The sequence below is a fragment of the Antechinus flavipes genome, chromosome 2 (genome assembly GCF_016432865.1).
Source record: "Antechinus flavipes isolate AdamAnt ecotype Samford, QLD, Australia chromosome 2, AdamAnt_v2, whole genome shotgun sequence".
In the NCBI taxonomy this organism is placed as follows: domain Eukaryota; kingdom Metazoa; phylum Chordata; class Mammalia; order Dasyuromorphia; family Dasyuridae; genus Antechinus; species Antechinus flavipes.
This window is the reverse complement of record NC_067399.1, coordinates 662900650-662972738: the sequence shown is the minus strand read 5'-3', so window position 1 is coordinate 662972738 and position 72089 is coordinate 662900650. Positions and strand designations below refer to the sequence as shown.

The following is a 72089-nucleotide window of genomic DNA, read 5'->3' as shown; positions in this document are numbered from 1 at the left end:
GACTTTAGAGAGATATCTGTTTGCTCACTAGCCTATGGGTTTGACACTGTGTGTAAAGAACCTTATGAAAAAAGACAGCGGCTCTTTTTTTTAAAAAAAGGTGATTTCCATTTGTGTTTCACAGCCCAGAGATTCTCAAAGGTCCTGGGCATAATCCTTGGAGCTGACCTCCAAAAAATTAATTTCTCTCTACTTATTGCTTCTACCAAAAGTAAATTGAGGAAATTCTCCCAAATGAAGCCAAGTAACAATTCATGCTGAACTTTCCACAAATATTGGTATCAGGGTCTTGAGTTCCTGTATGAGCACTTAGTGTATAATATAGGTATTAGGTAGGAGATAGATTCTTATTTCATCCACAGAAAAACTGCATGAGATCTTAAAGACACTTTATAGTAACGAAGTAGAGCAAGAAAGAGAGCAGTGGACTTTGAGTCAGAAAGACCTGATTTCAAATGTGGCCTCAATCACTTACTGACTTTATTACCCAAGACAAGTCACTTAACTACTGTGTCCCAGTTTCTTCATCTATAAAATGGGGTAATAATAACTCTTATACCTCAGGATTGCTGTGAGGATCAAATGAGATAATTTTTATAAAGTAGCTTGCAAACATGAAAATCATCATCATCATCATCATCATCTCGAGTCCCTGAACAAACAGAAACATAAAGCATTCAGCCCAACAGCTTCTTCAGGAATGAAAATGAGCTTATGGTTCTTGTCTGAAAAGCTCTTTCTCATTTTATTGAGTGACTCTCCCCTAAAATCTTACATGTGTTCCTCAAAACTTGTGTCCTACCTCTGCCATGTAAATATACATTGAATCTACCATCTCTTTTAATTTGAAAGTGAACTCTCTGTCATTCATCCACTTTGCTCTTAAAGGAAGATGTTATACAAGGAATGATCCTCTTCAATTTTTTTGCCATAATGCAATATGCTTCAAGAAATCATTTCTTCCCCAAACAATGACTGCTAATCTTTTTTTTTTTTGTATTATGAACCACTTGACCAATCCAGAGAAGCTCCTTCTCAAAATTAAATTTTTAAATATATGAGGTCTAAAAATATGATTTTTTTCCTCATTCAAGTTTGTAAATCCCCTTACGTCTATCCACATATGTCAGGTTGAGAATCCCCGCTCTAGAAAATCTGAACTCTTGTGCTCTAAAACTCTCATTTTGGGGGGATTATAAATGAACCCACTTCCAAAGATGGTGCTGCCCAAGAAATCTCCCTTCTTGGGCTAGATCCTAGGAGCCTTCTTATTAGGACATGTTCAGTTCCTACTGAACATTTGGGATTCGGTTGCAACTTTGTTGAATTCTCTTAATAGGTTTCATTGGTACCAGTGCTTCTGCTGTAAGTCAACATTATTGTTCTTGGATGGGAAGATATAAGAGAAGGGAGAAATGCCCTCCATTCTTTTTTTTTTTTTTTTTTTTTTTTTTTTTGGCTATAGTCAAAGCAGAGAAGGCAGGAGAAAGGGGATGGGAGGGATAAATGAGAAGAGACAAAGACAAAGAGAGGGGAGGGGGAGACACACACAGTTAGAAAGAAGGAGAAATTGAGACTTCATTACCAGACAGCCAGGAATAAGAAGAAAGGCAGCCCTGATCTCTGAAACCTGATTAATACAATACCAGTGGGCACACACATCAGGTTCACTTCCTGCTTATCCATTTAGTGATAACTGAATTTGTGTGACATTTTAAGGTTTGCAAAGCATTTTATAGACATGATCTTATGTTGTGTATACCATGTAGAATATACATACTCTAATGACTCTGTGAGTTTGACAGTAACACTGGTTTATCCCTATATTTCAGATAATATTATTGAAAAATTGAGCTCATAGAAATTGTTTCCCAAGTTACTCAGAATTAATGTATGTCAAAAGTGTGATTTATAACCAGCTCATCTAATTCTTTCTGATTTTAATCATCTTTCCATTCCATCATGAGATACAACTTCCTTGATAACAGTTTATTTTACTTAGTAGGTTAAACAATATCTTATGGACATTTTAAGTCCTTGTAATTTAGCTAAATGCATTTTGTTGAAACAATTTCTGGGAAGATATAGTTTCACTCTGAGCAAACTTCTACCCACATCTCTACATACTGCGTAATTCTTTCCCTTAAAGTTTACTATTAGAGATCCTGGCAGTTGGTAGACACTTAATACTTTTTGATAAATTGAGATTTTGACCCAGGCATTGGCACTTGGGAAAATTCAGTTCCTCACTCTAACAAAGTGAAGGTAGCTCAACCAGCTTGATCCCTCATCTGTCTCAGGTTCTCTTCAGACCTTCTCACTAGACTAGACTACCCCCAACACAATGAATGTCCTGGAAACCCAAACCACATGGGACATCAATAGTAAAGGTGGCACTTGCTGGTGGCTACCATACTCTGCCCTCTATAATCTTTCCCATTATTTCTTCCAGAAACTTTCTTTACTGCTAATAATAGAGGAGGAAGTCAATTCCCCTTCATTCTCTTTCTTTTCTCAGATTTCTTCCTTTTTTACTCATTGCTTTAGTTCTTACTCTATTATCTTCTTGCCTACTTCTTTGCTGCCTTAGAAAGACTTTACCCCTTTTAGCTCTATTACTCTGATTGGATTCTGCTTCTCTTACACAATTTCTTCTGACTGCTGGAGGCAGGGAAACTGTACCCAGTTGAATTCATGGTACATCTTTATGGAATATTCTTCCATACCCTTTCCATGCTATTGTTCAAGAAATGCCCTTTAGTTTATTCTGTGAAGGCATTATTTCATTTCAAATGCCAAGTCAAAGCCACCAGACTAGCCTGAATAAGAACAGAGCTAGAACATTTGGTCTTAGCAGGCAGGACTAGATCAGAGACTTTGTGACTAACCTCTCTGTTAGGAGGCAGGTAACACACATTATTATGAAGTGTGTTTGGTCACTGTATTGATCAACTTCCCACACCTTTTTTCATAAAGGAGATGGAGTAAGACAGAAAAAATGTGCTTAGCACCAGTGTTCAAGGTTGATGAAATCTAATTTTGCTTTCCCTTCTCTTCTCTTTTCCTCCTCTACAGCTCAAGCACATGCTCTTATCTTTTCTTTATATCTTTTTAATTCTTCATGATCTATTCTCCTGAGTTAGAGTTTATTTTGTTTAGAATAAATACCCTTCCTTAATCTATCCTCCCTTTGATTCTGCCCATATCCTACTTCCTTCTCCCCTTTCCCTCCTGTCTTCCTGTTAAGTGAAATGTATTCAACTTCATTTTTATGAAAGAGGAACCAAGTGACTTGCCCATAGTCATACAAAAAATAGACTTGAGATCAAACTCAAGTCCTTTGACTTTCTACTATAATATAACTACTGCTGTACTATCTACCTTTTTAGTTACTGTAGAGGGGAATACTTATTTGGTTAGGATTGAACTGGTTAATCTCTGATTAAGGTCATTTACACTTCCTATATTCTATGATTCTGATTCGAGTTGACTCAGTGAAATATAGACACAGACATGGAAAAGAACTGATACTAATACAGATACAGATATAAAAATGGAAATGGACATGGACATAGACTTAGATATGGACACAAATACAGATACTGATAGAGGATGTAGACATCGACAATGATATAGATACTTCTTCACAAACTTACACTTCACAAATCTATCATTTCTTAGAAATTGAGTGTTAACTAGCAATGTGGAACAAACAGGGTTTTCCTCACAGTTGCCAATAATCCATAAAGTTTATTTCCTCCCTGACTTGATCACTTCCCTTCATCTTGTGTTCCTTTTCTAAAGCATAGGAAAATGGGCCGTGGATCATAGTCCTATCATCCTGGAATCCCAAGGGAAAGGAAAGGGAAAGAGAAATTTCTTCTTCCCACAACATTGAGCCGAAGATGGAGACCCTGACCAGATCACTTTTGGTAAGAATTCCCTATATAAAAAACTATGCTCCTCTAACTCTTCATCTCCTTAACATTTTTCACTCCAGATGAAAGAATTCCTAATTATGGCTCTGATACAAATGAGTTATATAATTGCATAAAATGAATAATTTTACTCTTTGGTTTCCCATGGTTATGACTTCAACGTCAAATCAATTTTAAATCTAAATTTGTCTGTTATGTTTAAGAAATTAAAATGATATTTAAGTAACTATGGCCAATAGCTGTACTTATATTGAGTTCTGGCTATTTTTGAAGGATTGCTAATCACTTTGATGCTTTACTTTTCACTAAGTCATCTGAATTTTTCTTTAAAAACAATTTGGCATTTTTTCACTCTTCAGAGTCACATTTTAGAATATGCATGACAGAGGGATAAAAATATGTGGGTGATGTTGTCAAGGCTCAGCTCTAAGAAAATCTAATGTAAGGAAATCCAAACTTAGAAAAAAGATAAATTACAGATTCACAGGATCTCAGAGTTAGAAGGAATCTCAGAGACTAGTCCAACCTATTCCTGAACAAGCATCCCCTCTACAACATACGTAACAATTAGTCACCTCGCCTTTTCTTGAAGGTCTCCCCTGAGGGGAACCCACCCCCTCTTCATTCTGCTTTTGGAGAGTTCTGAAAGTTAGGAAATATTTCATAATTTCAAACCTAAATTTTCCTCTTTGCATATTCTCCCCATTACTCTGAGTTTTGCCTTTTGGGGTTATGAAGAAAAAGGCTATTTCTTCTTCTCAGGACAATGCTTCAGATATGTAAAGGTAGCCAGCATTTCTCCCCTGAGCCTTCTGAGAGTTGAATATATCCAGCTCCTTTAATTGATTTTTAGATGCCATGGACCCCAGAGCCATCACCATTCTGATTGCCTTCTTTGGATATTCTCCAGATAATCAATGTCTTTTTAACCTTGGTACCTAGAAGTGAACGCGGCACTCCAATTGAGGTATTCTGAAGGCAGAGGATCATGGAACTATCCCCTCCCTATTCATTCATTCATTCATTCATTCAACTGTTCCATTAATTTTGCCCATTAGTTTTTCGATCTCATTAATTTTTGGGGAAAAAAGACTGTCACATCCCATTGCTGATACATATTGAGCTGACAGTCCACTAAAACTCCCAGATCATTTTTAGAATAACTCCTTTTTCAGAATATACCTCCTCCAGTTTTTACTTGTGAAGATGATTTTTTATACCAAAATGAAAAGTTTGGTATTTTTGTTGAGTTTCATCTTGTTAAATTCAGGCCAATGATCTCCTCTGTCAATATCATTTTGAATTGTGGCTCTGTTACCTAGTGCATAAACTCTCCTTTTCCTTTTGTATAATCCTTAAATTTGATGAGAAAATCATGTATGTTTTTATATGCCATTGATAAATATGTTAAACATCACAGGATCAAGCACAGATACTTGAGGTACTACACTGAGCCATTAATCACTACTCTAAAACCCAGCTATCCAACCAATTCTGAATCTAACTGACTGAATTATTGTCTAATCTTGGTATCATCTCCATCTTCTCCTCCCTGTCTCCATAAGATACTTTATCAAAAGTGATGCTAAAATGTGGCATTTCCCTTCCTCACTAATCTAGTAGCCCCATCAGAAAAAGGAAATGAGAAGGTCTGAGATGGCTTATTCTAGATGAAACCAACCTGACTCTCTGTAACCCTCACTTTCCTTTCTAGATGTGACCAACTAGCTTTTTAATGCTTGGTTTTAGAATCTTCCCAGAAATCTTCTCACTTCCCTTGTTTGAAAATTGGGACATTTGCCCATCTTCCACGTTGTGGTATCACTCCTATTTTCCATGATCTACATATCCCTGGCAATGATTCAGCAAGGATGTCCTCAAGTACTTTCAGAACCAAGAATAGAGTTATTCTGGGTCTAGTTAACTTCATTAAGAGTGGCTGGTATTCCCTTAGCATCTCCTTTCTTAGCTTGAATTTAGGGTAAGTTCATTCTCCTTTGCAGAGGAAATAGAAACACAACAATCAAACAGCTTTTTATTGTTGGGATTCTGGGTCTGTCACCTAAGAACTATATGATTATATGTATTTAACCTCTTGATCTCTCAGACTCCTTTCTGTAAAATGGGCATAATGATAAACTCTGAACTTAGTGTGATCAATGACTTTATCTAACCTCAGTATCTCCCTAGCACCTGCCACAATGTATTGCACATGGTAAGTGATTAATGTTATTGAAAAGTACAATGTAGTAAATGGATGCTGAGTAAATTGAGCAGAACTAGGAAAACATTGTATACAAAAACAGCACAATTGTGTAATGATCAACTATGATAGACTTGGCTCATTTCTAAGATTCAGTGATCCAAGACAATTCCATTAGACTTGGGATGGAAAATGCCATCCACATTTTGAGAGAAAACTGTGGAGACAAAATGTAGATTGAAGCATACTATCTTCACCCTTTTTTGTTGTTTGCTTGCTTTTTCTTTCTTGTGTTTTTTATGTTTTGATATGATTTTTCTTGAACAATATGACATATATGGAAATACATTTAAAAGGACTGCACGTATATAACCTATATCAAATCAATGGCTGTCTTGGGGAGAGGGGGAGCTAAGGAAGGAAAGGATAAAAAAATTTGGAACTCAAAATCTTACAAAAATGAATCTTGAAAACTATCTTTATGTGTATTTGGAAAAATAAAATACTACTGAGAAAAGAAAAGCATAATGTAGGGCACATCTAATTCACAATATAAGGGAAACACATCTTGTGGTACTCCTTTTAGGTGAAGGATGTTAGTGTTTAAGCAAAGAGGCTTTTTTTTTGCTTTCTAATGCTTTGCTTTCTGATTTTGTCAGTCACTTGAGAACAATTATTTCCCTACTCTTATTTGTCTTTATATATCCCTTCCTAGTGTTTTACATATTGTATGTGCTCAATAAATATTTGTTCAGTGATTAAATAAGCAAGATTCAAACTTAGGGCTTAGAATCAGGAAACCCGATTCTAAGCTAGGCTTTTTCTCTTCCTCCTTGTCTGGCTTTGGTCACATTATCTTTCTAAACCACAGTTTCATCATTGTAAAATGAGAGGGGTTCAACTAAATGATCTCTAAGGTCTCTTCTACCTCCGACATCCTGAGGCTCTGTGTTCTGCTAATTTTTCAGATCCAATGATATATTTTCAGATCCAATGATATAGTTCTTTGTTGATAAGGAAGAAAGTATGCATTATTGAGCTCCATATGTAAAAAAAAAGTTTGTCATCCTAAAATCTTAATTGAATTTGAGCCAGAAAACCTTTTAATTTTTGTTGATAATTTTTGCTTTCACAATATCTTCATTTCCAAATATATTTTTCTCATAGCCCTCTTTCCAGGAAGTCATTCCTTGTTTAAAAAGATTTTTAAAAGGAGAGAAAAGAAACATTTGAGTAAAACTAGTAAAACTAACAAACTCTCAGCTAAATCTAACAGGATATAAAATGTATCACATCCATTGTTTACAGTCTCAGCAAAGGATGAAGAGATCTGAATGTTCTTATTTCTACTTCAGAGCTAAGCTTGATAATTATAGTTATATAACATTTAGTTTCTTTTTTTGCTTTTCCTTTTTCCTTCTTTCTTTCCTTTCTTTCTCTCTTTTCCTTCCTTCCTTTTTTCCTTTCTCCCTCTTTTCATCCTTTTCCTCCTCTCCTTTTCCTTCCTCTTTCACTTTCTCTCTCTTTTCCTCCCTTCCTTCTTCCCTTCCCCTTTTTCCCCCTTTCTCTTTCCATCCTTCTCTCTTTGGTTGTTATAGTTGTTCTCATTTAAGGAACACATCAGAAAATAAAACAGGAACAATGGACCAAAGGGACATAGATTTAGAGCTGAAAGAGAACTTAAGGCCATCCAGATTAATTTTTAACAGCAAGTGTATAAAAATAACAACCTGTTAAAGAATGACTTTATCTTAACCCAACTGGCTGAGACATTGGGCTTCATATTTTGGAATGAAGACTGAAAAGCTAGAGCTATTCTGGAGGATGGCAGCCAGGGCTAAGAGAGATGTATAAAAAGCAAACTTAGGAAGAAGGGGAGGAGAGTGTGTTAGCATTTGTGGGATCATCTGTGGAAGAGGTATTGGATATATTTTACTTGACTCCAGAGACTGAACTGGAAACAATGGATACAAATTATAGAGAAAAAAAAAAGACTTAAGCCTAAAGATGGTTTCTAATGATGAGGTATCTGCTATTATTGTAGCACACAGTGGAATAGTCTACCCAAATGCAAGCTTTCAACCCTTATTGATTTCATGGGAAAGTTTAAAATAGGAAGAAGGCTGGAAAACTTGTCAGTCTATGGTTGCACTAGATGACCTTCTAGGTTCTTTTGAATTGAGAGAGTCTGTAATCCTATAAACTAGATTTTATGGTAAATTTCTTTTGCTTCATGAATTTCTACTTGCAGATGGATATGATAATACGTTTTAGTCACTTCCTGTTGTTCTGTTGTCTCCATCTGCCTCCATAATTCTAGTTGTTGAGAGAATGAGTAATCTCCATCATGTTCTTACTCAGCATAGAGGAGGGAACGGAAAGCCAATTAATGTCTGTAAAGTAGGAGGAGAAGCTGGAGTGAAGAGACCCATAAGTGGTAGTTGATTTAATTATTTGATAGTAAAAGGGGAGGGACATAACAGGCACAAGTTTTTATTTCCTGGACAAGTGGGTAAAAATGAGAGTTCTCATCAACCACATTAAGGTGTTGTGAAAAGTGATGTTAGAGGAAGAGAAAGCACAATGGGACCAAGAACATGAAAATTTGTCCTAAAAAATTGACAGGGTTTAGGTTATATTGAATTCATATACAGTTTAGGTATGGGACTATAAACTATATGCATTGACGACCCATATTATTGGCACTCCACCTCGATCTAGTTCTTTATTTCTTGTTAATTCTCATCTTGAGTTCTAAGGCCATCAGAGAACCATCACTTTAGAGTTAGAAAGAATTTTGGAGGTCATTTAGTCTATAAGTAAACGGAGGCTTAAACAAAAGCAGCCAAATAGCTCAATGGATAGAATTCTAGGCTTAGAGTCAAGAAGACCTGTATTCAAATCTGGCCTCAAACACTAGTTGTGTTACTCTGGGCAAGTCACTTCTTTTTGTGTTAAGGAATGACAAACCATTACAGTATCTTTGCCAAGAAAACTCCATGGATATTATAGAGTACTGGGGTTAAGAAGAGTTGGACAAGACTGAAGGACTGAACAACAAAAAAAACCCCAGCAAACTGAGTATCAGAAAATAAGTGATCTGCTAGGACCATACAGCTAATTAAAAGTCAGAAGCATAATTTAAACATGGGGTTTCCCAGTTATATGTCCTCCACAATTCAATTACCATAATATCTCCCAAACAGTCCTCAATTTCCTTACAAATTAATTTTTAAAATATTCTTTATAATTAATTAATTACCTCTGAACCCCCACTTCAGTTTATAAAATAAACCAGAGAAACCTCTTTTCCCATAAGCTTTTTCTCTTCTCTCTCTTTCAAATCTTCTAGTTTCATAGGCTTGCATAAAATCAATATGACTGTCTATATAATTTATTAACAATGTAACAAAAAATATAGAGACATATTTAAATATTTCACCAATGCAGATAGAGTTCCTTCTACCTACCTATTTGTAACTGCTGACTCCTTCGTCACCAAATGAAACCATATCACAATTACTAGTTGTTCTAAGTAATTAGCAAACCACTAGAATGATGCTTAATAGCTGCCTATTGAATGAATGAATGAACTCAACAATTAAGGCTTATTGATTATTATTTGAAAAATTATTGAATAATTCCAAGAATGATTTAGGAGATGCAGTATTGAAAAATAATCCGGAAGGCCTGAGTCCTGAGTCAGGACTATTCACATCCTATTTCTAACATTTAATACCTATATAGTCCTAGTCTTCACTTCACCTCTGTGGTTCTCTGTAAAATTTAGGATTTGAACTTGATGGCTTTAAGGTTCTTTTAGGCTCCAAATAAATGATTCTAGCTTCCCTGTTACTGTTAATAATACTGCCATCCTCCCAGACACCCAGACAACAACCTAAGTGTGATTCTCAATTCCTTACTGTGTCCCATACTCCCTTTATCAATCTGCTGCTAAGCCCTCTTTAGTTTATCTTTGTAACATCTCAGGTTCCTCTCTCTCCTCTGACACCATCCCAACCCTGGTACAGAACTTTCCACTGAGGCTATTGCAAGAGTCTATTGGTTGGTCTACCTGTCATAGATCTCTCCACCCATTAGTCTGTCCCCCATAGAATTGTTGAGATGATCTTCCTAAAATACAGATCTGACTATGTTTTTCCCCCTATTCAACAACTCTAGTGGGTCTTTATCACCTATAGGATCAGATATAAAATCCTCTGTTTGAGGTTCAAAACCTTTTATAACCTGACCCCTTCTTATCTTTCCAGTTTTTAATACCTTACACCTTCTCTCCTCCCATATACTCTGCAATGATCCCACTGCAACCAGGGCCAGCTCCACTCATGCTGACCTACATATCTGGCTACTGGACCCAGAATGTTCTGCAGGAGAAAGGGAGACAAGTGAGTTTGCACAGACCTGTCTCACTCAAATCCAATTCACTTGCATGTCACTGAATCACCATCCTGATCTCATAGTCCTCTTTGAGAACAAAGGACAAGCAATAACCTCTGTGAGTAGAACTCTTTGGTCATTGGTCAGTTGAAAAACTCCAATTCACTCTTTTTTTTTTCCTTTCTTCTTTCTTTCCTCTCCTTCTTCTTTCTTTTGTTCCTTCCTTCTTTCTCTTTCCTTCCTTTCTTCCACCTTTTTCCTTTCTTTCTTGCTTCCTTTCTTTTCTTCTCTCTCTGTCTCTGTGTCTATCCATCTGTTTGTTTCTGTCTTTCTGTGTGTCTCTTTTTTCTTTCCTTCCCTCTGTCCACATATCCATACCTGTTTTTTTTTCCTGATCATTGAACCCTCCCAAGACATTTTAGGGTTTATCAGCTAGATTTTTTTCTTAAAGATAATAATTTAAACCTAAATCACTCTGACTCTCATTGATTGACCAATCATAGATCCCCGACTAAGTCCCAGTTGGTCATTGTTTGGGTCCTAAATGACTCAGAGTGAATGTAAATAACAATCATTTCTATCTTAGTCAGAAAACCTAAGGGCCTTCCTACCCAGATTGATGGACTGATTTTTTTTTTCACTAGATGCCTCAATCACCACCTAGCCTTAATCACTGAATGGGTGTTGCCTCAGTCAAACTAAGATCTGTTAAAGACCTTAGCTTTAGGCCTGTTTCTACGTGGTATGTTGTCTTTCTCATTAAGTCTGTGGGCTTCTTAGGAATGAGGATTGTTTTGTGTTTTTCTTTGTATCCCCAATTTAGTACAAATTCTGACTTGTAGTGGGCACTTAATTTTTTTTTTGGCTGAATGAACCTATAATCTCTTAGTGCTGTATAAAATCAATTGATCAAAGACCTATCACTTCCATTAGTATGTGAATTCTTTCCACCATTTCACATCATAACTATCTATATAGTATAGTCTTAGAGAGTGGCCAGAGGCTCAGGGAACTTAAGAAATTGACCCTTGGTCACATAGCTAGAAAGGATTGGAATCAGAATTTGAATCCAAATCTTCCCAATATGATATCCAAAGATCCATATGGATCCCTTCTCAAAAAATCCCTAAAAGAATAGCCAAGTCGATTGAGTGCCATATTTTTAGTGAAAAACACTCTTCTCCACTCTTCCCATTCCTCAGTCAATTAAATAATGGGAAAGAATCTTATTTAGAAGATTTGGTTTAAAAGAGCTGAAGAGTTTAATCTAATTATTCAAAAATAATGCTTTTCAGCAAACTATTTGTGCTTGTCAAATCAGCATGTTTGCAATAGATACAGAATCAGGAATCAATCAGTCAATCAACAAGAACATATTAAAAACTTATTATGTTCCAGGGTATTGTGTTAGGTGCTTCAATTCTCCCTCTGCCCCTTATTGTTGCCTGATTATGTGCTGGTCATTTTCCATGTATGAGTCCCAGGCAGTGCTCCAAAACTAACTTATCAACTATACAGTCCTGTTCTAGGTGAAGTCAGTGCTTCTGACCCTTTACGAGCTAGGGAACCAGTGTGCAAATTCTTTCCATGACTTCACATCACAACCTACCTACAATGGAGAATTGGTCTTGGAGAATGGTCAGAGACTCAAAGGAAGTTAAGGAACTGGCTCACAGTCACACAGTTAGAAGAGATTACATTTAAACTCCCTGAACTTTAGGAAAGTTTCTAAAACTCCAAGTTACAGAAAACAGTAAAAGATTTGGGGGCACACAGAGAGAATTGCCACGAAGACAAAATTTCATGAATCCTGCTTCTAACATTTATTGGCTGTGTGCTCAGAGAAGGGCGAATCATTGAAATTTTTGAGCCTCAGTTTCCTTATTTGTAAAAAAGAAAAATAACTACCAAAAACATTAGTAGCATCTACCCCACCGATTTGTCAGAAGATTAAAATAAGATCATGTATGTCAAGAATGTTTTGAAAATTTTCAAATCCTGTCTAGCTTGGCTATTGTTATTAGAGCCAGTTTCCTTCCCAATAATTCAATACTTTTTCAATATATTGATATCTTTATTTCCACACCCTCTTCATCTTCAAATCTATTTTATCTCCATCAACTGAGCCATCTCTTATGATAAGAAAACAAAAAAAGAGAAAAGTAGTTCAGCAAACCAAGGACAGTCACTCAGTCTGAGAATATATGCAATATTCCACATGTAATCATTCACTCTTTAAAGAAAGGAGAGATGAAGATTTTTTTAGCTCTTGTTGGACCATGCTTGGTCATTGGTTAAAGAAATTAGTAAAAATCAAATCAAGTATTCTATTGCAAGAAGAGATCCTTTTCCTACCAGAAGCAGAAAAAAATTTTCAGTTAAAGAATAGAGAAGTTAAATCTAAAGATCCAAATGCTTATATATTTTTAAATGATTCCTTATCCTCCATCACTGTTAATGGGAAACATTCCAGCATGTCCCACGTACTCCCAGCATGTACAGAATAAAAGGGAGAGTACATTTCTTTTTTTTTTTTTTTTTTTTTTTTTGATTCTCAATGTTCTGGAATATGTTCTTTCTCAGCCTTTTACTGTAACCAAAAGCTTTTTTTTTTCCTCTCTCTCTCTCTCTAAAAATACCCTCTTTAAAGAGTGAAATAAACCTGCCTCTATGTACTAGCTGTTTAAATTCTTGTCCTATTTTGACAGAACTTCATGCGCAATAATTCATTCTGCATACAATTAAATATTTCATACCTCATAATTCATGCATTTCAACGGTATCTTTTTTTGTACGTTTTATTCCCTAGCAACGCACATCTTATACTTCCCACTATCATTTATCTCAGGGAAGAAGTGTCAGAGACTTCTGTTCTCATTACAGATCACTAACAAAGGAAATGGATGGAACCTTTGTGAGAAATGGTCACAAAGGCCTTTCTAGCTGGAAAATCTTTTTAAATTCATGAAATTTTGTCTTTGTGGCAATTCTCTCTCTCTATGCCCTCAATTTTTTTTTTTTACTGGAGTTGTTGGCCAATAAGCGTAGGGTTTGATTTGGTTGTCATTTCATTGTCTTCTGCCCCAATCTGTCTGACAAACAAACAGGGAATGGTGAAAATTCTGTAAATGAATATTAGATTTATTTGATGAAATTTAGAAATAAAGAGGAAAGGATTCATAAAATCTTAGACTTGGAAGAAATCTCGAAGGACCACCTGCCCAACTTTCCCATCTCTAGAATGATATAGCTGATAGCACATGGAATTTGGAATGAGAAGAGCTGAGTTAACTTTGTGATGCTGACTTTGGACAAATCACTTTTCTTTCTGCCTCAGTTTCCTTATCTGTAAAATGAAGGGTTCAACTAAATGGCTTCTAAGCACTCTTCCAGCTTTAAATCTAGGATCCTATGATCCTAAGTCTCCCCACTTCTTTCAAAGCTCAATTCGGGTCCCTCAAGAATCTTATGTAGAGTTAGTTCAGTCTCAGTATAAATAAAATGAATGAAATTTCTTCTGTGACCTTGGGTGCGGGAAAGAATCTTTTGTGGAATCCTCTGTTCTTTCTCTCCTCTTCTTCTCCCCAGGATGAAAATGTCCTATCTCTTCTCAAATTTCTAGTATAGCATGTTTCCTGGCATTTCTCCTTTGTACATTTCCTTTCTCTCTCTCTTATGTGATACCTGTTTCTATTCTTGACTTTCCTGGCATTAGATTACAAACTCCTTGGGGACAAGATCCATATCTTCCATTTTATTTTAGCAGCCTGAGGAGGCTCTATGTTATAATGGAAAGGTCAATGGCTTTGGAATCAGAGGACCTGAATTCAAATCCAGACTTGGATGCTTATTGCTTATTTGACCTTAGGATGATCATTTTAATTCTCTGAGTCCAATACAACTGAAGGAGTTGGTTAGATGAATTCTCAGATATCTTCTCAAAATAGATAAATGATCTTCAAGTCCCAGCTAAAATCCTACCTTCTATAGGAAGCCTTTCCTGATATCAGAGCCTCCCTATTGACTCCAATTTATCCTGTCTCTATCTTGTTTATACAAAGTTATATGCATGGTGTCTCCCCCACCTTTGACCATTAGCTCCTTGGGGGCAGTAACTGTTTTTTTGTCTTTCTGTATCTCTCCAGTGCTTAGCACAATGGCCATGCTTATTGACTTGACTTGTGATTTTGTCCATCTGGACAATCCCAGTCCTTCTTTGACCTGATAGGTTTTTGCGATGATTGAGATCTGGATGGTTTTTGAGAATTACTGTGGTCCAAAATAGAAAATTTTGATTATATCAAACTGAAAAGTTTTTGTACAAACAAAACTAATGAAGACAAGATTAGAAGGGAAGCAATAAACTGGGAAAATATTTTTACAGTCAAAGGTTCTGATGAAGGCCTCATTTCCAAAATATATAGAGAATTGACTCTAATTTATAAGAAATCAAGCCATTCTCCAATTGATAAATGGTCAAAGGTTATGAACAGACAATTCTCAGATGAAGAAATTAAAATTCTAGCCATATAAAAAGATGCTTCAAGTCATTATTAATCAGAGAAATGCAAATTAAGACAACTCTGAGATACCACTACACACCTGTCAGACTGGCTAGAATGACATGGAAAGATAATGCAGAATGTTGGAGGGGATGTGGGAAAACAGGGACACTGATACAGGGATACTGATAGTGAAATTGTAAATACATCGAGCCATTCTGGAGAGCAATTTGGAACTATGTTCAAAAAGTTATCAAACTGTGCCTGCCCTTTAATCCAGCAGTGTTACTACTGGGCTTATATCCCAAAGAGATCATAAAGAAGGGAAAGGGGCCTGTATGTGCACGAATGTTTGTGGCATCCCTCTTTGTAGTGGCCAAAAACTGGAAACTGACTGGATGTCCATCAATTGGAGAATGAGTGAATAAATTGTGGTATATGAATATTATGGAATATTATTGTTCAGTAAGAAATGACCAGCAGGATGATTCCAGAGAAGCCTGGAGAGACTTACATGAACTGATGCTGAGTGAAACAAGCAGGGCCAGGAGATCATTATATATTTCAACAACAATACTATTTGATGACCAATTCTGATGGACCTGGCCATCCTCAGCAATGAGATGAACCAAACCAGTTCCAATGGAGCAATAATGAACTGAACTAGCTACGCCCACCGAAAGAACTCTGGGAGATGACTAAGAACCATTACATTGAATTCCCAATCCCTCTATTTTCGCCCACCAGCATTTTGGATTTCCTTCACAGGCTAATTGTACAATATTTCAGAGTCTGATTCTTTTTGTACAGTAAAATAACGGTTTGATCATGTATATTTATTGTGCATCTAATTTATATTTTAATATATTTAACATCTACTGGTCATTCTGCCATCTAGGGAAAGAGGAGAAAAATTGGAACAAAAGGTTTGGCAATTGTCAATGCTGTAAAATTACCCATACATATAACATGTAAATAAAAGGCTATAATAAAAAAAAAGAATTACTGTGGTCAAAATAAATTGTCACTCAGAAACCACGAGTCTCTCAGGCAGACCTTAACTTTGATACAGACACAAAACACTTGTCTCTGGGTCGGTACTCAGATTTTTCAGCATCATAGGCCCTTACCCATATGGTAGATCTATCTCAAGAACCCAGATGAATTGTTAGAGTATGACTTTAGTTGAGTGGTGGAGGGGAAGGATGAATTGTGATACATTTTGTTTACTAGTTGAATAATAAAAGGGAAGCTAGTTTGTGGGGAAGGCAAAGTCAAGTGAAGATTTTTTGAAAATGGGGGAGAACTGAACGTGTAAATAAAACCAGTAGAGAAGAAAGACTGGAATAGAAAGAAACACATAGAGAGAAAGATAACCATAGAAAAAAAAGACAGACTGAGAGGAACAGAGAAAGGGAAAGAGAGAGTATCCACACAATGTCACCAAGGCATGTTTTGGGGGAAGCCAGGACCTAGTGCACAAATAAACGTGTTGGCCTTGATCTGGAGAAAAAGAACCAATTTTTTTTCAAATACAGGAGCAAAAGAGGAGAAAATGGGAAATAATGCAAAAGGGATTTGAATTATAGATTAGGAAAAATGAGGGAGTTTAAGACAGATGGTATCAATTTCCTTTGTAAGATAGGAGGCGAGGATATCTGAGAGATGGGGGTGGATGGTGACTTTGGGAGATTGAGAAGGGAAGAATGTACTAAAGTGAACTTACTGATAAAGAAAATGAGGGTCAAAGAGGTTAAAAGCATAGATAGGTGGTGCAGTGGATCCAGCCTGGGAAACTTAGCTGTGTGATTCTGGGCAAATCATCTAACCTCTGCCTGCCTCAGCTTCCTCATCTGTGAAATAGGGATTATAATAGTACCTCGCAGAATTGTTTAGAATATAAAATTCTAAAGCCCTTAGCAAAGGGTATAGCACACATTAAGTATTATATAAATGATATTTATTGTTGTTATTATTATCACACAGCTAGTTAGTAGCCAAGCTGGGACATTCTTCCCAAACCGGGGCTAGTTTCCTCATATTGCATTGCATTGGGGCTGAATAATCCATAAACTTGATAATTGATTTTTGGATTAAATTAAAGTGGCTTGACCACTCTGAGTGAAGCATCATAAAATAACTATTTCTGGCTTTATTATCTTACGTGAAGAAACCCAGTAAATAGACTGCAGATCTCATCAGCACTCTCTTCAACATTACGTTAATTTCCAAATCTGATAGTGATTTATTAGCCCCAATTCTTCTCATTCTGCTATATTCTACACTGTGGATCACTCTCTTAAATACTTTTCCTTTCTGGTTTTTGTGATATAATTCTCTTCTAGTTTCCCACATTGGATTGTAACTTCAATCTAAGTAGGAATTGTTTCAATTATCTGAAATCAAGGGTGCTATAGTACCTGGAGCATTGGACTAAGAATCAGGAAGACTCATCCCCTTGAATTCAAATCTGGCCTCAGACACTTACTGGCTGTGTGATCCTGGGCAATCCATTTTATCCTCTAAAATGAACTGGAAAGCTAAATGAGAAACCACTCCAGCTTCTTAGCCCAGAAAACCCCAAATGGAGTCTCAAAGAGTTGAACATGACTGAACAACAACGGAAGCTATAGCCTCAGTTCCTGGCATATAATAGGTGCTTCATAAACACTTAAGTGAGTGATACAATTAACACTGGGAAGAATACTGGATTTGGAATCTTAGGACCCCAGTTCAAACTTCTGCTCTTTAATTTGTAGGTTGGGTGGTCTTGGGCAAGTCACTGACCTTTTATGGGCATTCTCCATTTTCTCACCTACAAAATGAAGTGATTGGACTAAATCATTTTATTTTACTTATTTTTGGTGCAAAATCTCTAATTCTGTGCTCCTCCTTCCAGTTGCCTTTCAAGGGACTAGAGGAGACACTCCTATGCTAGAGTACAGATAAAAGAAGTCAAGGCAGAGGAGATCAGTGGGCCTCTGCTGAAATCTTGACTCTCTCTTTCCTAGATCTGTAACTTTGGACACAAAGCACTATATGACTCTGGGCCTCCGTTCTCTTACCCACAGTATGAGGAAGTTGGACAAATGGCCTCCAATGGCCTTGTCAATTCACAATCTATGATCCTAAAGATTCCTTATTTTTCGATTCCACCGCCTGCCTAATTCTCACCTTAACCAAGGCCTGCTGGCTCCTGGTATTCCTGGTGAGTAGACTGGTAGTTGCCATGCCAACTATCCTAAGCTGAAATAGGGATTTTTATTATTTCACCACAGTGATGGCGCTTTATAAATTCAATCTAAAAACTTCAGCCAGGAGTCTTTGAAGAAAGATTATGTCAGCAAAGTTTATCTCCCAGGAAGACAGCAGCCCCAAAGCAATGGCAGTCATCAAGAGTAATGAGTCAGAAGCTCTGAAGTCACAGAGCTTGGATGGGAGCCTCTTAGTGACCTTTCCTAGATCATTTACCCTCTGGAACCTCAGTATCCCCACTGTAAAAATCAATGAGTTTAACAAAATGAACTCAAAGATCTCTTTTAATTGTCAATTCTAGGAGACTATAAGGAAGTTGGATGTAGTGAAGACTGGGGTTAGAGTTAGAAGTCTAATACTTCCTAATTCTGTGCTCTGATATAATTTACTCACTTCTCTGAGTCTCAGTTTCCCCAACTGCGAAATGTGCAGGTAGACTAGATAACTTCTGAAAGTCCTTCTAGCTTTGGATCTCTACAGTTTTCCAGGACCTGCCCATTTGTAAGTGTTCCCTCTCTCAAAACCTATTTTATCTCTTTTGTTTATAGTGTATGCTATCTGTGCAGTGAGGGGAATGGAGAACGGGCTTTTGTCCTGGCCCTGTGCAGTTGGCCAAGTGTGCTCTGGCCCTTTTTCTAACAGACATACTTAGACAACGGACAGCTCCCTCTGGTCTCTAGCTGGTCCCTTGGTCCCAAAAGTACAAGTTTGAGGGTTGGGCTGTGGAAAGGAGGAGATAATCGTCTCCCATAGGAGGATCGGCAGCTGACCCATGAAAACTCTCTGCTCTATAGAAAGCTCTGAAAGCAACGGTTTCTGGTCTCCTGAGAGGTCGTGTCTTTGTGGCAATCAGCCAATGTCAGCTTTGACATTGACTTCTAGAATAGTGAGGGGGGGATTTATCTTCCCTTTCCCAATAGCAGCTACAGCAACTACAATCACTTGGCAGCAAGAAAGAATTATAAATTTAGGCTGTAGGTAGAGTCGATCTTTTAAGTATGTGCTAGTGTACTTAGTAACTTTGGGGATTTTAAACATTTCTTTTGTGGTAAGGAAATGAATAGCTGTCCTATGCTGATATTTGCTACGGTACTTACTTGCTGTTTGTGCACTTAGCTAGAAAATACTCTGTTAATGTCTATTGAAGACACCCTAGACATGCTTATTTTTTAATTAAAATATTTTTTATTGTCAGGAATTTATTTTTTCTCCCTCTCCCTCTCTCAGTGGAAGAAAAAGCTCCCAAACCCTTTATAGCAAATAAGTATAAGGAAACAAAACAAATTCTTGTATTCATCACGTCCAAAAATATATGTCTGACTCTGCACCCCGAGTCTATCCCCTCTCTTTCAGGAGGTAGGTAGTTCTGCTTATTCATCGGTCCTCTGGAATCATAAATAGTCACTGTGTTGATAAGAATTTTTAAATCTTTCAAAGATGTTTGACTTTACCATATAAGTCAATTATCCAGTTAATAAAAAATTATTAACAGCTAGGTGCCAGTTGGGACACCTGTATGGTGCAGTACAGGGATCCTGCTGTTAGGAGGACCCGAGTTCAAATCCAGCTTCAGATACTTATTAGCTGTGTGATCCTGGGCAAGTCATATAACTCTGTTTACCTCAGTTTCCTCATTTGTAAAATGAACTGAAGAAGGAAATGACAAATTATTTCAAGAAATCTTTGCCAAGAAAACCCCAAGTAGAGTCACAAATAATTGGATATAACTGAAGTGACTAAATAACAACATAAACAACAACAAATGCTCCAGGTACTATGCTAAACACTGGGAAAAAAAAGAAGTGGAAGGCAGCCCCTATCCCTCAAGGGGATTCATAATCTAATGGGGGAAACAGAAAACAAATAAATATATACAAACCAGTTATGTATAGGACAAATAAGAAACAAGGGGTGAAGATACTAGAATTAACAAGATTGGGAAAGTTTTAGAAGATGGGATGCTTTCATTGTATTATTTGTTTTCTTGATTATTTTCACATCACTCTGTAATTCATACAAGTTTTCCCAGCTTTCTCTGAAACTGTCACTTCTGTAATTTCTTAAAGCACAATCATATTCCACTACATTCATATACAATTTGTTCAGCCATTGCCCATTTGATAGCCCCCATTGTTTTCAATTCTTTACTATTACAAAAAGGACTGCTATAAATATTTTGTATATATAGAACATTTTCTCCTTTCTTTGACCTTTTTGAGATAAGTTCCAATTATTAGTATTCTTTCATCAAAGGATAAGCACAATTTTAGTAACTTTGGGAGCACATATGGCTGATCTGTTCACACTTCCACCAATCATGTGCTGGCATGCCTGTTTTCCTGTAACCCCTCCAGCATTTGTCATTTTTCTTTTTTATTAATTTTTTTTCAAACTGATGGATGGGGGAAGGAACTTTAGAATTGCTTTAATTGGTATTTTTCTAATTACTATTGAAGTTTATTTGGCTATTGATAGCTTGATTGTCTTTCCTTGATAACAGCCTATTTTTATCTTTCGATTCATTTAGTAGTAATGATGCTTATTGATTGATTAATTGATCCTCTGATTCTTTTTTTTTTTTTTTTTTTTTTTTTTGCTGAGGCAATTGGGGTTAAGTGACTTGTCCAGGGTCACACAGCTAGGAAGTGTGAAGTGTCTGAGGCCGGATTTGAACTCAGGTCCTCCTGACTTCAGGGCCGGTGCTCTATCCACTACACCATCCAGCTGCCCCGATCCTCTGATTCTACACATTCTTCACTTTTTATTTTTATAGTTGCCTTTCCATATTTATTTATGGATTTTTAAAGTTTTTATAGTTTTTAATTTTGTTTGGAAAGATCATACAGATGGACAATACTCTGGGTCCAGAAGTGAATAGAAGGAAATTAGAGGGATGAATTTACTTTGGAAACTTGTGTATGGCTTTGAATGAGCCCAAACTTCTCTCTGAAATAGAAGGTTAACTCTATAAAAATTTATATTTGTTTGATGATGCTATGTGATTCTGAATCTTGCGATACCATGGTTTATATAAATTAACCTTGAATGTTCCCCCAAAGGACCACAGAGAACATGTGTAATTGGTCTAAATAGATTGCATAGGAGGAATTATGCAACAATAACAGTGTGTGTGGAAAAGAGGAGTGTTGTAGCTAAAGAAACACATTCCTGTGCTCCTCGTAAAAGGTGTAAATTTCTTCTACCATTCTAGAAAACTTGGAACTAGATCCCCAAGCAGCTTACACTAGACTGTAATAAATACCCTTTCGCCCAGCATTAAAGATCTAACCCAATAACGTCAAAACTAGAAGGAAAGAACTCCTACATACAAGAGTAATAAGAGCAGGACTTTGGGTCATAGCAAAGAATTGGGAACAAAATTGGAGTCCATCAGTTGAGGAAAGGATGAACAACTGAAATAGGCTATTATTGTGCTATTAAAAACAAAACAAAATATCCATGTGATGAGATTCAGAGAAACACAGAAAGACTTCTTTGAACTGATGTGGATTAATCTGTATCCAAACTTTGATCTAAACATTTATCTGAACCGAATAGAACCAGGAAAACAATTTACACAGTGACCATCACAATAATTCACATTTAAGTGACTGATATTTCTCAGAAATCTGGTGAAAGCAGGAAAGGCTGATTACAAATAAACCTCATATTTCTTTGCAGGGAAGCAATAAATTAAATATGCAGAATGAACTTTGTACTTTCCAGAATGGTTAATATGTTTATTTTCTTTGCTGGACCCTAGATATTAATTACAAAGGAGAGTTTCTACTTCAGAATGTGGTGGTGGTGGAAGTGGTAGATTTGCCAAAATAAGAAGATAGTCACCTTTTATAAATTTTTAAATTATTTTTTTTAAAATGAACAGAAAAAAACAAAAAAAATTAAGAAAAACAGAAGAATTTTGTTACTACTTTGTTAAATGGAGCATATATATACACATATAAACACAATACATATACATATATTTCTTATTTAAAAACATTAAATGTAACATTAAGTTTCTTAGACAAGGCTTGTTTATTGTATATTGAAATGTTTGATCACAGTCAAGTTCATAATAAAACAGAAGTCTTAATTTTAATAAATGTACTCAAAGTGGTTATAAAATATATCCAAAAAAAAAAAAAAGCTCGAATAGAAAAGTTGGCTGAGAGACACTTATTAGGAGCAAAGCTTGACGGGGAGTCAATCTGTACCCTCTCCTGATAAACTCAGGCAAAGTCAAAAGATAGAAAGAGGAAATTTTGCAGCTCAGCAGAGAAGCCCTGGAGAATAAGCCATGGAAGGATGTTGTCGAGAGTGGAACAGAATAAGGGTGTGGTGAACCCTAGGAAGGAGAACCCACATTGAGGAGAGACCAATAACTCCTTTAAGTAATCATGTAAGAAATATTTGATGAATTCTAGTATTGCAGTATATTGATTTTCTAATTTTTTAATTTTTATTCTCAGTTGCTGCACATCTCTAATGTTTCTAAATTTTCACAATTATAATTATTACTTCTCTAAATAGCTTTGAACAGGTCTTTTCCCCTTTTGCAAAATGTACAATTTAATAAATGAATATTTACTATTGGAATATTCTGTTGATTTGCTCTTCAAAAATATTGTATCAACTTTGCAAATCTGCCCAGTACATCTATTTCTTTACAATCTGCTCAGCATTTAATTTGTAATTTTTGTCAAACTAGCACAATTCAAAGTTTGTTGAAAACCTGTATTTCTTTGACTATTAGGGAGGATGAACATTGTTTCAATTATACTGTGTCTTCAAATGACAATATCTTAGGACCATAGACTTGGAGATGAAAGGAAGCTTAAAAGTCTTTGAGTACATTGTTTTCCCTTTTTTTTTCCCATTTTGCAGATGTGGAAACTGAGGCACAGACAAGTTAAGAAGTTTGTCTAGCTAGGGCTCACATAGTCACTGTGTCAGAAGCAGCATTTGAAACAATGTCTCCTTGATATCAAATCTGCTTCTCTGTCCACCGTGATCCCTTGGACCATTTCCATGTTGGGTATTCCCTTCGAGACACAGATCATTACATATAAGTGCTTAGGAAAATACAGAGTTTGGCTAAAACAAACTTCCTACCCTCAAGGAGTTTATAATTTAAGATTACAAAATTGTAGCTCTGCAGCTGCGAGAGACTTCTAAAGCAGAGGGGTTCTCAGCCTTTGGGATGCCTCTTGGACCCATCTGACAGTCTGACCCATCTGTGGGTGACAGTGAAACCCACAGAGCCTTTATCAGGATAATGTTAATAAAAACATTGATTAAATACCTGGGATTACAAAGGAAATCAATTACATTAAAATGGCAAAATACTTATGTGTAAAAAAAACAAAACAAGAACAAATTTGTGGACTCCTGTATAAGAATACGTCCCTGAGGTCATCTAGCCTCTGTTTTTTTTGTTTGTTTTTTTTTAACAGATGCTATAACTGAGGTTATTGAATTGACTTATGGGAAGTCACACAAAATAATATTGGAGGAATGAGTTTAATGGAGGTCTTTGTTATCATTCCCTCTGAAGCAATAGGGGATAAAACACTGTGGGAAGCCAGCTGTTAAGTCCTTTGGAATACTGAAGCAGGACTTTAGGGGACTTGGAAAGGCCAGTTCCACAGCTGGTGATTCATATCAGAACTCCCTAGGATTATTTACAGGAGATAAGAAGGTCGACCTGAGTAGAATGTACCTTAGCTAGTAGAAAAGAAGGCCCTCTAAAGGAAGAAAAAACTAGGATAAACCTTGACTAATAGAACAAGGAAATATCGCAGTCTTAGTTATACTTTCTGTGGGTTTCTGGCATTTGTGTAATGTATAACAGAGAAAAACATGCTTATGGTGGACTATAAAAGGGAAGCTGCAAGAAATAAGTCAGGTCTAAGCTGTAAGCTTGAACTCACCCGGTCCCACTCATTTACTCTTACTACTTCGTCCCGCATTTGGGGCCAGTTATTGGCAAAGCACAAACACAACTGGTTATAATGTTAAGCAGGATATGTATTTGTAAAGAATATAACCAATATACTGAAGAGTTACAGAATGGACCTGGGTGAATATTGAGTAACCAAATCATTATGAAACAGGGAATCCAGGCAGGCTTCCTAGAGGAGAAAGACAAAAATGTTCCCTGCTCCCCTCAAGGATGAATGAGCTATATATCCCAAAGAGATCTTAAAGGAGGGAAAGGGACCCACATGTGCAAAAATTGTGGCAGCCCTCTTTATAGTCGCAAGAAACTGGAAACTGAAGGGATGCTTATTGATTGGAGAATGGCTGAATAAATTAAGGCATATGAATATTATGGAATATTATTGTTCTATAAGAAATGATTAGCAGGATGATTTCAGAGAGACCTGGAGAGACTTACATGAATTGATGCTAACTGAAATGAACAGAACCAGAAGATCATTACACGCAGCAACAAGAAGACTAGGATGATCAGTTTTGATGGATGTGGCTCTCTTCTACAATGAGATGATTCAAACCAGTTCCAATTGTTCAATGTTGAGGAGAGCTATCTACACCCAGAGAAAGGACAATGGGAACTGAATGTGATTCACAAAAGAGCATTCTCACTCTTTTTGTTATTGTTTGCTTGTATTTATTTTACTTTTTTTTTTTTTACTGATTTGATTTGATTTTTCTTGAGCAGTACAATAATTGTATTAATATATATTCATATATTGTATTAACATATATTTCTACCATGTTTAATATATATTGGACTACTTGCCATCTAGGAGAGGGCAATAGAGGGAGGGGAGGAACTCGGAACACAAAGTTTTGCAAAGGCTAATGTTGAAGAATTATCCATGCATATGTTTTGAAAAATAAAAAGCTTTAATTAAAAAAAAAAAACTAATGAGCTATTTAAAGTTTGAAAATGAGTTGGAAATGAGTCATAATTAAGTCTCTGAAAAGAGGCACGCCCCTTGACATCCATTAAAAATTAACTACAATTTTGCAAAAATGAGTCAAAATATAGATTGACCTTCATTCAAAAAAATGATTTAAAAAGAAACTGTGATTAAAATGTCATGTCTCACTGGGGAACAGTAGATTAGGACTTTATTTCACCTAATGTATTGAGTAGACATTCTATACAAGGCACTGGTATTGTGTCATTCAATGCTCTGTGATGTAGGAGGTCTCAAGCAACAGCACTAACCAATTAGTAGCTAACCAGTTTATGAGGGGCAGTGGACAGAGGCTTCAAACCTGAATTAGGAAGATCTAAATTAAAATCCTGTTTTATATACCTAACTGTGTGACCCTCGGTAAGTCCTTTAATTTCTTCTTTCAGTGTTAGTTTCCTGATCAGTAAGATGGACTTAAAAATATGTAGTCCCCTACTGGGACAGCATTTTTATGAGGAAAAAAAAAGATATAATACACGAAGTGTTCTAGAAATGTTGCATTTTATTACTGTTATCCTTAGATAAGTCTTAGGAAATTTCCTGAAACTCAGGGATGTTATGAGATTTTATCAACCAATCAATGAGCATTTATTAAACACTTCAATCAAATAGTAAACATTTATTAAGCTCCACTGTTGGGTTTTTTTCTTTTTACCTTGTTCTCAGAGAGCACCTACTATGTGCTAGGCACTTTATGAAGCACTACAGATTAAAAAAAAATACAAAATACAGTCCCTGCCCTCAGGGAGCTCCTACCTGTCAAGTGCTGGGGATCCAAAAACACAACAGCAAAAATAAGCTTTTTCCTCAAGGAACTTGCATTCCATTGGGAAAATTGGTGTGTGGCATATATGGGTACATATAAAATTAGATAGTTTGGGGGGAAGGCACTGGAAAGGGGGCAAGAAAAGTTTTATGTGACAAGAGAAGTTTGAAAAGGCTTGAAGGAATCCAGGAATTCTGGGGCAGAAGTTGAAAGGGCACATTCTGAGGCATCGGAGACAGTGCAAAGATATGGTGATGGGAAAAGGAAGAACAGCAAGAAGACCAGTTTGGCTGGACCATGGGTGTGCCTGAGGAGGAGTAATAAAGTTGGGTAGAAGTTGTGTTAGGCTTCAAATGACAAATACAGGAATTGATATTTGAACCAAAAGGCTGCTGGATTTATTGGTGGAAGACTATTAAGAAGCTCAAATGGGAGAAAAGATGTAGAGAGAAGCACTGATCTTGGAATCCTGCCAGTTTCTGTCAGCATCCAAGCACTCAACCCTTGTGCCTCAGGAGCCTCATCTGTAAAGCGTGGGGGTTGGTTAGCTGGCCTCTGGGGTCTAGATTCTGGGCTCTCCCCATGGCCTCTTACCCCTCTCAGGGCTATCACTAGGAAGCTGATATCCCTCCAGGGAGATACAATAAGTCCTGAACATATAAAAACCAGTTTGCCGCTCACCACTCATGCAATCTTAGACGGCGTCTTAGACGGCATCTCCCTTCTCTGGGTCTCAGTTTCCTTCCTGTAAAACAGAGGAGAGGGGCTACATGGCTTCTAAGGTCCTTTCCGTCTCCCCGTCCAAGATGTTTGGGTACAGGCCTAAGCTCCGAGAGAAATCCTTTGAGGAAGAAGCCCTAAGAACTGCCTCGATCGAGTGGGAAGGCTTCTTGGAAAAGGAAGATAACGTTAGGAGAAGAGGAAGAGGCCTCTGAGTGGACCTTTTGGAGGGAAAAGGCACCCGACGATCCAGCTGGGGGATCTCTGAGAACCTTTGAATCCCTTTAGGTTGGCTTCGGGCTGGCTCTGAAGTTAACCTAGCCCAGCTGTCAGCGCCCCCACTTTTGTCCGCCCAACTCCCACATTCTAGCCCGTCTGGGGTTGGGGGCGGCACCCTTTTTCCCTCTTCCCTAGACCCGATGACGGGGTGACAACCCCGAGTTCCCGTCCTAGCAGCTTCCCCCACTGGCGATGGCATCCTGAGCGCCCCCCGGGCAGTGCCCGGGGCCCACCTGGGTGATGCAAGCAGTGAGCATGGCAGTCAGTGCCTCCACACTGTCCGGTGCATGCCCGTCCCATTCCCTCCAAGGCCTGAGGCCGGACCCCTCCCGGGAGGTGGGGGAGCGCAGTAGCCGCCGGGGTCGGCTCAGCTGCGGTCTAGCCCGGTTCTGCCCCGCAACTCGCTGACCGCGGCCGAGCACGGTTCCCCCCGGGGCGCCCGCTTGCTGGGCCCTCCCCCTACTTCGTCCGCCTGTTCAGCTCCCCCCGCCCCCAGCTCCCCCGGTCTGCTCCTCCCCCCGACCCCGGCCGCCGCCAGCTCGCCTACATCCCCGCCTGCCAGCCCCTGCCGCCGCCGTAGCCGCCGCCGCACGCTCCGCCCTGGGCGCCGCTCGGGCCCCGCCGCAGGGGGGGTGCGGGGAGGGAGGGAGGGCGTCAGTGCAACGGGGTACCGGGCTCTGCCTGATTTACGGCTCTGCTGAAAACCGCTTCTTCCGAGCCGCAGCCTCAGCCCCGGCCGCCGCCGCAGCAACAAGTCTGGTAAGTCGGTGGCTGCAGGGGCTGCCGCAGCTGCGCATCCCGCCGGGGGTGGCGAAGCCAGGGGGAGCCCTGCGCAGCCCGCCCGGCGCGGCGCGCCCCGCACGGCCCACCCCGTACTGAGAGGCTCCGCACCGGTGGCCCTGCGCAGCCCGCCCGGCACAGCCCACCCTGCATGGCCTGGACCGGCCCTTCCCGAGGGGGTGGGGTGGGGAGGAGAGCTGGGGGCCCCGATGCTGACAGGGTAAGGGAGTACCTTACAGTACTGGAGAAGCCCTGGCAACGAGCTATTGAGGTTATTCGGGTCCCCTGGGCGCCCAACCCCCAAGAACCTGAGCCCACACTCGGCAGCGCGGGGGAAGGAGGTGGGGATTGGGCAGCCAACAGTGGAGAGTCACCGCTGCCTTCTCATCACCTTCCTTCCCAGCAGCACCATTCCCTCCTCCTCCTCCCCCCTTCTCTAACAATCAGGCAAAAACCGCCATAAAACCACTGGACTGATGTTCCCTCCTGCCTCTGGATCCCAGTTTGTACTCTGCATGGATCAGAACATGTGACGTCCTCTGCTTTTTTTTTTTTTTCCCTCCCAGCACATTTCTTTAAACCTGATATTTTCTCCACCAGCAACCCCTCGTCCATTGCCCCCCTCCCTCCAGAACTGGGTCAGAAACCTGGTACTGTCCCTCCTTCTCCACCCGACAACCTCTTACCCCTATCGTGTACCCTTTCCCGGAGTACCCACAACCCGGAGGCACCCTCCTTATCAGAACACCCGCCCCCCACTCCAATCAGCCTTCTCCCCTCTTCCAGGCATTGGTCCCAGTGAGCCTTTGCGCCTTCTCACAGCAAAGCTAGCCAATAAATGAGTTTGTTACGGGCTTTCTCTCTGGATGCGCACAAGTCAATTGGTCTGGAGAGTGACATGCCAGCTGTTTGAGGCTCCCCTGCAGCCCTGAGTGCTTCTGGAACTCTTGCTGAGGCAGTGCTCCCCGACATCCATGCCTTTCTAACATGACGTCCCCTAGCCAAGACTCCTCATGCATGTTAAATTGGGGATGGAAACCATTTACCTGCCCAAGGAGCTCTGGGCACAGTTTGGTGTTGCTTTCAGGCATCCTTGCCAGCGTGAAAGCATTAATCCCTTTCAGAAAATGAGATCTGCTAGTTGCTAAGAGTTCTGTTGGAGAACTGCCTTTTAAAAAACTGTATACCTGGGAATGCGAATATTAGTAGCATATATTTAAAGCTGGAAAAGATTCATCAGACTCAATTTGCTCATTTATAATAGCAGTTCCCTTTTCTTCAGAGCCTGGGTTCCTAACTTGAGGGTCAATGGACAACTTTCAGGGGAATTCCTGAAGCTAGGTGCTTTTTTTTTTTTAAGGATATCATTATCATTGTTATTGTAATTATTATTTTACTAACCTTTAATTTCCTTTTTCAGTTAACTAGCATTTATTGACTACTTTTTGCCACATATTCTGCCAAATACGGAGGATACAAAAAGGGCAAAAGATCTCCCCAAAAGAGATCACAATCTATAAGGAGAGACAAATACAAATAACTATATAGATCCCAGAGATATACAACATAAATTGGAGGTAATCAACCAGAGGAAGGCATTAGCGTTTGCCAGTTAAGGATACACAACTTTTACTCTGAGACTGGGCCATAGACTTCACCAAACTGCCAAAGGGGTGCAGAGCACACACACAAAAAAGTTAAAGACCTCCTGTACAGTCTGAGGGTTTGTCAAGTTGTCATTTCTATTTTACAAATGAGCAAACTGTGGCTCCAGAAAATTTGATGGCTTGCCCGAGATCATACAAGCCAAAGTTTGCGAGCTCAGATCCCCTGTTTCTAAGTATATATTCCAAATTTTCCCAGAATACTTCCCTAACATTCAATGAACATTTGTTCAGGCCATGTCATGATGTAAGCACTGTTAGAGAGCAGGGATGCAAAAACTAGAGTCCCTGCCCTCAAGAAGTTTACATTCATTCTTCTATCCCAAATCCTGAGCAGGCTGCATAGGTTTTTTTGGTTGGTTTGTTTTTGTTTTTGTTACATGTTATTTAGTTGTTTTGGACTTTTATTCCCCATTTGGATTTTGTTGGCAAAGATGCTGGGCTGGTTTGCCAGTTCCTTCTCCAGCTCACTTGACAGATGAGGAAACTAAGGCAAACAGGGTAAAGCGATTTGCCCAGTGTCACACAGCTAATATGTCTTCAAGGTCACATCTGAACTCAGATCTTCCTGATTCTAGGCTCAATCTATTGCACTCCTTAGGTTGCATGTAATTGTAATAATTCAGCTATATAAAATTGACATTTGTTGAACTGAAAGGATGTATTCCAGGCAAAGGCCTCCTTTGTTGGAAGCATTCAGGAGCAGAGGACTACAGGCTTTCAGGACCATTTATATGCTTTGGATGCTCTTCAAAGTCCAAGGGCAGAAAGGCTTTTTTTGTATTGTCATAAGCAGGACTCTGCCTGAGGCTGAAGAGGTGAAATTTGCAGGTTTGGGAATTACTGTTTGTTGGTTGTCTCATTACTCATTATTATTATTATTATTTAAGACACCATTTACAGTTGGGGAAGACAGCTGAGCTTGCTTTTCTCAGGACCTATTTTCTGTAAACAAATATGTTTTCTGTAGACAACTGTCCCCACTTTCATTACTTCAATATTTCCTTGCCTTTGTATGATCAGAAAAGTGAGCTGGGGCCTGGGAAGCAAGGCAAAGTGGTGTCATAGAAGCCCCGTGGGCCTGGAAGGCAGCCACCTGAGGCACCCAGCCCAGAATAGAATAAAGAAATAAATGTCCCAACCAAAGGCCTCCTTTTGATATTCTTTTCTCTGGCAGGGATCCTGGGCAGAATGTCACTAGTTGCAATAATTCATTGATACTAAATTGACATTTGTTGAATTGAACAAAACATATACCCAACTAAGGGCCTCCTTGTATATATTCAATTAGTAAAAAACTTTTGTAAAACCAAATGGGCCTTAGAAACATGAGCAATTAGGACTACTGGTCAGTGCCTCTGAATTTACATCTGCAAGGTAGATGGATGATATCCCTTTTATCTTGAAAATGAAACAGTAGGAACAAACTAACAGAACTTCAACATGTATATTTTACTTTATCTCATTTCATTTGATACTCAAAACATGAGGGTATGTGACCAGTCTCAAAACCAAGAACACTGGGGTTCAGCTGTTGCCTCTGATCTATGCTGGTCCTGTTACCCTAGGCCAATCCCATCACTTTTTTTGTCCTCTGGGTCACACTCTAAGAACTAAGAAGTTCTGACCTAGTTAGGTAGAGGGAGTTTCCTTCTCGGGGAGTTCCCTATTTATATTAATGAAGTCACAGTCCAGTCCCTGTCCCTGCTCAAAATAACCCTCTAAAATAAATGTTGCTGCTAAGCCTTGAAAAATCTACACCTGTAACTTCATCCATGGAATGAATTCCTTGAAGGTAAGATCTTGCCATCTTCCCCATACTTCTTGCCTTAGAAATTTGGCTGGGGATGCAGAAGGTTATAACAAGGATGAATTAGACTCAGGTCTTGCACCCAGGTCTTTCCTATTCCAAAGCCTGCCCTCTATCCAGGAGACTGGATTGCCTCTCTAGGTGCAGGTGTTTATTTAATTTACATTTTATAGTGAGGAAATGAATGCTTCCAAGGATTCCCTCCTTATTTCTACCTCCTGGCTTCCCCCAAGTACCAGTTACAAATCCCTTCTCCTACAGGAAGCCTTTCTCAACCCCTCATTTTGGTGCCTTCCCTCTGTTGATTATTTCTATGTTGTGTTATTTGCATGTTGTGTCTCCTATTAGGAGCCCCTTGAGAGCAGGTATTATTTTTTCCTCTTTTTGCGTCCTCTTGCTTAGCACAGTGCTTGGTACACAGCAGGTGCTTAATAAGTGTTTATATTCTAACTGGCTTATAAATGGAGCCTATCCAGTCAGTAAGGAGTAGAATCAGAATTTAACTTTGAGTCCTGCTTCTTTCTCATGCTCAGTTCCAGTATGCTCCAGCTGTCTCCGACACATAGTTGTATTTTAAGCAGTAATATTATAATCCCAGCCTGCTTTGCTACTTTATCCTGGGCATTTCTGCTTTCCAAAATTATAAAGTCCTCCTTGTACCACCAAGGGAATTGTCTGGCTGAACCATAGTGATAGCATTTGTAATTGGAGAGAGGAGGGACTGTGTAGACAACATCAGGAACCAGTTCTGGAGACAGATGGAAAGATGATGTTTCTGAAGCTGGGTTCCAGTTAGTTACATCCATTCATTCTGCGCAGCTGCTGAAGCTCCAGCTGGACTAGGAGGGGGGGCTGGACTAGGTATTTTCTAGGTCCCCTCCTTTTTGAGATCTCTGACCTTTGACTCGATCAGAGGGTTCCTACCTGTTTTTGTGACATAGATGCCTTTGGGTCCCTTTTTCTACTTTTAAATTCATTTGATTTCAGATATAGGATTTCAAAGGAAATTAATTCTATTGAAATCTAGTTATCTAAAAGATATTTTAAAATCCAATTCATGGCTCCTAGATTGAGGACCCCTGGTTAGATTATCCCCAGCCTGTATCCCAGCTCTGCTATCTTGCAGATCTGGCATTTGAATATACGTAGAAACTCTTTGGTCTTTTTCTCCTCTCCTCCTCCAGGATTTTTAGAGTAATGCAACAGAAGGCTTTTGAGGAAAATAGATACCCCTGGCAAGAGTCATTCGAAAATGTTGCTGTGTGCCTGCCATTTCGCTGCCCACGGTGTGGAGACCATACCCGCTTTCGAAGCTTATCTTCCTTGAGGGCCCATCTGGAGTTCAACCACAGTTATGAAGAAAGGAGTCTCATGACAAAATGCAGCCTCTTTTCTCCCCTCAAAGACCCAGACCTGATCACTTCATCAGAACCCCTGAAATTAGGGAGCGGCGGCCGAGCGGTCAGACAGAAATCCAGCTACGTGAACTTGTGTAACCTGTCCCGGGAAAACCTGAAGGATCGCAAATCCCTTCAGGTGGTGGCGGAGAGGCCCGTGTCTTTCGTGCCCATCTACACCTCCATAGACTCCTTGGGTGGTCCGAGGTCCAGCCCCGGGCTGCCCACCACGGATGCCAAAGCTTCCTTTGAGGCCCATGTGAGGGAAAAGTTCAATCGGATGGTCGAGGCGGTGGACAAGACCATCGAGAAGAGGATCGACAAGCTGACCAAAGAGCTCGCACAAAAGACAGCGGAACTCTTAGAAGTCCGAGCGGCTTTTGTGCAGCTGACTCAGAAAAAGCAGGAAGTTCAGAGGCGAGAGAGGGCCTTGAACCGGCAGGTGGACGTGGCCGTGGAGATGATCGCTGTCCTGAGGCAGCGGCTCACGGAATCTGAAGAGGAGCTTCTCCGCAAAGAAGAGTGAGTGAGGGCCAGGAGGGGAGGGTCAGCGGACTAGATTTTTAAGTTTGGGCTGTTTTAACGAGAGAGCTGCGAATGAGCCCTTTCTGACTTTGGGTGAGTTGGAGTCATAACTTCAACCAGAGTCTTGGAGGCATGGGGGGTGGACAGGAATAAGTACCCATAGGTTGGCAGGAGATAGCGTGCTGGACTTGGAGTCAGAAAAGACCCAAATTCAAATCTGGCCTTAGATACTAGCTGGAGAAGGAAATGACAAACCACTCCAATATCTTTGCCATGGACATGACTGAAATGACCGAGGAACAGAATTTTCAAGATGAAATGAGGGCAACTTTACGGCTGCTTCAGGTAGGAAGATAGGCAGGAGAGGAGGTATCTCCTAGAGCAGTACCACTGAAGATCTCTAAAATTCCCACCCTTGAACAGAACCCTCATTGCCCTGCCCTAGTTATTGTTCTGCTCTCCATTTGCTTTTTTATTCCCATCAGTCATTTTCTTCATCTTTAAAAGGAGAGGGTTGGATTAGATGGCGATTCCAATGATCTGTTTTAATAGGAATAATCAATACTTCCAGGACCTATGATTTTATCTTTTGGGGTCTTCTTTCTGATGTGAGGTTTAGCACTAAAATGATGTGGGTTAATTAAGTATCAGATGATGGTGGGTTCGTTCCCGTGAAGAATTCCCAATGGCCATTCTCTTCGGCAAAAAGATTTATCTGGGGGAACAGATTACAGACAAAAAGAAGGGATAGTAAATATGAAAGAGTAGGAGACCATATGAAAGACAAGTTCCTCAGTGGAATTCACAATGACCCAGGAGAAAGGGAGCACCCCATGAGGTTGGGGCACACCCTTAGCTGGCAGGCTGAAAGGGAATCAGCACCCCAAAAGAGCTAGTTAGCCCTAAGAAGGAGAAGTGGGATTGAGAAGCTTAGTAGAATTAGGAGAGATACTACATGACATGGGAAGAGAAGGGAAAAGACCCATGAGATAGAGTGCCAACCGACCCAACGGAAGGTAGCAGCCATGGAATGGCCCATTAGTCGATTTTATAGGGGAAATTTAACCTCAGGGACATGACTGGGAGACTGCCCGAGACCTCTACAGAGGGTGGGTCTCAGGAGTTTGACATAATTTGGATTTCAGCCTGGACAGCTCCCCGGGCCTAAACTGGCTCCTTCTCCCCGCTAGTCTCAGAGATTAATTTTTGCTGATTCCTCTGCTAATCACACCTAGCACTGAAGATCTCCTCATTTCTACTAACTAAAATCATAGCTGGTTTAGTCTAAAGGAAAGAGGGATGGATTTGCAGTCAGGGGCCTTGGATTAAAATTCTGCTTCTGCTGCTTCCTGTGTGTGTGAAGGCTGCAGGTTCCCTATCACAAAGGGACTGGGCTGGATCAGTGAAGGGGTCTCTCTTAGCTTCTCCTCTATGATCCTATAACTTATGTGGGGCTTCTTGAACGGTCTTTGGGAGTCACTCCTCAAAAAACATTCTCTGATATTTTATGGTGATGCAGAGATGCCCAATGGCTATTTCATTGGAGAAATTCTGAGAGAATTATTTCTTAGCAAAGCTAACAATTGTCAATAAATGGGGTCGGTGATCTCTCAATGATCAAAGACCCCAGAGTAATGGACGATAGGATCTTTTATAGTGTTAACAAGATGATGAGCAAGATCTCAAACAACCAATATGTCTGCCTACGATTGGCTGGATGGTTCAATGATATCCCTGGGAGATAAAATCAGTCCTCACGCAATGAAATTAGATTATAAAGTGATGGGATTAGCCTGAAGACATGGAAGTACAACCCTATAGATTGAGGAGACTGACCTTTAGGTGAATTAGGTTTCTTTGGAAAGTGAATGGCGAGTGAAGTTAGATAGGGTTTTTCTCTGATAGAATATAAGCTTCTGAAGGACAGACGTTGCTTCATTTATATATTTGTATTCCGAGTGTCAGCACAGACTGTACCCTAATTAGATACTTCATTTATTTGTTGTTTGTCCATCATTTTCACCTTGACTCTTATGTGAGTGGGATGTAAGTGAGGCAGTCTTCAGCCTCGGTCTTCCTGAGTTATCAAAGTCCAGCATCGGGACAAAAGTCAAGACTGCCGGCGATAACCTGGGATCTAGGGGATGATGTTGGGATCTTTGAGGGCTGACCGATCTCTAAGCTCTCCATAGCTCCTGCTTTAGTCACCTTAATGACTGTTGGAGCAAATTGTCTTCCTCTACCCTTTCCCATGGATTGGGGTCGACACCTCTCTAACTTACCAATGGATTCCAAATCTCTCAGTTATTCTCGGCCTAGTTTAGCTTGTCTGTCGAAATGCTTTACTGAGATGGGGCAGCTGTTCATTCTGCAGCTCCGTGGAGCCACGGGTGAGAGTTGGATGAGAAACGGGCACCAAAGGCAGTCTGGGAGTCCTAGAGGCCTTGGCAAGCCCTCACACCAAAGTGTGAGTCCCTCCTGGGCACCCCTAGACTCTAATACTAGTTTGGTGACTATGGGAGTGTGTGCAAGGCAGCAGACTCTGGGAATATAAAGATAAAAGAAAAGACCAGTCCTTGCTCTCAGAGAGTTTTGACAGTATTCAGGAAGAATGCAGCGGGTCAACCGAGAAAAGCTAATAGATCGCACTTACAGGCCGCTTTAAGGTTTGCAGTGCTTCTCTACATACATATTGCCTCATTACCTCTCCGCAGCAACTAGGTACTGTTACCCAGGACCTACTAGTAGTAGTCCCATTTTACAGGTGAAGTGACTTGCCCCAAGTCATATATATAACAAGTATCTGAAGCAGGATCCAAATTCAGGTCCTTGCCTCCAAGTCCAAGCTCTGTGCACTACATTACCTGGCTCCTTCCAAATACATACAATACTTTGAGGAAGAGGGAAAGAGCACTAATGTAGGGGGTGGGGGCCATGTTGGGAAAGCTCCCATGGGTGACATGTGAGCTGAGTCTTGAATGATGTTAGGGACTCTAAGAGGTAGAGGAAAGGCTCAGAACCTGGTAGGATTTAAAGTTCAGGGAATGCATTCTTGGCAGGGGGCACTGAATGCAAAAGCATAGAGGCAGGAGATGGAGCATCAGGTTGGGGAATCAAGAGAAAGCCAACTTGTCTGAAAAATGGGGGGAATGGAGGAGAATAATATGAAAAAGTCCTAGAAAGGAAGGCTGGGGTCAGATTGAGGAGGGCTGCAAATGCAAACAGTTACTCTAAGTAACTCCAGTTACTCCTATAATGGAAGGATGATCAATGGTTTGTTCTTTTGTTTTGTTTTGCTGGGGCAGTTGGGGTTAAGTGACTTGCCCAGGGTCACACAGCTAAGAGGTGTTAAGTGTCTGAGGTCAAATTTGAACTCGGGTCCTCCTGACTTTAGGGCTGGTGCTTTATCCATTGCATCACCTAGCTGCCCCAATGGTTTGGTTTTCTTTAAAATGCAATAAAAAATGAACCCACATTGTGTTTTGTTTTGTTGGGGTTTTTTTTTTATAGTGGGAATCATATTTTTTGCCTTCTTTTTTTTTCCCACATTGTGTTTTAAAAATCTTTTCTGGAAAAGAGATATCCTTCTGGACAAATTCAAAATTGAAAGACCAGAATCATAACTAGTAGTTGTGCACATCAGGTCAAGAACATAAAATCAACTTGGAGCAAGCAGTGCAAAATCTCTCTCAAATGCCTCATTTAAAGGAAAACTCTCTTGGAAGCAGGTGTGGGAAAGAGGCCTGAAGACACCCTGACAGCTTCAGAGCATGAGTGGTAGTTTTTTTGTTTTTGTTTTTTGCTGAGGCAATAGAGATTAAGTGACTTACCTAGGGTCACACAGCTAGGAAGCATTAAGAGTCTGAAGTCGGATTTGAACTTAGATACTCCTGACTTCAGGGCTGGTGCTCTACCCCCTGTGCCATCTAGCTGCCCCTTGAGTGGTAGGTTATAAGGTGAACTAGAAGAAGAATTTTTGGTTGTTGCTGAAGGCTGAGAGCCCTCTTGAAGTTGTGTTGCCCTGTGATGAAGCCCTGATCGTACCACTTTAGTTTCAGCTCTTTGACAGGCACGGGATTCATTTTTGTGTGTTTGTACAACAAAGAATTTCGACTTTAATTACAAATTCACAGCTAATGCTCCCATTAGGCACAGACGAGTCAAGTCAAGCCAACGGGCATTTAGTAAGGGCTTAATATGTGGCAGCCACTGAGTTAAGAAAAGGCAAAAAATACTCCTTGTCCTCAAGGAACATTCATTCCAAAGAAGGCGGTGACAAGTAAATAACAAGATTTAAACATCCTGTATTCTAGTAGATGGAAGTTAATATCATCAGGGAATATACTAGAAGCTCTGGGAAGGGGGGAAGGTTTGTAGAAACATCTCCTGAAAAAAAGGTGGGATTTGAACTGAGAACACATCTTCAAGAACTGAGTTTTCAAATAATAAACAGTAATTGAATTATTTGAGTTAAATGTTAAGTTTCACTGCTGAACTAAGGGGTAGGGAGAACAACTATGGGAATTAATTCTATTTCCTTTCTGCTAATTTGTCATTTACATAGGTCTCTTCTCAAAATCTGTCTCTAAATTCAACTTAATTCAGTTTTGTTCTTAGTATTCAGGAGTTTTTCAGCCCCCATTTGGGGCTTTCTTAGCAGAGATATTAGAGTGGTTTACCATTTCTTTCTCTAGCTCATTTTATTTTTTTTACAGATAAGAAAATTGAGGCAAATAGGGCAAAGTGACTTGGCCAAGATCACACAGCTAAGAAGTGATTCGAAGTCAGTCCTTCTATCTCCAGGCCCAGTGGTCTATCCATTGGGTTATTTAACTCTAAGTAACGCTACACTGTGGGACTATTCTCCCATGGCCCCTTCAATATTTGTCATTTTCTTTCTTTTTTTTCCTTTTCTTTTCTCTTTTTGGGTCATTTTTGCCAATCAAAGGCATATGAAACAGAATCTCAGAATTACTTTAACTTTCATTCCTCTAATTAATAGTGATTTGGAGCATTTTTTTTTCACATGCCTATTGATTAATAGCTTCATTTTCTTTCTTTTAAAAAAATCTATTCTTATCTATTCATCATCTTTCAACTGGGGAATGGCTTTTATTCTTATAAATTTGAATTAATTCCATATCTATTTCAGAAATGAGCTCTACACCAGCTAAACTTGTAGCAAAAACATTTTGTTTCATTTTTTTTCCTCAGAATGACTTTTCCTTCTAAATTTAGCTTTGTCATTTTTGTTTATGAAAAAAAAAATCCTTCATTTTTTTTTTTTTTGGTAATCAAAATAGTCCTTTAATCTTCTATGATTCCATGCTTGGCTCTGTACCTATCCATAAATCAGAAAGTAATTTTCTTCCTTGCTCTTTTAAGTTGTTTGTGATGTCATCTTTGATATCCACGTCTTGTACTCTTTTGGACCCAATCCTAGTATGAGGTGCTGGCCTGAACCTGATTTTTATCACGCTGTATTCTTGTTTTCCTGGCAGATTTTGTTAAATATGGAGTCCTTGCCCCAGTAGGTGAGATCTTTGAGTTTATCCCACACCACAGTCTCTTTGGTTCTAAATGTTGTGGACCTAATCTGTTCTGCTGGTGAACCTCTCTATTTCTCCCCCTGTACCAAATCATTTTGGTGATTCCTGCCTTGTAGCAGAATTTAAAATCTAGTACTTCCCTTGGTTCCAGGAGAAGCATGATATTGAAGACCTTGAGGGAAGGGCCATGTGAAGATCACTTAAAGGAACTGACAGTGCTTAACCTGAAGCATGAGAATAGAATCTAATCTCCTTGAAGAGAGAGACTGCCATTTTTTTTGTTTGTTTTGATATTCTCCATGTCTAGTGTGGTGCCTGGAACAACTTAAGAACTTTCTGGTTCCTGGGGCTCCCTCCAGGTCTTAGATGTTTGGATCCTGTGGGGGAAAGGCTTTAAAAATTAGACAAAGAGAAAGCAAGAGAACCTTTGGGGTATAAGGAATGTCAAGGACAAAATCCAGTCACGAGCAAGTATTGTCAGGGATAATGAGTGTGGCTGTAGCATAGATTATAGGGAAAAGGGTTAGGATGTAATGCTGGGAAGAGGGAAAATAGGAGCGCAGGATTGTGGAAGGTGTCCCTGAATGCCATTCGAAGGGGTTTTAGCTTTGCTTTAAAGGAAATAGGATTTTGAGACACGATTTGATCTCTGAAGGAGGAAGACAGGTAGTCTAGCAGTGTGGATGATCCCTTAGAAGAGGCAGGGATTTGGAGGGAGGAACCCCTTTAATCAGCCAATCAGTAAGTCTGCAATAAGCATCAACTGTCTTAAGAAGAAATTATGCAGGTAGGTGATAATGAAAGATTGGGTGAAAATGGGAGGAACAGTAATAGAGAGAAGGGGACAGATACAAGCCATGTGGTTGGAGTAGAATCAACCTTCCTTGTTTGATGGGCATGAGAAGTGAAATGTGTGGAAGAGTTAAAGCTGACCCCAAAGATCCTCTTTTTTTTTTTTTTTGAGGCACTTGGGGTTGTCATATAGCTGGGAAGTGTTAAGTGTCTGAGGCTGATTTGAACTCAGGTCCTCCTGAATTCAGGGCTGGTTCTGTACCACCTAGCTGCCCCTCCAAAGATCCTTTATGGGGATTCTAAAAGACTATAATAGACTAAGGCAAAAAATCTTAGATTTTATGTCAGAGCACTTGGTTTTGTATCCTTGGGCAAGTATTTCCTTTCCCTCCCTGTGCCTCAGTTTGCTAATTTGTAAAATGAAAGGTTAGATCATTTTAAGCATCCATCTGTCTCATCACCTCTGTCTCTATGCACCATATCTCTTATCTCTACATCTATGAGTTATATCTCTGTATGTATGAATAGATGATGGAAAGATCATTTATTACATATTTCCTATGTATCGGGAACTGGATTAACATTGCATATACAAATAGAAGCCGACCAGAGAGATCTTGCCCTCATGGTGTTTCCATTCAGATGGGCAAAGACAATACATAAAGGGAAGCTGGAAGTGGGGGAGCAGGGTCTGTGAAGGGGGTGAAAGCCTCTGGAATGAAATGAGACTTCTGTGAATGAGGAGGAGCATGGCAGTGAGCTTTCCTGAGAGACAGAGAGGAGGAGGGCCCACAGCTGCTGGTGACTGAGGTTACCAGGGCTGGGGATCCCAATCAGAAAGACCTTCACCAGCACTTTCAAAGAGATGAAGGAGGAAGGAGATACTAGGAAGTAACAGAGTGTTGAGAAATTGGGGGGGCTCCCCCTGCTATTATCCTCATTTTCTGACCAGCGCCTTACACTGCTGCTCAGTCATCGTCCTTCCAGTCTCTTACAGACTCCGTCTTCCCCCATCCAACCATGCCAGGGTCTTTGCCAGGAAAACCCCAGGTAGCTTCTCGGAGAGTGGGAGAGTGTCTGCTAGCCACAGTCAGGCTCTGTTTCCATCACTGGCCCGGCTGCCAGCACCTGGCACCAGTCCCACTGTAAGTTGATCCACGCAGGCCCGTGTCAGTCTGCGGTAGATAGATGGCAGATGCTGGGTGGAGGAGCTCAGCCCCTTTCCACTTAATTAGGGCCAGGGGTCCTCAAACTTTTTAAATAGGGGGCCAGTTCACTGTCCCTCAGACTTAAGGGCTGGACTATAGTAAAAACAAAAATTTTGTTTTGTGGGCCTTTAAATAAAGAAACTTCATAGCCCTGGGGGAGGGGGATAAACGTCCTCAGCTGCCGCATCTGGCCCCACGGCCGTAGTTTGAGGACCCCTGACACTTGATCAGCTTCAGGTACCTACACAAGCAGGTACCTACAGCCTCTCTGCCCTGGGCTGGTAAATATCCAGGCAGCAGGTTGATGAAAATTCCCTCACTTTTAATCATCTCCCCTCTGGTTGGCGAGGGCTGGTATTTATTTCTTCCTAACTGATATTTATACAAACGGGGCAACATCGGGGCTGTCGTCTCCATCTTGTACTGATCCTCCTCGGCGTGGCTTCGGACGGGCGTGGGGGATTTCAAGTGTCAGAGTTGCTTGAGTAAAGAAACAGAATTTATTTCCAATTTTGGGGGGGCAGAAGGATTTCCTGTAGCCTGATCAGCCCAGAGGGGTCAGCAGTCAAGAGCCCCAGTTCTCTTTATGAGTTATGAGGAGACTGTGTCCTTGGGGGTGACTTTCCATTGCTCAGAGAGGAGCTGACTCCAGGGGAGATAATATTCTGTGTGAGCAAATTTATTCCCGTCCAAGGACTTAGGTGAATGGTAACTAGATTCATTCTGACGTTCCGGATTTCTCTAATTGGTTTTTGTTTGTTTGAGTTTTTTAAGTTTTCAGTTTTGTGAGTCAGAAAAGGATAGAAGTACTTTGGTGGTTATTTGTGTTCATGTGAATATATACATGTTGTACATGTGTGTGCAGGTGTATGTATGTATATATGTATATAGGTGCATTATACATATGTATGTAGATAATAGTCTTTGTGATCAAATTCACCTCTGTCCAAGGACATATATAATCAGTAACTAGATTCATTTTGACATCCAGGATTTCTCTATTTTTTTTTTAAGTTTTCAGTTTTTGAACTTCTGGATCAGAAAAGGGTGGACGTACTTTGGTGGTTATTTGATGTATGTGTATCTATGTGTGTATATGTGCATGGGTATAAGTGTGTGTGTATACATGTGTGTATATCAGTTCTGGGGAATTAAAGAGCAAGCTAACAAAGTTTAGTAGAAAAAGAGAAGAGGGATTTTTTTGGGGGGCTGCCTGGTTGAATGCTTTGTTCTTTAATTTTGGACTGAACCTACGGTTTCATTGGTTTAAAAAACAGCTGATACAGGATATTAGATGATTTGGCCAGGGCCACATTGCCAGTAGATATCAGAAGTAGGATTTGAACTCAGGACTTCCTGATTCCCAGACTGCTTTTCCAACAATGGTGTCATGCTGCTTCTCAATATTGAGAATAACCAACTAAAGCCAAAGGGGTGAGTAGGGAGAATAAACTACTCCCTAGTTTATGAGCAGCCCTCATGATCCACTGAACTCTGCCAGATAGCAGACTGAGGTCTTCCTCACTCCAAGTACTATATATTTCTTTTTTTTAATGTTAAACATATGCAACTCTTCTATACATATATTCACAATTATCAAGCTGAACAACAAAAATCAGATCAAAAAGGAAAAAATGAGAGGGAAAAACTATATGCAAGCAAACAACAAAAAGGTATCAATATTAGTCTTTTCTCTGAATGTAGATAGCTCTCTCCATCTCAAGTCTATTGGAATTGGCTTGAATTGCCTCATTGTTATAAAGAGCCACGTCCATTAGAATTGATCATTGTATAATCTTGTTGTTTTTTTGTACAATGTTCTCTTGGTCCTATTCACTTTACTTTGCATCAGTTCATATAAGTCTCTCCAGGCCTCTCTGAAATCATCCTGCTAATTGTTTCTTATATAAAAATAATATTCCATAACTTTCATATGCCATAGCTTATTCAATCATCCCCCACCTGATGGGCATCCACTCAGTTTCCAGTTTCTTGCCACTACAAAACATTTTTGCACATGTGGGTTCTTTTCCCTTTTTTATGATTCCTTTGGGATACAAGCCTAGTCCTGACACGGTAGAGACACAGATTGCTAAATTGCTCTCCAGAATGGTCCACCAACAATTTCTTAGTACCCTAGTTTTCCTACATGCCCTGCAACATTTATCTTTATCTTTTCCTGTCATCTTAAGCCTTGTCTTCTTGGTCAGGCAGTGGCTAGAATTTTTAATCATGAATTTTCCAGAGTCATCAGCATTTCTTTGATCTATTGAACTATTCAAAGTTGTTTGTCTTTACAACATTGTTATTATATATACTGCTCTCCTAGTTCTGCTCACTTCACTCTTTATCAATTCATACAAATCTCAGGTTTTTCTGAACTTATTCTTTCCATTTCTTATGGTACAATAATATTCCATTGCATCCATATATGCTAGTTCATTCATCTATTTTTTTTTTCAATAGTGAACATTCTCATAGTTTCCAGTTCGCTGCCACCACAAAGAAAGATGTGTTAAATATTTTGGTGTAAAAGGACTTTTTTCCCTTTTTCTTTGATTTCTTTGGGTAGAGGCCTTGGGGTGGTATTAGGGAGTCAAAGAGTACTCTCAGTTTGCCTTCATTGGGAGACATAGTTGCTCTCCATCTTCCCAACCAACCCATATGTCATTACTTTTTTGTCAACAACTTTTCTTCTCAGGCAGTAGGCATATTAGGGAGACCAGACAGATCTAGGAATTCCTCCCTTGCAAAACTGGTTGAAATTCAAAGGATAATCCTTCCTGAATAGTGGGGTGAAAAATAGTTGCTTCAGTGAGGCGAAGAGGAGCTCCTTCTGTTGGATGATCCAGTGCTTTACAATTGGGAGTTTTGCTGGACGTAGATAGATAGATAGATAGATAGATAGATGGACGGATGGATAGATAGATACAGAGCTAGATATAGATATGAATATGGATATGAATATATATCCAGTAATAAAAGGAACATTGTCTTAAGTTGTCATGTAGTGACATCTCACATTTCAAACTAAGTAGCAAGACTAGGGAAGGGTAGATAACAACTGGGTCCTTGTGAAGGTGCTTAAGAGAATTTGGAGATTGTTGGCCTCCTAAGTACAAGTCAGAGAATGGATTCAGTTTTTTGATTTGATGTGGCCAAGAGAATCATAGAATCTCACATGACTGGATGGGAAACTGTGCGGTTGTAGAATCACAAAAGTTGCAAATTGGAAGGGATGTCAACAGCCAACCCATTTATGAAAGACATCCTTATTGTAGAGTCTAGTCCAACTCTCGCATGTTACATATGAGTAAACTATAGAAGCAGAGGAAAATGGTGAAAGAAATGGCAACCTACTCTGGTATTTTTTGCCAAGAAAACTCCAAATGAAGTCATGAAGAACTGGACATGATTGAAAAATGGATGAACAATAACTGAGGTAGAATTTTGTATGTGAGGAAAATCAATGAGGTCATTCGGCTGTACTAAAAAAAAGGCACAAAAGGGAGTGGTGTCTAATAAAACTGGAAAGGTAAGTTGCAAGCAGACTCTGAAGGCCTTTAAATGTCAAATGGAGGAGTTTATATTATATCCTAGAAGTGGGGACGCATTCTAAATATGGAGGATGCAAGGACATGCGAGTAGGAATGAAATGTCACATAGAGGTTAATAGTCTAATATGACTGGGAGAAGGTGTGTGTGTGTGTGTGTGTGTGTGTGTGTGTGTGTGTGTGTGTGTACGTGTGTGTGTGTAAAAAGAAAAACTAGAAAAGGACCAAAAGGGTCGCTTTGAGTCTGCTTATGATGGATTTTAAATATCAGACCAACGGGTATATATTGTAATACTTATTTTGTCAATTTTCTCTGTTCTTTGCTCTGTTTTGTTTTTGCTTTTTGTCTTGTAGAGAAGTTGTCACTTTCAACCATTTCCTTGAGGCGGCCGCAGAGAAGGAAGTCCAGGGAAAAGCCAGACTCCAGAATTTCATTGAGAATCTGTTACAACGGGTCGACTTAGCTGAGAAGCAATTAGAGTATTATCAAAACCAACAGGTCTCAGGCCACGGCAAGGGTGCCGGTGAGCATTTGGTGAGTCTAATGAACATCCTCATTTCTTCCCTGCCACGTTCCTCTCCTCGCCTAGCTTATTGCTGCCCTTTTACTGGGCTCAAGGAACGGATGAGAATTCTTGAAAGGCAAACAGTGGTGCACCATGGGAACAATTCTAGCCATATGGCCCTCCTCTCTCCTGGCCCAGAGTCGTTGGAGGAGGGAGAACTCCTGGTTCTCCCATATTCCTACAATTTCACATAAAAGTAGATTTATCTTTTGGGGAATTCGAGCCAACATTTATCAGGCAGCTATTATGTGCCAGGCACTGTGCTGAGCAATGGTAATACAAAGATGAAAATCAAAAGCAATCTGCCCTCAGCATGCTGGAGGAACAACACACACACACCACACAGATAAACATGTGGTGCTTACAACTAGATAAACACACATTTATGCAAAATAAGTACAAAGTAATGGAATCGGGAGGATAACAAGTAACAGAAAAATCAGAAACAGCCTCCGGGACAAAGTGGTACCCAAAATGAGCCTGGAAGGATGTTGGAGGGTCTGAGAGATGGAGCTGGGGAGGGAGAATTCTTGAGAAATCAGGGTTAGGAAAAATAGAGATTTGGGAGTGCAGTAAACAAGCTTAGGCAGAGAAGATGTTGAGAATGGGGAGAATAAAGAATAAGAAGTGGCCCCTATCCTTATCATCTAGAAGAAGAGCCAAGATGGCCCCACAGGCAATAACCTGAGATTATCCAGGAAAAGGGCACGGCTCAGAGAGACCGGCAGGAACGAGCTGAGTGTGTCCACAGCCGGTGAGAAGCTGGCTGGACGTGAATGAGCGTCCATCCGAGCCGGTAGATTCCCTGAGCCATGTAAAGCAGGAGGCATTTATTTCTCGGAATGGCTACCCCAGCATTTTTTTCTGTAGGCTCAGCTTTGGCCAGTCGCCCCTCCGAACCTTCATTCCCTTCAATCTCCCTCTAAAATAGACATTTGTCTTAACATGATCTCTGGTGGCCGGAGGTATCAGTCTTGTTAGTCAGAAGTGCTTGGAAGACGTCGTTCTTTACTCTCCCCGTACGTTGGCTTACAATGGGTCAAGCTGAGAGGTGCCAGTGTTTGGGAATTTGAAATTAATTTCTCTCCGATGTAACCTCTCCCCGACCCGTGTTAAAAGTCTGGATCACAAGCAATAGAAAATCCTTCAATACTGTGTAAGTTAGCAAAACGCTTACCTGCTCTTGGCTGTTTTCATCAGCCCCCTTCAGTGAAACCTCTGGGCTGGACATTCATCCTCCTGGTTTTGTCATCTCTGCCCATGAGCGTTTCTCTCCTTCCCTCTCTTTCTTTCAGGCCCCCTTGTTCTTTTCACCTGGATGTTCTAAAAATGTATTATGTTTACTCCAAGGTTTTCTCCTTGCCTCCGAAAATGCTGCCGAGTTATAGATGCAGAATGACCTATCGTCCATCTGCTCACATTGGAGCTGTTCAGATATGTTTTGGAGTAACTGGGCTGATGTTTGAAATGAGGATTTATATTTTTTCTAAGTCATCTCCAAAGAAGGACTATTTCTTCGACTGTCTGATGTCTGAGACATGCAGTCAGAATGTCCGGGTTTTCAATGCCCAATTATCATTCATTGATTTTTCCATTCATTTGAGCACTTGTTAAGTGCCTTCTGTATGCCTGCTGGGCAAAACAGCTCAGGAGGGCAACCTGAGCTTGTACTAAATGAGAATCAGTTTAAGAAACTGAATCTTTCCTGTTCTACACTCTTCTGCCAAGACAAAACAAAACTGTTCATGCCTCTGTCCCTCAAATTACTTTGTGTTTTTTTTTGTTGTTGTTGTTGTTTTTGCTGAGGCAGTTGGGGTTAAGTGACTTGCCCGGGGTCACACAGCCAGGAAGTGTTAAGTGTCTGAGACCAGATTTGAACTCAGGTCCTCCTGACTTCAGGCCTGATGCTCTATCCACTGCCCACCCAGCTGCCCCTCTTTTGATAGATTTTCAGAAAGAAATCCTGCCTTGTAAGGTCAAAGACAGTCAGACAAATGAGTCTGTGCATCCCAAGGCAGGTTTCCTATGTGAGCTCATGACGGGGGAGTTCCTTCTGCTGATGTTGTTCATGACTGATCCATCCCGTTCCTTGTGACCCGTGTTCATTACCTTCCTCCAGTTACTCTAAGGAGCCCAGGCTGGTCTCTCTCTCTGGTCTGGGACAGCCCAGCCATAAACCCCCAGACTGTCCGACAGTCCCTCCCTCTCTCTCCACGACGCCCACTTGGCTGGGACAGCCTCGGCCTCTGAGCACAGCGGGGTGATGAGACTTTCTTTGAGATTTCGATCGGCTCCTGGGAACCTTCTGCCCCGGGTGGTTTTTGCTCCAGCTTCCCCTAATGATCTTCCACCAGTCAATCAACACACATCTCTTAGCAATCACTGTGCCAGGCAAAGGGCTGAGTGCTGGAGAAATCAAAACAAAGAAAGAAAGCAAAAATGGCCCCGACCCTCAGAGAGCGTCCTCTCCAAGGGGAGAGTGTGTGTGCCGGAGGCTGAAAAGACTGAAGGTAGTTTAGATGAGGGTCACTGTGGGCTGAAATCCCAATCACAAATGGCAGCTTGCCCATCCACAAACACTTATTAGGCACCTACTGTGTGTGAGGTGCTGGGAATACTAAGAAAAAAATACATATTTATTGTCTCCTCCATTGGAATGTAAGCTTCCCTGAGGGAAGGTCCTGTGTCTTATTTTCCCCTTCATAACGTGCATATTGTGTGTATGCACAGACAGAAGTGCATACAGATATGTACCACACAAATAGGGGTAGGTGTGCAAGCATGCTGCTGGGCAGAACAGGAGGGCAACCTGAGCTTGTACTAAATGAGAATCAGTTGAAGGAACTGAGTCCTTCCTGATCCACACCCTTCTGTATAGGAACACATGTATGCAGACATGTGTGTCTGTATATGTGTATATATACAAATTGACATATATACAAACAAGTGTGTGCGTTTGTATGTTTATACGTGTGCATGCACATAAACCGGTATGTATGCACAAGTATGTGCATTTGTATATAGATGTGTGTATATATAGACAAAGCTGAATGTATGGACATGCAAGTATGTGCATTTGCATATATGAATGTGTATGTGCACAAAAAGTTGTATTGTATTCATGCAAGTATGTATTTTTGTATATATGTGTGTATGCACACCTAAGTATGTGCACTTATACATATGTGTACACACACAAACCTGCATGTATGTATACACAAGAATGTGCATTTGCATATATGTATGTGTATACACACAAAAAGTTGCATGTATGTTCATGCAGGTATGTGTGTTTGTAAATATGTATTATGTATGCACACAAATCCGCATGTGTGTACACACAAGTATGTGCACTTATATATGTACATGTGTGCATATACATGCAAATAAGTGTGTATTTGTATGTGTGTGTACACAAAAGCCTGCAGGTATGTACACATGTGTATGTGCATTTTATATATGTATGTATGTGTACACACACATAAACACACACACAAAGACTTGTATAAATACCCATGCTGAGTAGATGTAAGGTAACCTTGAAGGGGAAGGTGACGACAGTTGAAGGGATGAAGAAAGACCTTCAGGAAGCCACTGGTGCTGGAGCTGAGTCTTAAAGAAGCAAAGGCTTCTGAAAAGTGGAGGTCACGAAGGAGAACATTCCAAGCAATCTCTGCTTTAAATCCTATTTTCCTCAATCTCCTAGGAATTATTCTTTTTTAAACAATTATTTTATTTAAGTAAAACAGAATAAGAAAAAAAAAAACCAGAAAAGGAATACAAAACAAAGTAAAACAAAAGAGAACATTGTTATGTGCCCAGCAGAATGTCAGGGAGGATTCAAAACATAATAATAAGTTACCATTTCAAGAAAGTATGTGTGTATATATATATATGTGTATATATACACATATAGTATAGTATATATATAGTAGATATTATGACTAAAGCACAGTATTGCATATACTATATATATATTAGTATATGTGTATATATTTAAGTATATATAAGTAGAAGAAATTATATTCACGTGTGTCCATCTTTTCTTGATTTCCTTTGTTCTTTTGTTCTCTGCTGTGCTTGTAGGAATTATACTTGGGGCCTCTATATTTTGATTTTTTTTCATGGCGATATGACCTCCTCAATAAGGACTCCCTTCCCCAGTGGAGATTGCAACTTATTTGTGCTTTCTCATTCTGTGTCATTTTTGTCCATGTTCTTCCATGAAATCTCCATGTTAGGGACCCAACGTGTTGGAACAATATAACCTTCTGAAATAAGTCTCACAGAAAAGATAGATGACACACAGAGAGAAATCAGGCTGAATCCCTATGTGAGAGAGCAGCAGCCAAGTAATTCATCAGTCATCCATATGGACAGCAGCATGGCCCACCCAATGGGTCCTCACAATGTATACAGAGTCTTTAGGGTGGGGGAACTAGGAATTGTTCAATCCACCTGTGAAGTAATGCTTTTCTCTTATTTGTTTTTCTTCAGTTTACAGACATCGCTTCAAATAGGAAACCGAAATGCCTGTATGTACTTATATTTGTTTTTGATTATTTAATTGAGGTTTTAATACGGAATGTTTTCATGTGGCATTCTTTTTTATGATACACGGGTGATATGTCTACACAGAGCCATAACTAGGATAAAATAATCAGCCCTCTGTCCCTGGGTGTTGAAATTGGGAGTGTGCTCACGGCACGGAAATTCCTTGTACAGCGTAGAAACAGCTGAGATCAGCACTAATACTAATTCATTAAAACAGGTCATAATCCAGATGAGTTCTAGAGTTTCCCATCCTCCCAGGTACTGTCTTTCCCCAAAGTGGCCTCCAGGGCCCTCAAACACCAAAATAGCTGGTTATAACTCTGTGTAATTAGACATATACAAATATCTACAATGACGCGATCATATGGCGTATGTACGGTGGAGATCAGGAAGACATTTACCATCGTGTTTCTTATTTTTTAAAGCTTCACTGGGGACCATCTGATTAAGTATAAGCCAAAAAAAGGGAAAACATGATAGGCAGAAATAACGGGCGGTAAAGTAGTCAGGAAATCGACTTTAGACATGTTTCTTCATAAACGAGGGAGACAGGAAGGACAAACAGGCCAACTTCCTCAATTAATAAGCATTTGTTAAGTGCTCACTAGCGTCAGGCACTGTGCTAAGCACTGTGGTACAAAAAGGCAAAAGACGGTGTTCTCAGAGGACAAAAAGGTTCCTGCCCTCAAAGAGCTTACATTCTAATGGGGGAGAGAACATGAAAACAAATATATGCAGGGAAAAATAGGAAATAATTAATAGGAGGAAGGCACTAGCAGATGAGGAAACTGAAGTCCAGAGGGAGTCCAGAGGATTGACTAACGAAGTAGTAAAAGCTAAGAAGTAGCAGAGCAAAATTCAAGCAGATCCTCTGATGTCGTAGCCAATATTCTTCCAGGATTTACTACCTCAAACACTTCCAGGGTCCTCTTACTATAGTACTAGGAAAGACAGCCTGGGTTAGGGAGAAAAGCGCTTGGACTGGACTTCAGGTCTTATTACATATCAGCTGTGAGACTGTAGACAGCTGGCTTATCTTTGCTGAGTCTCGGTAGTAAATAAAACCTATTGTAAGTGGTTTTCCAATCTGAAAATGCTGTATAAATGTTAGCTCTCATCTTCCTCCTCCTCCTCATCTTAATCTAATATATGTGTATCACTTAACTAGCTTAATTAGTTAGATTAGTTGAGTTAGTTAAGAAGTATTACAAAGGATTTGGTTTATGTGCCTATTCTTGACTGAGTACTGGGAGCTGTTTATTTACTTAGTTATTTTACTGATGCTTTCAGGTTTATATTGTTATCGCTTCTCAGTGATCAAGTAGAAATCCACCTTATAATAAAAAAGCCAATTAAAAATTTTTTTTCTCCAGTTACATGTAAAGCAATTTTTTACATTTAAATTTTTGCATTAAAACTTTGAGTTCCAGATTTTCTTCCTTCCTCCCCACTCTCATGCTCCATTAAGAAGGCACATATGAAGTTGTTTAATAATTAAACAGAAACAAATTGAGCAAAATTAATTTTAGATACCACAAATCAACATGGTGGCCGTGGCTGACAATGTAGGCTTGGTTCCATCCGTGGCAGCCTCCAACCTTGCCACTTTGAAGGTAGAATTTCACCATCAGTGCTGGACTGCAGCACTGATCAGATTTCTGAAGTTCTTCAGTGTTTGGTTTTTTTTTTTTTTGTGCGTGTGTTTTCATGGTCATTGTGTAGCTTGTTGTTCTGGTCTTGTTTATTTGGTTCTCCATTGGTTTTTGTAAATCTTGCCAAGTTTCTCTGAATTCTTCATAGCCTTGATTCTGTTTCTTTAACTGGTTATAGCCTTTTTTCCCTTTAAAAGTAGGGGCTCAAAAAACCAAACTTAAGCCCCTACAAGTTTTCTAAGATAGGATCTTCACTGTGTTTCTCTCTGATCTGCAGGTGTCGAGGGGGCCCTCACCCTGCATGTCACCATCCTGACCTCAAGGCCCACTTCCACCCAAAGGGAAGGAATTCCCTGAAGAAAGCCAAGGACGAACGAGGGAGCATGCAGTCAGCTAGGTTTGCCCATGACCTTGCGGATTCCTCGAGAGAACTCTGGAGACCTTTGAAAAAAGGGGAGCCTCTGGGCCCAGCCAGGAAGGTCAACGTCAAGGCAAAAATGGTCAAAAAAAAGTCACTGGCCATTGTGAACATCATCTGAAGAGAGTGGGGGTCTCCAAGCTGCCAGTTCTGAGCTTTGGGGAAAGGAAAGCAATTTGTTCCACTTGGCTGTCCCACAGGACATTGATGATTAACACATTAACTTTGTGAGAACAGGAAAACCTCAGTTAACTAGCCCTCAATTAACTAGAGCATTAAGTTAACCACCTCTGAGGACCGTATCACCTCAGAGGAAAAATCACAATAAACAAATAAACTTACACTAATGTCTCAAGCCCCTACTCTCAGTATATGCTTGATGACTCTTAACAATTCTACCTAATTCTCACCTCTTCTAAGTATACATTGCTAATCAGCGATCATTCATTTTCTGTACCTAAAGCTACAGAGTGGCCTTAGCCATCAGGAATATTCAACTGTACTTCCTGGCTTACTAAGATAAAAGTGAATTTTATAAAGGTTTTTTTTTCCCCCTCTGATAACAAAGATTGGGACAAAAAAAAAGTGATACTACCTTGTGACTTTACACAAGTCACTTAACCTCCCTGGGCCTCAGTATCCCCATCTGTAAAACATAGGGGCTGGACTAGATGCCCATTGAATTTCCTTCCAACTTGATCTATGGTCCTTCCATCCTATAGTTTCTACTTGACTCACAGTTGAAAAATCGATTTAAATAAATCAGTTTATCAGGATCCCGATTTACTCAAGTCTTCTGGTTCATTGAGGTTTTGCTGTTGTTTAGTACCCTCAAGTGAAATGTCGGTTATAGGGTTATGTTTTTCTGGATCCCGCTATTCTGCTAGGGGGCAGCTTAACTTGTTGATATAAGCACGGGATTTGGGGTCTAGAGCCTGGGTTCAAATCTCACCCTTGCTACTTATGAGTTGGGTGACTTTGGGCAAGTTGTTTCTCCCTGGAGGTTGGACTCGGGTCCCTTCCAGCTCCTGTGATCCCCCATAGAACCTAATTTGGGTTCACCCCTGTCCTTTTCTACGGCTGTACATTTTGCATCCAGACAGCCTGATGTTGTTTCTTACTAGCCGGCATGTTCTTACTAGCATCTCCTTAGTCACCTGTGGTTGTGCTGTCCATTGGACTCCTCGGCCCCTGGGTCTGTCTGTCTGACTGCACTAACCAGTGGGCATCTTCTCCAGCATCGCCATAGCCTGGGTCTGCAGATGCTAGAACTATTAGCACGGCTTTTCCCCCATGGCACAGGCTCTCTTGGCAGTGCTTGCTCCTTCTCAGCCGTAGTAAATGGATGTGATTTTTTCTCTGATATCCTTTCTTCCCAGGCTGCCTTGTTCTTTGTTCCTTAGAGCTTCTCCCCACTCTTATGATTAGTACACTCACTAATCTTGCCTTGAACCTAATATTTGATATGCTTAATATATTAGCCTGTCTGTTGAAGTAATCCTGAAGTTAATGAGGGTAGGCCAGGCCCCCTCCAGTCCCCCAGGAGCCCCCTCGGAGAGTAACTTCTATTTCTCCTAAGGTGTGTCCATTGGGAATCTTCCTTGGGATCATCCCTCGCTTCCAGAAACGGGTTTTTACATCGCCGTTTTTCCCAGTAAGAGTATCAGACCTCACAAAGAGCTCACAAGTGCTGATGTCTGGAGTTATGAACAAGGTCAATCTTGTCTACAAGACAAAGGTCCATGTATATATGACTCAAGTACATGAATAATTTATTTTTAAATACTCAGGGGGAGGGGGGATGAAGGGGAAGATCTGTGTCTTTGTGTGTGGGGGGAGGTGATTTTTAAGTGACTTATATAATTACAATGATAATCTAACTAAGTGAACGTTAGTCAGAGTCTTTTGCTCTGGTCATTACTGCCATAAGCACCAGACTAGTCAGGAGTTGAGAATGGGCATTGAGGGTTTAATAATTGGAAATGAGATATATAACTAGTTGGTATACATAACACATCACAGTATTCAAACTTGTCATAGTGAAAAGTTTCCATCCCTCGACCTTTGAGGTCAGGGAGATGGGTATTCATGTCGTGTCTGTGAAGGAGTCCTGTGGATAAAGTGCCCATGAGTGTCACTGTTTAGGTTGAAAGTCACATTGTAAAAAAAAAATTGGTAAAGTAACATAGATATTTATTTGGGGTCCTGTTGTACCCCAGACACTATTTATTCTTACTGTTCATAACCTAATTGCACTTTAGAATTTCTGTACTGATTCACTGAGTTCTCAACTATATTGCATGCCCTCCTTTCTGTCAGGTAATGTGTGTATGATGTGATGACAGCATAATGAATGCTTTGCTGCAGAGTGAGTGGCCAGAAACTCTTATCTCGCTGTGTCCCTTTGAGTTACGGCAACCAACATCTTCAGTTTTCATTCAGCAAGCCCTCCCTATCTGGGTGAAAACAGTGGCCCCCCAAAGTACCGCCGTGGCACTCGAGTATCATTCAGGTGTAGAGAGAAGTGAGCAACTCCTTGCCTGCCAGAGCAATATACAAGCAGTGCTTGTGCTGCTGACAGTTGTGCTTACTAAAGGCAGGGAGGTGCCTTTTTTGTTCTTGTCTCCCGAGTTTTTTGCATCACAGTCAGAGAGCATTATTGGAGTAGAGGGAGGCATTATTGGCTCAGCCCCCATACCTATCCCGTGGGGCTTTGTAGACAAGGATCCCTAAAATGGATTTGGAGGGATTTACACTAACCATCAGGGTCTTAATGAAAGTTAAGGGAATTTTCCAAATCTAAGTCTGATCTTAAGGTGGGACCAGGGAACTGAATTTAGCATCAGGAGAAATGTAGTCAAAAGAGAAGATTTAATTTTAGCTTATGGGCTTCTGCTAATTTTCTGGTTTGAAGGGGTGTTCATAACCTAATACTAACCATTAAATGATCTTTAGACTATCCTTGCCATGAAAAAGCTTATCATCCCCCCAAATCCCAGAAGGCAACCAGAAAAAAAGATTAAGTCTTCACTTTTGATTGGTTCTCTCTTGGTGCTGACTCAAAGACCTTGGTCTCAGTCAACCCTCTGACATGGAATTAGAAAGTCAGAAGCTTCCCTTAATCCCTGATTGTGAATCTTTGTGCCTAAAACCCATTTCATGAACTCTATCCAACACTTCAGCTCTCATAATTAACACTAATTGATAGGTGAATGAACTTAAAAAAGCAGGGCAGAGGGACCAAGTGAAGCCTTTGCTCTTCACTCTTGCCTGGCTTTTTTATATGATTGGATCGGGGACAAATCACAAGGTTAGCACATTCTAGTCAGCCTGAGAGTGCTCATCTCTCTACATTTATTAGACAATGGAAACAAAACTGAACTTGGCGTGTTCCGTACCTCTCATTGATGTATCTTCTATACATTCAGTAGGAACTTTAAAAAGAATAAGAAATTACAGGTAAATTCTAAGCCCGCTAAAAGGGCCGACGTCATGCGTGTGGGGAGCCGTGTGTCTATTCCTGCTTTATTTAGCCAAGGAAGACAAGCTGAGATGTGGAGTCTGGCTTGCTCCTATGGGGTCACTCTATGGGCTGTGCCCTGGGTAACTGGCCCCAGTTTGTACATATTAAGGGAGATATTTGCAGCTAAAGTTGATACTTTTTTTGTAGGTGGCACCAAAGGTACACGGCGGAAAATGTTCAGTGTTGAACAAATCAATCTATTTTTTATTATTTGGTTCAGACTCGAACTTTTTTTCTTTTCTTTTTAAACTGGATTACAAAGTCTTAATGCTTAACAAAAGTCTTAAGTTCAGGTTACTTAAAGATACTGTTTTGCAACCTACTGCAGGGCCAGTCCGTTGTAGAGAAGTTGGAATATACTGTTATCAGAGTTTTAAAAGAAAATGTTTTTAGACTATGAGAAATTCTAATAATAAAGCTATATTTCTGAGTAACCGCGGTGGTGTATGGATGGAGTATTTGAATTTCGAACCGTTCGTGGCTCAGTATCATCTTGGGTCTCATAATTGTCTCTTTATGAATAAGAGATTTGTCGGATACATAGTCACTACGACTTCATAGTCCCTCTGACACAATGCTGTGAACATTTTAGCATATGGCCTCTTCCAAGTGACTTGCCCAAGGTGACTTGGGCTTACGTGACCCAGAATCCTCTGATACCAAATCCAGCCATAGAAAGGAAATCACAGAATTAGAATTTCAGAGCGGAAAGATGTCACTTAGTCTAAACCAGCCCCGAACCTAAGGTTGTCTCATTGGTCCTGGTTCTGGCATCTAGAGCTAGGCAGGGTAGGTAAGCCTTCTTCCACTCTTGCAGCCATCTCTGAGGTTCCCCCTTCACTCCTGTCTTCTCTAGAATGGGCAGCCCCGGTCATTTCTTTCAGTCACTTTTTCATGGTCTGACCATTCTCGGAACTCCTCACCAGAGACCCAGTGTAAGACTTGCAATGTCTGGGGTGGGTAATTTGGCTAATGACCATGGATGAAGAGTGAATTAAAAATCATTAAGAGCTTATCAGGCACTCTGCTGATCGCTTATAACAAGAGAGTCAGCCGTCGCTCTCATGAAAACTTACATGGGTGACTAGGTGGTGCAATAGAGCCCTGGATCTGGAATGAGGAAGATGAGTTCAAATCTGGCCTTAGATTTTCTTTATAATCCCGAGGAAGTTAGTTACTTAACTCTCTGTCACCTCAGTCATAGATCTGGCCCCATACAGGGCTCTCAGTCTCAGTTTCCACATCTACTAAATGGGCATAATATAACACCTACTTCCCAGCATTGTTATGAGGATAAAACAAGATAGTACTTATAAATTGCTTTGTAAATCTAAAAGTGCTACATATATGCTGTGATCATTATTGTTGTTATACCATCATCATTATATTCTAATAGGGGAGAACAGCATCCATTTAGAATAGTGGCCAGACAGTTCCGATGATCTTGTGATGTAGAGCCATCCGTACCCAGAGAGGACTGTGGGAACTGAGCATGGATCACAACATGGCATTTTCACTCTTTGTTGTTGTTTGCTTGCATTTTATTTTCTTTCTCATTTTTTCCCTTTTTGATTTGATTTTTTTGTGCAGCAAGATAATTGTATAAATATGTATGCATATATTGGATTTAACATGTGTTTTTACTATGTTTTTCCCCCGAGGCAATTGGGGTTAAGTGACTTGCCCTAGGTCACACAGTTAGGAGTGTTAAGTGTCTGGGGGTCAGACTTGAACTCCAGTCTTCTCACTTCAGAGCTGGTGCTCTATCCATTGTACCACCTAACTGTCCCTATTTTTACCATGTTTAACATATATTGGATTACTTGTCATCCAGAGGAGGCAGTGGGGAAAAGAAGGGAAAGGATTGGAACACAAAGTTTTGCAAGGGTTAATGTTGAAAAATCATCCAATGCATATTTTTTTTAATTTATCACTTTTATTTTTTATTTTTTTATATTATTTGTTTTTATTTTTTATTATAGTTTTTTATTTACAAGTTATAAGCATGGGTAATTTTACAGTATTGACAATTGCAAAACCTTTTGTTCCAATTTTTCCCCTCCTTCCTCCTACCCCCTCCCCCAGATGGCAGGTAGACCAATAGATGTTAAATATGTTAAAGTTTATGTTAAATACAATATAGGTATACATGTCCTAACAGTTATTTTGCTGCACAAGAAGAATCAGACTTTGAAATAGTGTACAGTTAGTCTGTGAAGGAAATCAAAAATACAAGTGGACAAAAATAGAGGGATTGGGAATTCTATGTAATGGTTCACACTCATCTCCCAGAGTTCTTTCACTGGGTGTAGCTGCTTCAGTTCATTACTGCTCTATTGAAACTGATTTGTTTCATCTCATTGTTGAAGAGGGCCACGTCTACCAGAATTGATTCTCATACAGTATTGTTATTGAAGTATATAATGATCTCCTGGTCCTGTTCATTTCACTCAGCATCAGTTCATGTCAGTCTCTCCAGGCCCCTCTGAAATCATCCTGCTGGTCATTTCTTACAGAACAAAAATATTAATATACCACAATTTATTCAGCCATTCTCCAATTGATGGACATCCACTCAGTTTCTAGTTCCTGGCCACTACAGAGAGGGTTGCCACAAACATTCTTGCACATACAGGTCCCTTTCCCTTCTTTAAGATCTCTTTGGATATAAGCCCAGTAGTAACACTGCTGGATCAAAGGGTATGCACACAGTTTGATAACTTTTTGAGCATAGTTCCAAATTCATGCATATGTTTTGAAAATAAAAAAGTTTTGGATAGAGCACCAGCCCTGAAGTCAAGAGGACCTGAGTTCTAAATTGATCTCAGACACTTCACACTTCCTAGCTGTGTGACTCTGGGCAAGTCACTTAACCCCAATTGCCTCAGCAGAAAGAAAGAAAGGAAGGAAGGAAGGAGAGAGGGAAGGAAGGAAGGAAGGAAGGAAGGAAGGAAGGAAGGGAAGGAGAGAGGGAAGGAGGGAAGAAGGGAGGGAGGGAAAGAAAAAAGAGAGGGAGAGAGGGAGGGAGGAATAGAGAGAGAGAAAGAAAGAAAGAAAGATAAAGAAAGGAAGAAAGAACAAAAGAAGAAAGAAAGAAAGAAAGGAAGGAAGGAAGGAAGAAAGAAAGAAAGAAAGAAAGAAAGAAAGAAAGAAAGAAAGAAGAAAGAAAGAAAGAAAGAAGAAAGAAAGAAAGAAAGAAAGAAAGAAAGAAAGAAAGGAAGAAAGAAAGAAAGAAAGAAAAAGAAAAAAAGAAAGGAAGAAAGAAAGAAAGAAAAATAGAATAGTGGCCAGGGAAGGGAGTTATGATCCAGGAAGTCAGAGAGAAGGTGACACGGTATATAGGATGATGATGGTGATGAGGAAAAGATTTGCAGAGGGGGGTTACCATTTGCATGAATGGAAGTTGCCACAGCAGTGGCGCAGAACTATTGAAGCATGTGTTTGTCCACATTGGAAAGTCCTCTGTAAAACCCTCATTAGGAAATGTTTTCCTTTACTTCCTCCTCCACTTAGTATCATCCATTCCCTTTATTATGTGCACCATGATCACTTCCTGATGTATTCTGTGCCCATACTCCCTTTCCTTATTAAAACAACAACTAACCAAAATGGACTAGCACAATGACCATATCTGACAATGTATGTGCCATTCTGTCACCACAGTCTCCAGCTTTTCCACCACTATCTGGGAAATGTGCTTCATCCTCTGTCTTCTGAGACTAAAGTTGGTTATGATATTTGATCAGAGATCAGCTACTTAGTGATATTTTCATTTATGTGATTTAATCCAGGGGTCCCTGATTTAACTGACAGAGCACACTTAACCCCTGTCGAGTCTTAATAGCTTTTACGAATTGCTTTTGCTTAAAAAACAATCCTGTTGCCCAACATTTCCCACTCCAGGGATGTTGAACATCCTCTGCTTTTGATTAGACTGATTCTAGGGTGACAGCTTTGGGCCATTCACAAAAGACCAGTTTGATGTCCACTGCACTAAACTTCCTCTACAAATAATAATGACAATCAGTAGCAATTACCAAAAAAAAAAAAAAAAAAAAAACCCTTTTCCTCATTTACAATTGTCAATAGAACATTAAATATTTTAATAATCAATAGAATGTTAAATATTTTAAAATAGAGATTAGCAGCTTTTTTGGCCTGAATTCTTTCAAAAAGGACAAGAATGAGATAACAAGGATGATGATCATATACACATTTTTTTAAAAGCAGTACACGTTTTAAATAGGGTTCTAGAGATTATAAGCACTTTAAAAAGTTTAGTTGATCTTAGTTCCAGAGAGAGGAAGGAGGAACAGTGGGTAAAAGTCACAGAAACCGATTTAGACTGAATAAAAAGACAAATCTTCTAACAATTAAAACTGTCTCAAAGAAGGACAAATTGCTTTGAGTTGCAATGGGCTCTCTCTCTCTCTCACTAGTGGCCTTCAAGAAAAGGCTGCATGAACCCATGGCAAAGATGTTGGGGAGGGATTCCTGTTCGGCTTCCATTAGACTAGCTGACCCCTGGAGTCCCTTCCAGTTCTGAAATTCTGTGAAGAGCAGAAATAGACTCTGCCCCCCAGCTGAGCTCCAGATGGATCAACAACAGATGTCAGTGGAAGACGGATGAAAGAAAACTTCATTTCTTTGAACTTTCATCATCTTGGGCCATTTTTATCCTGTGAGATTTTACTTTGTTCAGAATCAAACCTTATTCTTCAGAGCTCCAGAGGCAGTATGATAAAGTGGAAAGAGCCCTAACTCTGGAGTCAGTCATTCAGGTTATCGACAAGGATTTATTATGTATTTACTGGGTGTCAGACACTCTGCTAGGCCCTGGGGATACAGAGACCTAATTACTTACATGTTGTCTCTTTCCCCCCTTAGACTACAAACTCATTGAGAGTCCCTGCCCTCAATGAGTTTGTAGTCTAAGGGGGGAAAGAGACAATATGTAAGTAATTAGGTAGATAACAATTAGCTACAGAGTGGATGGAGGTGTGATCTGAATGAGGAAGGCATTTGCAGCTAGGAAAACCAAGGAAAACTCTGGCAGAAAGGGTACTCTTTGGGCTGAGTCGTGAAGGAAGGAGGGGAAATTAGGAGGCAGTGATGAGGAGAGCTTTCTAGACACAGGAAGGAAGGAAGGAAGGAAGGAAGGAAGGAAGGAAGGAAGGAAGGAAGGAAGGAAGGAAGGAAGGAAGGAAGGAAGAAAGAGTGTCGCTTTCAAGGAACAGCAAGTGGGCTAATAGTTGGATCTGCCCCAGAATTTTGTCTCTGATGCTGATCACCTTTGTGATTCTGGGCTTGTTCCTTAGCTTTTCTGACTCTTACCTTGCACATCATTAAAATCAGAGGCTTGGATGGCTGCCAAATCTCAGTCTATGTCCCGGTGACTTAGTGACCACTGAGGCATTTGTGTCTGACCCGTGTTCCAAAATCGTGTGGGTCTGAACAGCCACCGTTGGACCCATTAACTTGAGGTCATTTTGGTCATCTTTGAGAACCAAGGACAACAGCCAACCAACCAATTCTAGCTATTACTTAATACCCTTTGACCCTTTCTAATTATTACCCTATTTTCCTTCATCCTGCAATCAATGTCTAGCATGTTACCAATGACAATGGGAGAAAAGGAAGTTGTTTATGACAAATGATTGAGAATGAGCATGAAAAAAGTGGCAATATGAGAGTGATCCCCAGAACAGCACGTTGATACCCACAAGATAGGAAAAGAGCCAGAGAAAGGTCTCCAGCACTTGGGCAGATCCTGGATAGCATAAAGGATGAAAATCAAAAATTAACCAAGTTCCCAGAGAAATGGATGTGCACAAAGAGGCAGTGGTCAGAGCCAGAGGAGAATACCCCCATCAGGGATATCATGGACCTTTCCAAGGATCATCTATTACTAGTCATGTATGACTAGTAATAGATGATCCTTGGAACTTTTTCCTAGAACTTTTTTCCTTTGTGTAACCCATGGTCCTTACAACTTTGAATCTTCAAAAGTTTCTTTTTCATTAAAGCGCTTATGTGTCTTGTCCTACTTTTCAGTCATTAAAGCTGTTTAGATCATGAAACCTCATTAAACCTCAATTGAACTATTCCAAAAGCATGTAATTCAAAGAAACTGCTGTAGAGGCAATGAACTAGATTCCCCAATGGCCCTTTAGAAAATATTGAATAACAGCAACCTGGTTAATTCAAAGATTGCCTTTTTTTTCTTTCTTTTTTTCCCCCTTTCTCTTTCTTTCTCCTTTCTTTTTTATTTTTTGTTCTCTTCTTTTTTCTTTTGCCTTCTTACCTTTGTAATTACTTCCTTCCTTTTTTCTTTTTTCTTTCCTTCTTTCTTTTCCTCCTTTCTTTTCATTCATTTTCTTTTCTCCTTTCTCTTCTTTCCTTCCTTTGTTTCTCTCTTTTTCTCTCTCTCCTTCTTTCTTTCCATAAGGCTTGCAGGTGGAGATAACTTTTTTCTCATCTTTGATTTTTTTTCTTTCATTATTTCTGAGCTTATGATCCTGAGAGTTTTCCAGGCATATATGCTGGCCAGAACAAGCATGTGATCTTCATTAATTAAAACCCCAAGTCACTTTGAGTTTTTGACATCCTTTCCATGTTAGTTAACAAATCTTCATAAAAATTCTAACTTCATGAAACCATTATTAAAACTGAAAATCAAAACACTAGGATAGACACATGAGTTTGAAAAAAGGGCTATTAATTCTACTCAAGACGTTTTACATGCCACAAAAAAAGAAGTGGAAATGGTAATGATTAATCCATTCTCCAGAAAAGATTGTTTTATTTTCCAAACTGTAATGTTTCTTAACACTAATTTAGAAGTAGAAATGTTTCATCTTTCCAATACATTTCCTTTTATTCCTTTTAATGGTGTACAACTCATTCAGAACTGTAGAATTCTCCTGGTTTACTGACTAATTCAACAAAGTTTGTAATTTGGAAGATGATGATAATAATATCAATAATGGCTACTATTTATGTAGCACCTAACATGCACCAGATATTGTGTTAAGTGTTTTACAAATATTATCTCATTCAATCCTCACAACAACTCTAGAAGGTAGATACTATTATTATCCCCATTTTAAAGAAACTGAGGCAAACAGAGATTAAGTGACTTGCTCTGGCTCACATAGAATTGGTAAGTATCTGAGGCTGGATTTGAAGTTGGATCTTCCTAATTCCAGGACTAGCACTCTATTCACTCTGCCACCTAGCTGCCTCTAAGACAAATGTGCCCCAAATGGTTAGCGCCTATATGCTAGATATTCTGGGAAGCTTTAAGATCAAGTAAACTCAGTCATAGCATCTCACTAGCAGCCCAGGGCAAGGAATGTGCAATTTAAAAGTAAAACATTGAATTGAAATGGAAACAATTAGTGAGAAAAGGCAAACCATTTGAGATGCCATTCTTGGAATTGGGGTCTTATCCCAGAGCAAAGAGATAAAGGAAGGGGTAAAGCAGTCCTTAGCAAACTTAGTTTCTGAGATAGAATCCCTGCTACGTGCCCCTGCCCAAAGTTAGGAAGGAGCACTCATGAAATCCAGGCTCCTCTCCGGCACAGGGTACTGCTGTTCTCCTCCACATGGATGCAAATTGCTACATTCCCTTCCTGGCACGTCTCTGGGACTAGAAAGCTGCAAATGTACCTGAAATTCAGATACCCCCATTCTGTTTGATAATTCTTGCCATGGTAGCTCAAGATTATGTCAGGATTTTCCAGATTAAGCCTTTCTCTGTGCAATTCTGCTTCAAGATACTCCTGTTTCCTGCAGCATCTCCATCTCCTTGTGTTAAAATCCCGGACACCTAGGTGTTCAGTCTTGCTGTGTCTCCTACCTGTTCTCTACCATCCTCATGCTTTTAGGAAAAGCTCATCACCAGGAAATTCATCATCCCAGAGATGCCATCACTTTGGTACTCACACTTCACCAGTACCCTCAATAGTTTTTGCCCCCTCTGATCATAGGGCTGCAGAATAGAGCGAAAAACATTTCCCAAGAAAGGTAACAAAAGAAAGTAAATTTTTTTATTGGGAAATTTATTCAGTTTCATCCTTAAAACTACACTCTTCCTAACTCCTACTACATCTTCTCCAGGTAGAAAAAAAGTCCTACAAATGATGTCCTCCCCTCTATTTCTCCCCACCCAGTAATCTAATCACTAGAAAATCCATCATCCGAGAGATTGTTTCATTTTGGGGGTTCACATCTCATTAGTTCCCTGCTTCTCTTCTGCTTCTCTGATTCGAGGATTGGAAGGTAGAGCAAAAAAAAAATCAAATCAAATCAAACCAATCCAAAAACAAATAAATAAAAACTCCACCTCCTCCCATAGTTTCTTTTATAGAGAGCTCAGAATCCTTCATTTTCCTCCAAAAGCTCTTCTTTGTCACTGGCTCCTCTGCTTGGTTTCCACTCCACTATCACCATCATCCCCTCTTCCTCTTGTTTTTCAATCACCTTTTATGTTTTTCCTCCCCCGACGAGACCATAAGCTTCTCAAGGGCAGGGAATCCCTTGCCTTTTCTCATTTGTCTTCCTAGTGCTTAGTACAGTTCCTGACATGATAGGTTCTTAATAAATGTCTGTTCTGTCGTCATTATCTCATCCTGCAGCTCTCTGCAGCACTTGAAACTATAGATTCCCCTCCCTTCTTCTCTCTTCCAGGTTTTCAGGACACTACTCTTTTGGTTCTTCCATGGCTCTGACCTTCTCAGTCCCCCTTGCCATTCTTTATCCATGTTGTGCCAGTAAAATCCAGGGCCCTCACAGCTCCATTTTGGATATCCTTCTCTCTTCCTTCTACTCTCCCATTTGATCTATCAGTTCTCATGAGCATCATCCCCATGCAGAAAATTCCTTGATTCAGAAATCCAGCCCCTGTTTCCCTCCTGAGTTAGTCACATATCACCAATGGTCCTTTAGACTTTGAGACATATTGAATCACAAGCTCCCACAGGTGTCTCAAACTCAACACATCCCAAGTAGAGTTCATCCTCCCCACTCCCACCCAACTCTTCCTGCTTCCAAATGACCAAGGGCATCAGCATGCTCCCTGTTTCCCAGGCTTACTTTGGTTTTCTTCTTGGTTTCCCATTCGTGCTTATCCTACACATCGCATCTCATGATGAGTCATGTGATTTCTCTCTTTACCACATCGTCCCCATACATCCCCCATACGTTGTCTTCCTCCTCATCTCCTTTTTGCTAGCTACCTTCAAAACTCAGTTCATATTGAAACTTGTGTAGCAGCCTTTTCTGGGCTCCTCCCCCAGCCTTTCCCATCTTCTCCTCCAAAATTGACTTCCATTTACTAGATGTCTATACTTTACATACCTAAATATTTGCATATTGTCTTCCCCATTAGAATGTGAATTCTTTTAGGGCAGAAACCACCTTTTGTCTTTCTGTGTAGCTCCCGAGCTTAGTATGGTCCTCCACACATAGTAGGCGCTGAAGGAATATTTATTAATGGACTAATTCAAAGGATTACCTCTTGTGAAGTGTTTTTTAAGGCAAGGGATAAAACATTTCATTTTTTCCCATTTTAAAATCCTCCTTTTTTTTCACTTATTTTATGTCCCTTCTAACCCCAATAAAAAAATTAAAAAGGAAAAGCAAATTCTCTTATATTGTCCATACTCAAAGTTGTATCTCTCTCTTATTATTGTAGCTCTCTTAATCTTGAATCCATCAGCTCTCTGTCAGAAGATGGGGAGTGTATTTCATTTGATAACATTTTCCACTGATCATTCCCATGCCCATCATCGTCCCTCAGTGATTAACATTTGATCATACAAATTACTTTGAGACCAATAAATCTAGATGAATAAGTCTAAATAATATTACAGAGAGAAGAGCAAAGCTGATGGCATCTGTCAACATTCCAGTCACCACAGCAAAGGTTCATGTTCCTATTACAGAAGGGGCAAAGAACCACAGAAAAGATAGCAAGTGGTATCCGTATAAATCAATCTATCAATATGGTGCTTTGGGGTTTGGAAAGCACCGTGTTTAGATTATCTCACTGATGCCTCGAAGACTTGGGAGGGGTATTCTGTAGAAGGAAGGAAGGAAACAGGCATTTAAATGGTTAATATATGCCAAGTAATCCACTAAGTACTTTATAATTATCAGCTAACCATTAACAACAGTGCAAGGTAGGTGCTATTGTGATCATCATTTTGTAGTTAAGAAAACTGAGGCAAGGGGCAACTAGGGGTGCAGTGGATAGAGCAACAGTCCTGAAGTCAGGAGGACCTGAGTTCAAATGTGACCTCAGACACTTAATACTCTCTAGTGACCCTGGGCAAGTCACTTAATCCCAATTGCCTCAGGGAAAAAAAAGAAAATAATATAGTGGGCTGTATGAAAGAAAGAAAGAAAGAAAGAAAGAAAGAAAGAAAGAAAGAAAGAAAGAAAGAAAGAAAGAAAGAAAGAAGAAGAAAGAAAGAAAGAAAGAAAGAAAAAGAAAGAAAGAAAGAAAGAGAAAGAAAGAAAGAAAGAAAGAAAGAAAGAAAGAAAGAAAGAAAGAAAGAAAGAAAGAAAGAAAGAAAGAAAGAAAGAAAGAAAGAAAGAAAGAAAGAAAGAAAGAAAATGGAGGCAAAAGCTAAATTACTTTCCTGGGGTCACACAGCTAATAAGAGAGGTGCAATTGGAACTCTACTAATCTAGGACATTCATGATGCCTCTCATTGGATTTGGACCTGGATGGTAACTTAGAAATCATTCTTCTAGAACCTCTTTAAATTACAACTGAGGAAACTGAGGCCGAAGGTACTAAAGGGACAATAAGGTCATTAAGCCCAATCCCCATTTTTTAACAGCTAAGGTAACTGAGGCCACAAAATTTGACATTTGCAAGTGCCATAGATCACAGAGACCCAAAAGAGCAGGATTGGAATTAGAATTCAGGCCTCTGACTCCAGGTTCAGAAATCTTCACAGTTCTACCCTTGCCATAGTTTGCACAGAGAGTAAGGAGGATGATAGAGAAGCCAAATCCTATGACTCCAAATCCAGTGGTATTTCCATCAAGAAGACAAAAAGAATTCTAAAATAACTTCTTGAGGGGAGAAAATTCACCTCCTTTTTTCCTTCTATTTTTATATATCACCTGTACAACTAGAATGGTAAATCCCCTCAGGGATCCCATGAGTTTGAATTTGAACTATTTGAAGTTAAAAATCATATAAAATATGGTAATTGGCTCCAGTTTGAATTCAAATAATATGACTGCTTTAAGGGAGTTGACTATTTGTAATAATAGGGATCAAGCTGTATTTTCCAGTGTACTCCTCTCCACGTCCACCTCTTATTTCAGGGCCATATAATAAAGAATTAAATTGGGGCAGGGGAGAAGGTTGTTCAATTAACTTGGTAAAATTAACACACTCAGCCAAGTCCAATATTACACGCAGTTTTCCACGTGTATAAATGCATACAGCATAGTCGATAGAGAGCTGACTTTTTAGCCAGAAAGCCTTGGCTTCAAGACACTCTTTAATATATGTTGGCTGGGTGACTCCAAGCAAATCACTTAACCTCTTAATTCCCCAGGCAGGTCTCTAACATTATCCATCGAAGAAAAGATTTCGACCTGAACTGGTAGAGGAAGTTCCCTATTCGAATTAAATTGCAGGTATGGTTACTATGCTGTTCTATACCCGTAGACTCTCATAGCTCCAGAGATGGGGATTATGGGAGTGGAACACCATCAGACTGGGTGGTTTGTTTGGCAAACCTTTTCCTCTTTTATTCTTTGTTATAAAGGATAACTCTTTGGAGAAGGGAACGAGGAGGTATATATGGGAAAATAAAGGAGACAGGAGAATGAAAGATGTCCAAATTTTTTTTTAATTAGAAAATTCCCAGAAGTTGAGATACCCAACTTTCTACTTCAAGTCCAAGTATAAAGTTGGAGAATTGGAGGTGGACACAGGGGGTCAGATGCTATAATTATGTGCCCCGGAAGGCCTGACCTCTCCATCTCCATCATCCAGGAAATTTCAAACCATTGGAGCTCTTTAATAGATCAATTTTGTTATTTGTTTCTCTTGAAAGTCACTGGTGAGAATAGTTCAGCAGAATAATTCCCATCAAGGACAGGGCCACTGGTGAGTGTTCTTTACCATTCCCACCAAATTGCCACTTGTGTTGTTCCTAAAAGTTGCTCACAATGGCAGGCAACATCTTGAGTCTACTTGAGCTAAATCCTACCGTTCGAGTCCCCTTCGTTTGCGTCACTCAGGGCCGGCTTTTACATCAGCTTAATGCCGATGATTACCGTACATCCTGTGTGAAGGGCTTGGAGGAGCTGTTTTAGTGTTTGGCCCACAAGACCTTATTTGTTTGTTTTTTCCTGCCAGAAATGATCCCGGGGGAGAAAACATACAATAGGCTTTTATTAATAGATCTATTAGAATCATGAACAAAATGTCCTTTCCTATTTATGCGCTAATGCTGTATTTGGTTCTTCTGAGGTTCCTGCCAGCTGCCTTCTCTTCTGAAGTACAGAGGAGAAAAGGAGAAAAACCTAAAGATAATAAATCCATTTGTAAAGTTCATAAAAAAAGAATTGTTTATGTGACCTAACCCAGGTATGTTACATGATATATAGTATGTGTCCCATTAGCATGGAAAAGCTCTTGGTTGAAATGAGAAGACTTGGGTCTGGATCTCAGCTCTGCTGCCAAATAGTTATGTGATCTTGAGACCTCTGAGTTAACTCAGTCCCTCAATTTCCTCATCTATAAAATGGGGAGGATAATACATTTACTCTCCTTGACACTACAAAGTGGTTATGAGAATAAGATATTGATTTTGCATTATGTCAAGTGCTCTATTAATGTAAATATTGGTATCAACTCATGCTGGAGACCCTCAGAATTTCTAACTGGTTTTAGGTAGGTGAAGCGGGTTCTGAGCCTTCAAGCTTTATGGGAATCTGAGTACTTCTAACTCTGATGAATTTCTGTAGTTTACTACTTCCCATTTTGTGGATGATGAAGGTGAGACTGAGAGCCGGCCCCGTCACATAGCAAGCTAACATTTCTTCTACCAGAGGGAATTCAGGCAACTCTTCACCAGTGCATAAGGAAGGGATTTGATGAGAGGTCTTTGGTTGGAACTTTGGTTGTGTCTTAATGGAAGGGAGGGGCAAACCCACTGATTGTCACTTCATGAAGATTGGGAGACATCTAGAGCATGGCCATTAGCAACACATTGCAGAGGATGAAGCTGCCTCCGTGTCTCATTGACTGAGAATTACCTGATTAGCTCCGACTCTTTTGACTCAACTGGGAACACCCTGGTTTGCTCCTGGGGTTCTAGATGAAAACCGTTTCCTTTTTGTTGTTAAAGAAACTGAGATAGAACAATTTAGGGAAACTGAGGCAGAACAATTAGGGAAACTGAGTCAGGACAATAAAAGAGAACCATGGCACAACACAGGGAGGATAGTAGCATAGCCTCTTGTCCAAGAGATGGCAGCATGCTGGTCTTGACTCGTGGTTCCAAGTCCTGAAAAGGCAGCAGCTGAGGCTCATTGTCGTACGATTTCTCAATCATGTGGTTCCATGTGTCCAAGCAGTGGGATTTGGGGATCCAGGCTCCTGTTTAGAGGGGGGGCGGAATTCACGGACAGCACTGAGTCACTGATATTTTATTTAAGAACTATTTTTTTAAATATTCAAAAACTCAGACTTCTAGAAAGAAAAAGGGGGATTGCCTGGGCAGTGACAGCCTTTGGGGAGAAGAGGAGCATATCCTTGTCCCTGTAAGAGCAGCCAGAGACTGACTCTTCACACGAAAGAGTAAAAAGACTTGATAGTTGCCCTTCATTAGTACTGCAAGTTCTTTTTGGATAATGAAGATCCAGTGGGAAAGTGGATTGCCTTCCTAGCCACCTCTTGCGAATTTTCTCGAGGAAGTCTAGGCTTCTAGTAAAATTGGAGATCGATCTGTATCCGCAGGATGGAAGTGGTTCTCACTCACCACATGTTGGGAGAATTGTCTCTTCAACAAACTCAAGTTTGTGCCTTCTAAGGGGAGACCAGACCACTAGGTGGCACTGTGAGACCAGAGCTGACTGAAGCCATGGGGAAGGGTGGGTTTGGGCATTCACGTAGGAAAAATTGTGTCCACTTGTTAGCTTACTTCCCCCCCTCCCCCCATTTTCTTGGTGATGAAATAGAGGCCGTCCTGTTCATCCTATGTTTTGTTAACTTGAGCGCTCTCACGGGAGCTGATGGCTCCTTTATTCACATTTCTAGTGACCCAGACAGATTATAATTCAGCTCTTTCCTGAGAATTCTCAAAGCAAACATTGGATGAAAAAACCCCACAAAGGTACGATGGTGGGGCCCCTTCCCAGACTGAACCCTGGAGAGCCAAAGATTCTCATCCAACCTTGAGAGCTTCGCTCATCAACTTCAAGTTCTGCGCCATGGGTTACAAGTAGGAGGAAACCAACAGCAAAGGGGCAGAGGATGAAATTAAATCTGCCTGGACATGGTCAATATTCTAGTCTCAGACGCCTTTCCCTGACAAGGACTTTCCTTGTCACTCTTAATCTGAGATGACCTCCAGCTTATTCCAACTGTAGGGTCTATACAGAGACAACATGTGTGTTGGCTTTTCCTTTACAATCTGAGGTTCTTGTGATCAGGAACTGTCCTTTGCCTTTATTTTTGCACCTCCAGTCCTTAGCAGTTGGGTGACACAGTGGATAGACCTCTGGGCCTAGACTCAAAAGATCTGAATTCAAATTTAGCCCCAGATATTTACTATCTGTGTGACCCTGTGCAAGTCCCTTAACCCTATTTGCCTCCATTTTCTCATCTGCAAGATGAGCTGGAGAAGGAAATGGCAAACCACTCTGTTATCTTTGCCAAGAAAAGCCCAAACGGGGTCACAGAGAGTCAGATAACATCATCATCATCAGTCCTCAGCACAGTGCCCCGAACATAATAGGCAATGAATAAATACTTGTTGGCTCCATAGCTCGAATATTTATCGAGTTGGACACTGTTTTGCAGAAACACATTTAATAGGTTGGACACCCAGTGATATGATGTTTATCCATTGTAGCTATTTATATTCAGAGGAGAAAGACTAAGTGAGTTCAGGTATTGTGCTTCTGTTTAGCTTGCTTTTCTTTAAAAAAAATAACAATAAAATTAAATTTTAAGTAAGAGTATAAACCTGGATTTAAGCTTTTCAGCAGATGAAATTATTTGTTGAATCTGTCCCTGGTATCCAATATGAGACTCATTAAGTTAATGAAATGACATTTTTGGGTACTACCTGGATCTAATCGCAGAGCCCTCAGGGGCAGAATTTTAGAGCCGGAAGGAACCTTGGAGAGCGACTAGTCTAAATCCTTCATTTTATAGATGAAAGGATGGACTGGAACAATTAAATGGCTTGCCCGATGTCATACAGCAATCAGGAGAAAAGACAAGTCTAGAGGCCAGGTCTCTTGACTCCTATTATGGAGTCTTTTCATGATGTTTAAATCAGCAGAATGGAAAGAAATATCTCAGCAATGGAGCTATCTCAAAATAGTTTCTTTAGAAACTGGTGAGATGCTTCTCATTGTAGGATTCCAGGTAAATGTTGAATAACCACTTGACTCAAGGGGATTCTTTTTTAGGGATGGTCTGGACTCAACTTTCTCTGAGTTCTCTTCCTGAAATGATGTTCTAGGCTCCGGTGCCCTTGGAGCAGAAAGATATGAGCAAAAGCTTTACTTGCCAGGGTCAGGGCAGCTTCTGGTGAGTGCCTGGTTTTAGCCCTTCCCCTGAACCCATACTCCAGGAATACCAGAAAAACAATGACAGAACTTTGGTGATTTGTACTGCGGCCAAGCTTAGAACAACTTAGGCTGACTCACCATGGCCAGGATGCTTCAGTGTCCTTGGTATGAGTCACAATCCATGTGTGGAATATAATAATCTCAGATCTGAGTTGTAAAATAGGTGTATTTTTAAATTGCCTTTAAACATTTTATTAAAAAAATATTTCAATCCCTGAATAACAAAGTCTCTTGGAATTTTAGAGAAAGTAACAAAAACTGATTAATGGGAAAGTTTCCCTGAAAAAGGCAAAATTTCTTTTTGCCTTTGGTGTTAGCTGAGACTCTGAGGTTCCTTTTATAAAGCTTAAAGGGACCTCAGAGGCTTAGCTGAATCCTCTTCCTTTGGTGATGATAAAAATCAAAGCCCAGCAAGGCTGTAACTTTATACAAATTTATACAGATAGTAGTAATCAAAAGTGAGATTTGAACCCAGGCTCTGATTCCCTCACATTTCCCAGTGTTCTTCCACTATACTCTAGTGCTTCATGAAGTCTCCCTGGAATGACTCATTATGTTGCAGGGATAACCTTGGGTTCTTAGCAGCTATGGGGTCCCAAGCTTTGTCAGGGTCCTGCCCCATGGAAAGACTTCAGAAGCTTGAACAACTCCTGTTGCTCAGGAGCCAGGAAGATGAAGAGTATGATGATAAGAAAGATAGAGAAAATGATGCTGTAGAAGAAGATGATAAAGAAAGCAGGCAGAGAAAAAGAGAAGGAGGAACAAGTTTAGAAATAGTAGCTTTGGGTGATTGGGTACCTTGATCTTAGAAGGTAAGTTCCCTGGAGGCAGGGCCTGTCTTCCATTTCTATTTATATCCTCCATGACTAATTGAAGGGCTGTAAGTTGTTAAATAACTACTTTGTTAACTACATCTTAAATGATGTGCTAAATGAGAACATTTTCATTGCTCTGGAATTGTTATTGCTTTCAGTATTTCAGAGCAAAATCCTTATTCTAAGAGATGGTGACCATCTGGTCCCAAATTACTCCCTCAATCGCCACTGACTGGGAACACTGAGCCTGGAAGGCAAAGGGTTGTAGCTACTTCTCACATGCAAATCACTGTTAGCTGGCTGACTGCCATAACTTTTTCCCTTGCTCTTTGGCTCACTTCCCATTTGAATTCTTCTCAAATTGTGATGATCATTCTTATAGAGGTCTTTTTAAGCTTTGGGGCACTCCATTTTATATTGTAGAATCTTCG

At 40.1% G+C, this 72089-nt stretch overlaps 1 protein-coding gene across 1 annotated transcript; it reads left to right on the top strand.

The window, feature by feature from the left end:
* The first annotated feature begins 27642 nt into the window (after nt 1-27642).
* ZNF365 (zinc finger protein 365) lies at nt 27643-55437 on the top strand. The gene is made up of 5 exons (XM_051982606.1): nt 27643-27770; nt 32450-33184; nt 44645-44825; nt 49354-49391; nt 51340-55437. The coding sequence occupies exons 2-5, from the start codon at nt 32463-32465 to the stop codon at nt 51599-51601; spliced, it is 1203 nt and encodes a 400-aa protein (XP_051838566.1). The 5' UTR covers nt 27643-27770; nt 32450-32462; the 3' UTR covers nt 51602-55437.
* The last annotated feature ends 16652 nt before the right edge of the window (nt 55438-72089 follow it).

Bases quoted from the DNA above. Each gene is read 5' to 3' on its own strand.
- ZNF365 (XM_051982606.1), top strand. From the start codon at position 32,463: ATGCAACAGAAGGCTTTTGAGGAAAATAGATACCCCTGGCAAGAGTCA. The intron at 33,185-44,644 runs GTGAGTGAGGGC...TTTGTCTTGTAG, and splicing joins GAGCTTCTCCGCAAAGAAGA to AGAAGTTGTCACTTTCAACC. The intron at 49,392-51,339 runs GTATGTACTTAT...TCTGATCTGCAG, and splicing joins AATAGGAAACCGAAATGCCT to GTGTCGAGGGGGCCCTCACC.